Here is a 71,170-nt window from a genome sequence, read left to right on the forward strand (position 1 = left end):
AGAACAACCTGACAGATTGGTGGATTTGTTCCTCAGACACATAACTGTGTGATGAAGTGTGTGAAACTACACGAGTTAGAACAGTGTCAGCAGTCCTGGCTTCTACCTCATGCAGCCATGTGTCCTCACCAATGCTTGGTCTGCTTCAGCTCTTGAGGACAGGGTCCACCTCTTGGCAAGGATGGTTTCCTGACACCTGGCTCTTTCAGAGTAAAGGGCTATTCAACAATCAGTAATGAACCACTAATCAGTGATTAGTGCTACTAATTGATTAGGGCACGAAATCACCAGCCTTTAGCTTCATTGCCCTCTAGAAAATTATCTTAGTTCATTAATAGTATAGATTATAGCAGGACTTAGAAGTGAGCTTAGGAACAGAAGGAATGAATTAAACAATATCCTGATCCAATTCTGCTGCCATTGACCAACAGTCACATAGCTCACGTACACAAGAGTGCAGGAGTCAGCAATTAACACACTACTGTTGTGTGCAGGCTCAAACCCACAGCTGCTGGTCTAGTGTTGGCAGTAACTTCCAGTCTGAGAAGGAGTTTGGGCTGCGGACCTCTACAAGTCCCTCCCAACAAGCCTTTCCAGGAGTCTGTGACCCTGCCTGAGAGTCCTATCCTGTTGAATGACACACAAATATTCACATTCTAGTGAGAAAGAAAGAGGTCTAAGGATGGGGAAAAGGTATTGGATATACCCACAGGGGATCATTAGAGATTTGGAAACAATGTTATAGTGTTGGTCTCTTTTCCTTCATCAATCTTTAGTATTCTTCTTTGGAAGGGACTCAGCTAATTGAAGACATCAAGGGGGTGCTGAAGAGGCTTATGGCAGCAGGGGCCACAAGCAGGACAAGGCTGAAACAAAACACTGAGATACTGGGGGGAGAGCAAAGCCACAGATATTATCTAGTCCTCACAGCTTTCTGTGGAAGTCTGAAGTTTTTCCTATTTGAAGAGTGGGACTCACAAAGATTTTTGGCCTTAGATTTAAGGTTTCTCCATGAGACACAAAGAATATTACACAGTTCAAAATGCCGTATGTGAAATCACTGAGAAAGTGTCAGCTCTTGGACACTGCTGTTGCCCCTAATGGTGCTTAAAGGCCCTGTGAGGAGGGCCAAACCTTTTTATTATTTGAAGCTTATGTCATCATACAATTGTTTAGGTTGAAAAAGAGCTTTAAGATCATTGAGTCAAACCACTAACCCAGCACTACCAAGGCCACCACTAAACTATGTCCCCAAGTGCCACATCTACACATTGTTTAAATACCTCCAGGGACAGTGATTTAACTTTTTTGGGCAGCCTGTTCCAATGCTTAACAATCCCACCAGTGAAGAAATTTTTCCTAATATGCAATCTAAACTTTCCCTGTTGCAATTTGAGGCCATTTCCTCTGTCCTGTCACTTGTTACCTGGGAATGGTGAGGAGAGAAATGGGCCTTTTTGTCCCTTCTGTAGAGACTTAAGGCACTTAGCAACAGTTCAGCTAATGATTCAAGTTTGGCACAGGTCTAGACTGTTCTTGTGCCCAGTTCATTCCTGTATCTTGCAGCTGATACATATGCTAGTTTGGATTCAGAGCCCATTTGAGAACATCTTCCTTATCTCTGAGGGAATTTGCATGCCTCACTGTTCCCCTTACACAAAGAGGAAAGTCTGACCCTCCAGCTTGTGAAAATCACCCCACAGCTTGTGAAAATTACCCCACTTTTGCCAATCAAAATTTTCGCCTGGGTCTAGTCATACAGCCCTGACTGGGAGAGATAACTTGACCATACAGAACCGTGCTGGCCTGACAGGAAATTGGCAAGCTCAGTTCTGCAAAAAGCTGCTCAGCTGGGCTGCTGCTGCTGCGTGGGATGCGAGGATAAGAAACCCTTCCGGGATGAGATCCGGGACACAGCTCGGCCCTGTGTGTGGGCTTCACTGCCAGGGTCACACAAGACCCCTGCTCCTGCAACAAAATTTTAGAAGAGTGCTCAGCATAGTTTGAATATCCCAGCGTGGGGTGGGGGTAAGGGAGCAGCTGGGGGGCTCTTCCTATCACCCTTCCTCCTCATGGGAATTAAACATGAGAGCTAAGTGCTGGCTTCTCTGAAGCTATTATTGGCAACCAATGCAAAATGTCCCTTTTCATGACAAGTAAATGACCTGCTAAGTACAAGCTATAAAAATTCAGGTCATGTTTTCTGTTTCATTAATATGCTGCCTGACAAAGCCTTTGCCTGCTGGGGCTCTCTGCTGGGGAATGGGAGTTAGAAAACCCTTAAGGATTTCTCACTGTCATTATGAGATAGAAAGGCAAACAGGCTTCTGAAGGAAAGACGGCTCCCAAAAGACAAGCTTTGTGTCCTGATCTCATGAACAACCACAGGAGGAGGCAAGTAATGCCATTTACACACACAGTCCCAGTAGTGAGGGGTTCGAATGCTTTTATGTTTCACTAATAGCTGTGCCTGACTGTCCCAGAAGTCAATAAGAAGGTTCTTTTGATTGCAACAGGCAGTGGACCAAAAATGCTATTTAGACACAGAAATGTTTGTTAAGTTGGCAAGGAGGGGGAGAAGAACAATATTAGTCAGAAAGAGAATTCAAGGGAGAGTCTCTGAAATGTTTTTCCACAAAAATCATAGAAGCGTTTACATTGGAAAAGCTCTCTAAGATCATCAAGTCCAGCCATTAACTCAGCATTGCCAAGGCCATCACTAAACCATGTTCCTAAGTGCCACATCTAAACCTCTTTTAAAACCCCCAGGGCTGATGACTCCACCATTCATGGGCAGCCAGTTCCAGGGCCTGACCACCTTAACAGTGAATATTTTTTTTATAACAAACGTCCAATCTTAACCTTCCCTGGTGTAACTTGAGGGCATTTTCTCTCATCCTGTCCCTGGCTGCTTGGGAGAACAGACTGACCCCCACGTGGCTACAGCCTCCTTTCAGGGAGTTGTAGAGGGCTATAAAGTCATCCTGGAACCTCCTTTTCTCCTGGCTAAACACCCCCAGCTCCCTCAAATGCTTCTCATAGGACTTGTGCTACAGACCCTCCACCAGCTTCCACGGCTACTGTGGTCTTTGGGTCAGTAGTATCAAGAATTTATTGGAGATTTTTTTTTTTATGTGGTTGTTCTTTCCACATAAAACTGTCTTTCAGGAATCAGAGAATTGTCTCCCTGCAGGAGACATCCGAGGTGGATTCAGAGGGTGCATCACTTCTAGCTGTAACTACAGGGATTTCTCATAAAGGATGTAGTGAGGTGAGACCTTCATTCACATGCTTGGCTCAAGCTGGATTAATCTAAAGCTGGGTTCTGGATCCAAAACCTTTTCCTGGTATAGGGAGTTTAAGCTTGAAAGAATTTAAAGAGCATTAGGTTTTGCTCTTGGCAATATTGAGTAGGATGTGTCCTGCCTTCCTGAGTGTGTTCTCTGAGCTTGCAGGGTGGTAACTGATGTGCTGTCCTGCCTAGGGCTGAGGTTTGGATTTCCACCTCCAGGTCAATTCCCATCTTCTCATCTGTCCTGCTTCTTCAACTACAAGATGATAAAGTGAGTTTCACGTGGAGAGCATGGAGGCTGAGATGTAGCAAGGAGATCCAAAATGTAGCCTCACTGACATTCAGAGGGTTATAAACATATAATTTATAAAAAAAAAATAAATCACTGCCATTCAGAGAGCTATAAATATTTCCTTGAGCCACCAGGTATTTCCAGGTTTGGCATCCAGGTGTCCTGATGAATTACTTCTTGCCAAAGGTAGGTCTCGGGTTGGTTTTCTCACCCGAGATTCAAGTTGTTTAAAGTCCTTGGCCCTCTAAAAGCCCCGAGTCGCGTTGGTACAAAGAAGCGGAGTCTTCAAGGCCTTGCTTTCTGGTTTCTCGAGTTGTTTATTATTTGATATCACAAAGTTTTTCTCCGCTCCCAGCCGAGGTCCGGACAGCGGCTGGGACACGAGGCGACTGACTACCGATGGGACGTCACCTTACATTTATACAGATAATTACGTATAGGATATTTACTATTTCACACCAATGCCTAGTGCTTACACTAAGAGGGTCACTTCTGCTTTGACCCAATCCACTCTAACTATCTTATTTCATCACCACCCCAGAAGATGGAGGACGAGGAAGAAGGAGAGGGACACGAGGTACCACCCAAATTCCACCATCTTGTCCCCCATTTACCTCTATTCTAAGAATCTTAAAACTACTGAATTTTGTATGTTCTACTGTGTTATACTACTATTTTCACTTCCTGGTGATTTGCAATTCCTCTCCTAATGCTGGAAGTTTTTCCCATGGGCTAAGATCAAACTCAGTGTCTTCCTGGGCTCTGTGCCAAGGTTTCCAACCCCCCTGGACCGGTTCTACACCCCCCTGTCCAGGGCTCAAATTCTCTTTCCCAGGTCTCAGGTCATCCAAGGGGATGTCCTGGACTCCAACAGTAGGTTTTAGGGACCTGGCTGCTTTGTGCCCTTTGTGTGGTTCACTACCATGTATTTTGTTCTCTGCAGTGCTCTTGCCCAGAATGCCAATGCTTTGAAGCAGCACTATCAGCCTCATTCCAGGGATACTCAGCCTGCAATGAATGCATTGATTCATAGCTTATTTTCAAAGCCAGAAGGAATTGCTATGCTGATCTGCTCTGACCTCGAGCATTCAGTGGGCACAGGAGTATTTATAGCTCTGTTTACAGCATTCTGCTCTGTATACCGGCAAGCAGGGACAAGAGAAGGTTCCCTGTCCCAGTGTAGGTTCGACAGCCACTACAAGTTCAACAGCTTTATTAAGGCACTGCCCTCAGTATCTGGCAGGGCAGATTAGCCCTGCCAATTCCAGAGCACGTGGGCAGAGTCACCCACACACAGCCCTTGTGCATACAGTTATGGTCTGTGCAGCACAAGGAGAAATAAGCTCCAGGTGCAAGGACAGAGATCTGGGAAATCCTGAGCCTGTATTTCTTAGTCTCCTTGCTAAGCCTGTCTTATGTCTTGGGGGATCATCTGTCCTATGTTCTAACCATATGGAAGCAGCCCAAAAGATGCATAAGATCACTGGATAAGATAGCTGAAATGAGCTTAGGAATAAAAAATAACTTGTAGGGAGGTTCTAGAGAACAGCAGGGCAGAGCCACAACCAACTGCAGCTGTTACAGCTCTCCTGGTCTAATATTTCTCAGAGTTTGTTCCCTCTTTGTATTTGGAGTCAGAGGCTAAGATATAGCATGTCCCAGAGCACACCACACTGCTGCATTCCAGATCTGGTGATGAACAGACCTGCCCCAACCTCAAGCAGTCCCAGAAGAAAAACTCGCTTCTATGTGTGGAACTGAGACCACTAAAATGGAAAGTGCTAAAAGTTACCTCACTTTCCACTTGCCATGTCCTGTCTTCATGTCTTGCAGCACACAGCCAGTCTGCGTGGCCATTTGTCTTTCCCCTGTGCTTAACTGTGTTGCCTGAGCTCCTGATGTGTGGTCAATGTCCAGCCAGAAACCTGAACAACAACCAAATATATTCATTAGACAGATTAGCTAGTTTTTCTTCCTGTTCAAGGTCAGATTTCTGCAGGTTAATGCCCTGGAACTGCCAGTGCAACATAAGACACCCTTTCCACTTTTTTTCCCCAGTAAAATGGAATTTGCTACATTCCTTAGAACATGATTTTCATAGCTAAATTTTGCTAGAGTTCTGATTGGCATGTGTCCTGTCAGTTCAAATTCCCCTGAGAGCCTGCCTTTTTCACCAAACTATATTTGTGAGTGAACACATAATTGACTAACATTGTACATCCCTCGGATGAAATCCCTAAGAGGAAAAGTAATTGCTTTTTTACATGCACAAATGGTAAAATCAGCTGGAGCTAATGCTCTGATAGTTAAGAGAAGCAGTTATTAATATTTCTGCGTGGAGGTAGCACAGCCACCAAGGCCCTTGCAACTGTGAATCTCACAGTCTTGCTCTTGGGCAAAATATATGTAGTCATCTCTAATCTGTTCCATCTCTCCCCAAGCAGCTCACCCAGCAGTGTGAACAAATTGCCTGGAAATGTCGTCATCGGGCTTCATCTGGCACTATCTCTCCTTCTGTCTGGGTCATTGATTTCCTCATCTCCTCTGCCTTGAAACTCACATCATACATTAATTTGTGGCTCTCCAGTACTGAAGCAGCTGCACTGTGCCTTCGCTGCTCAACACCAGCAGCTTTCAGCCTCTGAAGTGTCCTTCACTACTGCTCGCATGAAGACCTCCTGAATGTGTCTCAAGTGGCCTCCCTGCCTGCCACATAACAACATGTGCTCTGCCAGCTTTTGTTTCATCATAAGAGAGCCTTGAGCTCTTCTGCTTTTGGAAATTGGGTAAGATTCAGTCTCCTTCCTACAATGACTCAGTATGCTGCAGAAATGCTCAGTGTACTCCTGCCTTGTACGAGCAGCTACTGTGGATCTCTCAGAGCTGTGCCAGTCTCTGCTAGCCACCAGCTGCCCTCTGGAGAGCAGAGAAAAGACCTGGGGCTGCTCCATGCAGTAGTCTTATGATTGCTAAATATAGTCCATTGATAAATAGCATAAATGCATGAAGGGCACAAGAATCAACAGTTGTTGCAGTTGCTAATGCAGCCTTTTCTTCTGTTCTTTCACCCGTGTCACTGATGCCTTTCAACATCACCCTTTGCATTTTGAGTAGGTATTGTAGCTTTGCACAGCTATTTCCAAGGATCTAATCCGGCCAGCAGAAACTTACTTCCCTTGTGTTTTATTAGGAGTAATAAAAGTCACACCTTTCCTCAACACTCGTAAACTGAGTGCCTCTGACATGGAAGTAAGTGCAAGACGGTGAGACCTCAAATGTGAAGCCCTTACTCCTAAATTAATGGTGATCTTAATGGGGATAGTTCTGTTCAAAGGAAGTGTCAGATAAAATTAGTCTATTTCCTTAGGGAAGTGTATTCTTTTATAAAGCTCTGCCAATCCTTGCTTTTTTAGAAACCAAATTGGCAGTCTCTTTGTTTCACTGCCAAATTCCTCATCCTAGGCCTGGAGTATGTCTGGAAAAACATTTCTAGAGAATCCCCTGTTATAAATAACCAGGAGGAGGGAAGTATTCTTTGTATCTTTCCTAGAACAAAGAGCAGTAAGGCTGTAAAAGGGCATGGAGAAAGGGCTGATCTCTTGTACTAGAGAAAAAAAATCTTGATATCGAGGCTGATGTTTGCAGCGTGTGCTCAGGATGAGTCACATGAAAGGCAAATTGAGATAAGAGCAAAGACTCCTGAAAGAAAACGACTGATTTTAATCTCTGTATCCCAGCTTACAGGGTCTTTGCTGTAGAAATAAAAGCTCTGCACTCTCCTATAATGTCTCCTTAAAAGGTGCAGCACCACCAGCTCCCCTGATCTTTCTACCTGTGCCCCCATGGTATGTTCCCTAAGCCTCTCAGGAGTTTTTTTCTTTGTGACTCGTTTATAAAGAGTGCTCATGGTCAGCCTGTCCCAGCCCTCCTGCAGCTGTCACGGCCACACTGTGTCCCATCTCCAGCCACGCTGACAGTCACATGAGAACTTTTATTACATTTATGTAGTTGCACGTGAATATCACTAGATGTCCTCTACTGCTAAGTAGCTTCACCGTGGTCTGTGCCAAGCACCAAAGAAATTTGGTGAAATCAATCTCAGTTGTTTAAACTATGTTATAGCTTCATTGTTCCTAGCCCACAGAAGCAGAGCAATATTGTTCATCCATAGGCCCGAGGTGTGATGTGCTATCTCTGACCAACTGGACTCATAGGGGCAACAAAGCTACTGCACTGGTTTCATGCAGATTTGGAGTCAATTGGCAGTGTAGGAACACTTCAGGTTTTTCCTTTGCAGCTCACCTGAGATTGAGCCATCAGACTGGGTTCAGGCTGTGGTCTCCTTGTGCTCTTCTCCACATTCAACAGGGAGGGTCAAGCCCAAAGGGCTCTGCTCTAGCAAGAACTGATCTGGTACAGGATGGTGCATTTATCTCTGCAGGGTGCAGGCAGGTACAGCTCCCTGCTCCAGCACAACCAGCCTGTCCTCCAGACAGTGATGCCGGCAGCACCTTCAGTTAGTTCTTGGGAGACCACTGCATCCCCCCAAACCCCATCTCCATCCTCTGACTTCCCTGAAGGGAGCTCTTATCCCTGGCTATGTGGCACCAACAGGAACTTGTACTGAAAAAAATCTTACCCATTGTACTGTTCCTGCAGGGATTTTTTTTTTTTTTTTTTTTTTTTTTTTTTGTGCAACTGTTGGGAGTCCAGGACATCCCCTTGGATGAGCTGAGATTTAAGATTTAAGGGACAAACAGTCCCTGCCTTCCTGCAAACCCTCGTGTTTGCAACCTCCTACTGCAGAGCTTGGGCAAGCGAAGTGTCCCCAGCAGCCCAAAAGGCAGCTGCCAACAAAACAAGCCAAGATGCTCATGCTGCACTAAACCCACTCAGCTTTAATATGGGATAATAAACAGCCACATTCATCTAGACCTAATAGTGAAATATTATGCTACATCCATAATGCATCCTCTGATTTAGTGAGAGCTTGCCTTAAGTATAATCTGACTTGAGGAGTTCAGAGGTTGTACGGTCGCTTTAATCTATTCACTGAAGCTGAAACAGACTGGAAATGTCATGTGCTTGAATCTGTATGGGGGAAATGTTGGCTGAAATTTTAAGGCACTCTTTTCTTTTAGCTTTGTATTTCATTCCAGGGTTTGAAGTGTCGTCCATCCTGCACTAACGTCCCCCCAGGGAGGGCTGGTAAAGGGGAGGCTCTTCATGCCACTGCCTCTGCTGTCAAACTGAACGTGATGTTTTGTTTGAGGGCTCCTTGGGGTGACTCAGCAGGATACAAAAATGCACTTAAATAGGAGTTGCATTGTATAAGCGCTCAACCACAGCAGCAATTCCCCTTTAGCAATGTTGTTAACTAATATGCACTACAAGAAATGTAATGCTGCTCCACATACTGGATGGAATTGAAAGAGGACTTTTTGGCTTTCTTCTGTCCATAATTTTAGTATTTCTTATGGGAGGAAGGCTACTGAGAACTGAGCAATAGCCCAGGTACCTGACACACAGGAACCAGGCCACAGGCTTTTCCTGTCAAATGTTACTGACTTTGGTATGAAATGCATCAGAGATTTTCAGGTGTAGGTGTCTGAATATTGGGCTTGGTTGGCAAATGCAGCTATCTCCACAGAAGCAGAAATGTGCAGGTCTGAAGGATGATCTGTTTAAGATGATCAAACAGAAAGTTGGATGCTCAGATTTAAAGATCTAAACCTGAAATCTTTGGCCTAGCAGACTGCTGTGCCCCCAGCATTGAGTGACAGCATTTACACACCTCTGAGGGTGTGTAAATGACTTGCTGTGTGCAGCTGTACCAATTCTGCCCTCACTGGTGGCAAGACGTGCTGATAGCAAAAACCAGATTCCTCGTAGCCAGTCGCCTCTATCCCTGCACTGCAGTCTGCTCTGGGAAGATGAGGAGACGGTTTTGTCCTAGAAGAAAAATTTGTAACCAACAGAGAAAGTGTTTCACACCAAATTCATGGTGTAAACATGTGACTCCTTTTGACAAATGCATGTCTTACACAGCTGTCAATTCCTGTGAACAAAACACATCTGTCCCACAGTTTGGTTGGGAAAGCCTGTGGGGATCCTCCTGGTCTGCTCCCTCTCACCTCTTCCATGCTGCTGGACCAATGCAGATTTTGAGGCAGATACTCACGTATCTTGTATGTAAAATGGCAGTACACTTCTCTCTGCCTCTTACACATGTGGGAAAGCCAGCACTGAGGCTGTCTTGTTCTGTGCATGCCACAGCACTGTGCCAGACTCTTTGGGCAGATCTTTCTGGGGACTACTGGAGTATATGTAATGCCAATTCAGCACAGGAGGGGAAAGCTGGGACTCTTCACTTGGGTTTAAGAACCATTTCGAGTTCCTGTACCTCTGCTTTGCACACCACCAGGGAGGTAAGCCCTGACCCAGCAAGGTAACTTAGCAGGGGCCTAAATATAGCCCCCTGAGATGCTATGGGCACTCAGTACATCCCTGAGCACCCTGCAGGGCTGTCCTCAAGGTGCTCCTGTGGTAGGACACATCCCTCCTGCCATGGATTATCTCACACAGCCATTGCCAGCACCCTTTGTGAGGGCAGCCTGTGTCAGTAGGTGCGGGAGCAGGGCTTGTGCTGGTGTCAGGTGCAAGGTGTGAGGTGGCAAAGGAGCCCGCAGGTGGCATGGGAAGCACTGTTTTGGTTCTGCCTCCCAGTGCCATCCAAGGGCACAAATGAGAGGTAAAGAAAGTAACCACTGCCCGTGTGTTCCCCGAGTGCTGTATAGGGTGAGCTCTGGTGTATTAAACTCGAGTTCTCGTATTGGGACTAAAATTGACGAGACTTCCTCGTATGAAGCATGACTATGAGGGGGAGGGGGGAAGCGGGGCTGGGTGCACACAGTATCTGGCTCTCAAAGGCTCGGTGTGTGCCGTGCTCATGTGGCGTGATCGGCGCCTGTACCAGCCCGTGCCCTCCGGCCGCTGCCCCGTCCATCAGACAGAACCGGCTGTTTACTCTCCTCCTCCTCCTCCTCCTCCCCTGCTGGCGGCTGCACAGCCCCGCGGCCGGGGGCTCGGTCCGGTCCGGTCCGGTCCAGCCGCAGCCCCGCGGGGCCGGGGTGCCGGGCGGGGAGAGCGGCCCGAGCGGTTTAAGGTGCCGCTGCCGCCCCGCTCGCTCCACCTTAACGCGCGGCGGCGGCGGCCGGGCCCATCCATTGCCGCGCCGGGGGTCGGCGGGCCGGGGCCCCCGGGAGCCGCACCCCGCCCGCCGGACAGCGGCCCCCACGCGGCCCCCAGGGGCGAACGCGGCCCCGCGCCCGAGCCGCAGGTGACGGCGGGTCCCCGCACCGCCGCGAATCCCCCTCCGGCGGCGCCCGGGCCGGCCCCCGGCGGCGGGGCCGGGCTATTTATAGCAGGCGCGGCGGCGATATAAGGGATGGCCGGGCGCGGGCTGCGCGGCCGCCGGGGCCAGAGCGCGGGGCCGCCGGCGCTGCCCGGGCACTGAGGGGCCCACAGCCCGGGTGAGCGGGCGGGGAGCGGGGCGGGGGGGGCACGGCCGAGCAAACAATAACCCGGGTGTGTTCTGCCCGTCCCCCGCGGGACAGCGCCGCGCACTTTGGGCGCTCCACGCGTGACAAGCCCGCGGGAGGGGCGGGCCCGCCGCGACACCCGGCGGTAACCGCGGCGGGGCTTCCCCCTCCGCCTCTTTCCTCTCTCCGCAGCGATTCCCGCTGAAATGCGGCGCCCCACGCTGGCATGAGCCCCCCCGGCGGCAGCAGCGCGCCCCGGGCACCGCCGCTTTCCCTGGGCGCAGCTCGGAGCCGGGAGGAAAGCGGTGCCGGTGCCGCAGCAGCGCCGGACGCCGGGAGCGGCACGGACGGTACGGGGGCTCCGGGGGGCTCCGGGCCGCGGGAGGGTCCCCGGGAAAAGGGAATACACGGTGCAGTGCTCGGAACGCCCTGCGCTCCGTGCCTTCCCCGCGGTGAGCGCCCAGCAGAGGGGCCGCTCTGAGTTACGCGGTGTAAGGAAGATGTTTTTTAAGTTGAGGGTTTTGTTGGGTTTTGCTTGTGGCAGGGATTACGCCCCGCGCCACAGATTCGGAGTCACGGTGATGTTTTAGTTTCCTGCCCCGGCTGCGTTTGGAGGTGATCGGGGTATGGCGAGGTTTCTTATCTTGCATTAAAATTGCTCTCGGATCACTGAGTACTTTGTATAAGCTTCCATAACTTTTAGAAGGATAGAGATGCTATCTTCAGTTACAAAGAGAGGAGGAGGTACGGGTTTGGGTTGGGTGGTTGTGTTTTTTTTGGTTTTTGTTTGGGGTTTTTTTTCTGGTTTTACTTTACTCTTACTTCGTTTTTTTTTTACTCTCCGCTTTAAGAAAAAAACAGAGGTAGGGCGAAGATTTTTCAGACCTTGTGATTGGGATTGCTGGGGGTTACATAGAAAACTTGTAGGGTTTGTGTTTGTTTATTTATTTTAATCAATGGCTCAAGAGCCCTAGAAACAGCGTATAAAGCCCTGCTTCCTAGACAGAGAAACTGAGATAAAGCCACGCTGGCTCAAGCTGAGGAGCAGGCTATGTGTCAGACCTCGGGTGGTGGATCAGTCTCAAGCATCCTGCACTCCTCTGCTCCAGTGACCCTTCCTGTCGGGCTCATTACGTCGTGCAGCAAATTGGGACTTCACTTCAGGTCGGAGTGGAGGGAGGGATTTCTCAGGAGAGCAAATCGCACAGGGGAGTCCTGACCCCGGCGTGAGGCTTTTTCCCAGCACAGGGAACTGCAGCACTGTCAGCTGGCACTGTTTTCCAGTAATGCCATGGAAATATGAAATTCTAAGCTACCAACTCCTCGGGTAGCTTAAATCATCTAAGTTCAGATTTTGTTGGCAGGCTTAAAGGGATGTTATTGACTGGAAATGTTTATGCACATCTTACCTGGAAACTATTGTTCATCCAAGAGTTGATATTAAGAAAGGTGAATCAAGTTTATAGTGGTATCAGCTTTCTGATATAGATGTGCTTTCTGAATTTTCACTCTGAAATTATCTGGTTATCTCGTGCTCTTTCCACACAAGAGAAATGCATTTCAAAGGCCTAAAACTGTCATTTTTCTTTGTGAAAGGTACTTGTCTCTTGCTCTGAATCTGTTAAGACAGATTTGCAAAAACAGGATCTATCAATTTAAGAAAGGCTAGGAGAAAGATAAGAGAAAGAACAAGGGGTGTGGCAAGGAAATTATGAAGTAATAGCTTTAAAGAAAAACTCCTCTCTAGTAGAGCTTTGGACTGCCTAAGAGAAGTAAGATTTCTTTCCAGATATTTGAGTCTGAAAATACCAAGCTGACAGCATCTTCTTAAAAATAATAGTGTATGTAGAAAATAGGTATGACTAGTTTCATATTATAGTTCTGCATCAATTTGTTTGCCTTTGATTTTGCTCCTCCATTCTAGGAGATATCCAGTATGATAGAGTATAACCAGATTGCAGAGGGCCAAACACCCCACCAAGCATCACTCCTGAACCAGAGCAGCTGCACTAGAGTCAGAGCTGGCCCAGCACCTCTTTTCAGGAATTATGTGAGAGGTAGTTCTATTTATTGAAGCTTTTGGTGGGTATTTTCACGAGCTCAAAAATTTTTGGAGGTGCTAGGATCTGCAGAAATTTACCTTGCTTTCTTCATGGGAGGAGCTTTTGGTATGTGTGGCATTGGATTTTTTTTTTTCTTAACCTAGGACTGAGACTAACACTAGGGAGGAATAACATTGTATCAGAAGGTGGTTAGAGAAGACTTTCTTCCTTCTCCCCACGCATTTTTTTGGCACTGGTGGAGACATGGCATTTGGGGACTGGAAGGAGGAGGAGGAATCCTGCACATGAGCTGGTGTTGTCATTGGCAAAGGCAATGTAAGGCAGGTGGATATAAGAAAAATGGATGTGGTGATCTATTATTGTTGACATTGTGCTGTGCTTTCTTAGGCTCTTCTTTAACTGCAGTGTCCTGAGTCTTCCCTGGCCCATGAGCTGCAGCATGTGCTCCTAGGGGTGTTTCAGGGCTGACAACATTTGAGCAAAAACTCCACTCCCTTCTCTTAATTCTGGAAGGCTCCTTGAGCAAAACTGTTCAGCTTCATTCATTTCTGCCCTTTCATTTTTATCTTCCTTCCTTGGGTGTGAAGTCCTTTTTGTAGCTGGATTCAAGCCAAGAACCTCTACCCACAGCTGCCAAGCCTGGCATCCCTACTGACCTGCTGGCTCCAGGTGAGTCAGTTCATTAGGATGAATCAGTATGCCCTGTAAAAATTTTAGGCTCCAGACTTCAGCTTGACCACTCTTAATAATTTGGTTTTGCCTGGGTTATTTGTTTGTCACACCTTCAGTTAAACTGTCTCTTCTGGTGGCTCCTTGCTTCAGACTTGCTCAGTTTTTGGAGCCGTGTAGGGCCTTAAGTGCAGTGCCCCTACACTTTGTGGAGCTGCTTTTGCCTCAACATTGTAACTTCTCCATGACTGTTCATCCCTTTACCTCTCTTACCTGCGCAGGTGGAGGTAAGAGGGATTGCACCTCAGCATGGGAATGTGCAGCTCTTCAATGCAGGGAGTACTTCAGTCCCTGGAGGTGAAGAATGAATCCACAGGAATAAAGAGGGGAGTGTTTTGGCATGATGGTGGTGTGTGCATAAGCTTTTACTGTCATAAATAAGTAGATTGGGATTCGAGGGACAGATTCAATGTGAAAAATAGGGAATTAATTTTCAGGCTTCCAAGGCAGGGCTGAGGAAGAGAGGCCATGTTAAAGATATGGAAATGTGCCTTGAAAGTGACCTTTCAAAGATGGATGACATTATTTTTGTTGTGTGAAGCACCCAAGTTTAATGAAGTACAAAGCAGAAGGGGCTGGGAGGATTTGGTCCAAGTGCAAACAGAATGAGCGTGGGATTGGCAGATGGGAAGAACATTAGCCCACTCCTTGGTGGAGTTGTTGCTTCTTTCTCCTGCTGTTGCTTACAGGGGTGCTTGAGACAAGATACTTACTGAGGAGGGGGGATGAGCCTTCCTGCTCTACTCAAATGTCACTGGCTGTATTTTTCTTCATGGGCAAACAAAGTTCCAGCACTCCAGTGGGTCACATCTCGAGTGTTTGTATCCAAAGTAAATCTAGAGCAACACCATCTACTTCACTAACATCTGCAATAAGCCACGACTGGCTTTTTCTGAACAGAGAGGAGAAATGAACAGCTGTAACTTCAGATGCTGAATTTTTTGGCATACTCATTTTTTTGAGATTTATGTCTCTTTTATTCTCTGTTTGAGAATGTAGTGGAGTAACTGCTGATCCATGCGTGTGTATGTGTGAGAAAATGTCAGCGGAGGAATAATATATATGGAAATCTTGCATAGAGATAGAACAGGCAGCCAGTTTGCCATTAGATAATGAAATAATTGTACGAAAATATGTCTCCTGAAATAATGATGGAGGGAAAAGGTAGGGACAGGGTTGAGGGAGGTTAACAATATTTTTAAGTAGTTTGCTCTACTTATAGTACTCATTACTGACTCTGATGCAATGTTACTGCTTCAGACACTGCTTTTCCAGTGAGTGGTGTTTACTGTTGCCCAGGCAGATAAGTTTAATCTGAAAGACCAGCCCAATTGCTAGAGCTAGGTGAAGGGATGGGAAACTGCCCCCAAGTCCTTTGTCACAATCTGGCCAGAGTGGGGAGGCTATGGTCAGAAACTCCTACAGGTACCAATGAACCTTCCTCTCACTGAGGCCACTTTTCTTCTTTCTAAAATGGGGTAGTGGAAGTTATTTCTCAGTGGGATGTGTTGGAAGCATAAATATAGCTGAGATACTTCAGAAGGCATTTAACTAGCTGAGACAGTCTTAGATGGGATTCCCCTTCCTGGTACTCCTCTTCTGGCCAGAACTGACCAGCAAAAATGTTCAGTGTTTGCACAATTTATGTATTCATTTTTGGCTAAAATTTGTTAACCTTGGAATTTGTTTGACATTGATAGGCTCAAGAGTAAAATCTTTAACTACTTTCTTGTACTTTCTTCTTCTACTGTAGAGCAGCTTAAAAAGTTCCTGGCACTCCTTCCCCTTCTCCCAAATAACACAATGTCTGCCTTGCCTTCTCTTTGTGAAGGTCTGCTTCTGCAAAGAATGTTGTGCCAAGTATACAACTTTATGCAAGGTGGTAAAAATGGCTTATTCTTTCTTCATCCCAGCTCTTGACTGCATCTGCCTAGTTCTTGGTATAGAGATGAATGTCACTGAGGACTGCCTGGGGGCTATTTTGCATCTGAATGGTGACTTGCAATGATTCAGGTAATAGGCCAGACCACTGTTCTGTGTAGTGACTGGTGCTAGTCCACTGAAGTCCAAACAGCTGCTCAACGTTTCCATCATCTCCAGTGAAAACAAGTACAACAGCATCAGCTTGCAGCCAGTTTAGAGTAAACCTGCTCCCTGGGCTGTGGGTTAACCTCCTTAAATGTCCCTTGTGGTCAGGTCTGTTACTCTTGTATGTGAAAATAAGTCTTGGTGTGCTTTCTGATTTACTGGAGTGTAAATAAACCAAGAAGGTCTTTCACGTTCAAGGCTCTCTCATCAGCATATATTAGTAACGCTCATCAGCTTTTGACTGGAACTTTGATGGCATAATTACCCTGAAAGGGTAACATATTCAAAACTACCTGTGTGACTTTGGGAGTTAGATTCCTCAGAGTCTTAGTCATTATTTTAAATAGGAATTAGCTTTTCAAGCTACACACACTCCTGGAAGTTTTCAGCAAAGGCTTCTGTTAAGCTTGTCTTTAAAATGCCAGTTTCTAGGATGAGAGTGGCAGCTCTGCCATTCCACTAATTTCAGATATGAAATAAGAATGTTAGCGAAACAATTAGATAAATACTGTGGTAAATAAATTCTCATGGGTAATCTTACTAGAGAGGTCCAAGAGGTAGAAATGTAGTTTTCAGTCACCTGACAGCAGGATGGATATGGGCATGGATTTTCAGCTATATTTTTAAGACAGCTGAGAAGATGACTGATGTTTCAGCTGTTGTTGTAGACAGAGTAAAGCATATATTTCTCTAGATAGGATTTGGTGCACTTAAACAGCTTGTGACTAGAACAGTTCAAGTCACTGGGGTAAACATGGTTATCAGAAGAAACAGATAAACTAAGAAAACAGTCTTGCATACTCTAATGTTTGTGTAGGTAAGATTTAAATTTGCTATCAGTCCTAGGGTTCTTTTTGAGCAGTGATGGATTAGTCTTCATACTTATGCAAGTTTTAAACATTCCTGTAACATTCGTAATGCAAAATCTATTTATTTTGCAACATACCTGTGAGATACCCGCTCTTTATCTCATTTGTACAGCTAGGAAACTGAAGTATTCAGTAAAGCTAAACACAGCATGAAGGATTAATCACACAAGAAAGTCTGCATCAGGACAAACAGGAGGGTGCTGAAATTTGGTCTCAATTCCCATGAAAATCAACAAGCTCTGGTCCCTGCTTTTCCCATCTGGTTCTTTCTCAGTGCTTGTGACATTTGCTTGGCTAGACAATGTGGGTATGGCTTTTCTAAGGAAGAAAGCTCAAGCCTGGTGATGGAGGGGGAGGGAGCTGATGTATGTCTGGGGGAAGATGAAGAGTGGGGAGCATCCCCCAGCTAGAGATGCCTCCACCACCACTTCTTTGGTGAGTGGCATCCCCAAGGCTGGCACTGAAACTATGTTCCTCTCTGGAAAATCCCTGCTCTTCCTGTACCCAGAGCCAGCTCTGCTCTTCTTAATAAAGTTGATGTGAGTGTCAGGGTTGATGATGGAGCTTTCTGCCCAGCTCCATGTCTGCTGTCACAGTGCTGAGTCCCTGTGCTACCTGGGTTCCCCGATGGAGCAGAGCCTGCACTACTCCATCTCAGCTATGTGAGGGTCACCATGTTTGGGGTTTGGTGGAGGAAGCAGTCCAAAGCTGGCAGGAGGAATTTTTTCTTATGGTTGCATGATGAACAGAAACAATGTGAGTTTTATTGCTCAGAATGTATCCACGTTTATAGGATGCTATATTTAAAAAGGAGAAAAAATGAGTCACAGGGAGCTATGCTAATGCTAAGTATTTATGTCTACCTCTTGTGAGGCTGAAGGCAGTGGGAGTTGAGCAACATTCTTGTGAAGTGTCTAGAGGATTTACAGATCAAACTAAAGCCTGCTGAAGTCAGCTGCAAGTCATGCTGTGCCTTGCTCGGGGCCCATGTCATGTACCGTGTGTGGGTTACAGTGAAATATTCCTCATGGGAAACCCAGGAGTGCTCAGTGCTGCTGACTTCCCTGGGCTTGGGCAGGAGCTTGACTTGCTCCCAGCAGTTGTTGCTCTGCCTCTGGAAAGTCACTCCTGGGTCACTGCCAGGGCAGGGATGTTGCTGTGCCTCCCAGGCTGTGCCTGCAGCACCACAGGAATGGGTACCTGCACCCTGAGTGGGAGCAGGCAGAGCCTGGCATGCCTCAGCTTCTCCTCCTCCACAGGAGCTGCAGTCCCAAGGAGATGTAATGTCAGGGTCTGCTGTGGTACAAGCTGCTGGAGCTTCCCTTTCAGAACTGCCAGGGCTTGGATACTTTAACTTAAGGCATGTCTTGACACTAATTCAGTTGGCTTCCACTTAATTATGAAGTGCAAATCTTGGAGTTTGTTTTATTTAAAAGTTCTTTAATGAAATTGCAATCTGATTGAGAGCACCAGTGAATTCAGCTCTCCAAACGTCTGCTTGCCAGCATACCTCAGCTCCTGTCACAGCTATAGGAGGGACTGGGATCAGGATTTCACTGCTGGGTGAGCCAACAATGGAGTATAGAGAGGGACTCTGTGAACAAACCCTGACAGCACCATGTGTCCAAAAAATGCAGATTTGGCAACAGCAAGAGGCTCCACAGTTCCTCTGTTTTATCCACTTATTGGAAAGAGGTGGTTTTGAAGTGAGCAAAAAATAATTATTAAAGTGAAATCTTCTTTTTTCCTTTGTTTTCTTATGATTTGTTTTGGGTTTGTTTGGTTTTTGTTTTTTGGGTTTTTTTTTGAGAATTGGTCATGTCAGTATGAAAATAAATGTGTGTCAACTTCCATCAATACAGTTTTGAGTGGTACACTATTGCAGCCTGTTCCATTTTCCAGTGCAAGGCATACTCTGGTTTATGGAAACAAATCCTTGTTCATTTTGCAAATATAAGAGAGGGTGAAAAGCTTTTGAATAGGGTTCTGCTCTTTGCATTGCTGGAAGCACTAAGCCTCATGGTGAGTCTGATAGGCAATAGCTGGAACAAAGACCCACCCAACCCACATTAAAAAGATGTTAATGGACATCAGTGTAGTGGGAATCACATCCAATTTTTTTCTTGATAAAACACCCACTGTAGCATGTCATCAGGCACCTGGTGACTCCAGAAAAGCATTTAAAGGGCTTTTTTCTGTAAATTTGTGATCCTGTGATACAAGCTCTTTACCAGTTGGTTGTTGAAACACAGAATCTGAAGGGGTACTGAATGACAAAAGTAACAGGATGCAGATGGAATTTAATCTCTTGGACACATCCAGACGCTGTTATCAGGTCTGTCATCTGTACTTAGCATACCCAGATAGCTCTTGAGTGGTCTGCATAGACAGCTGGCAGTTTAGTAGAGATTGTGATCTTTAGAAAATATGTAGCTAACGTCTTGTGTAATACTTGCTGTAGAAGTATTGGTGTCACCAGCCTGAGTGCAATGCTTGCTGGGTGGGGAACATACAGCTATAAAGCAGGACTCTTTGGAAGAAGTTATTCAGTACCAAGCACTCAATCCCAGAAAGAGTCATGAAGGGCATCCACAGAGCTTGTGCTGCAGGGTGATGAACTGGGAGTGGGGAGATCACTGAAGGAATCCCTTTGGCTCAGTGGTGCTTGCTGCTGAGCTGCAGTTGCAGACTGAGGCTGGTTTGGTGGCTGCTGATGTTTCGTGGGGACAAGAATCCCTAACTAACCTTGGAACAGGAGGAGACATGCCCCAGTGCTCTGGAAAAACCCTCAGCTGTTGTGAATTGTTTTTGTGCAACAGTGCAAGGTCAAACACTGCTGTTGTAGCTCTCAGAATAGTGCATGATTTCGCTGTTAAGGTACCTGCCTGCATCTGACACAGCTGCCCTTGGAGAACAAGGCAGGTATTTCCTGAGCCCACTCTGTGCACTTCACTGCCACTTGAAGAGACCTTGGTGGTACCTGGAAGGATCGTAGCTCAGAACTAGCAAGTCCAGAGGTTGTGATCAGCTGTAGCAATGAGGTGGACTTGAATGAGTACTTGCAGCACTTCCCTAAGAAAATACTCTGTAGCTCAAGGGCAGAGTGCTCTGAGAGAGACTTCTGTTTCCTCCACATGGTGTGGATGCTTTCAGATCTAATCCACAGAGAATATGTCAGGCATGAGGAACTGTGCAGACCATTTGATTTTCTTGAGCTTTGGGAAGGTCCGAAGAGATTCTGAATGCTCTGTTACGATGCTCGGCTGGGCATCGCTTCCTCTGTGCATCCTGCAAAACAGCTCCATGAAGCACAGAAATGCTGATAAGCTGCTGCATCACCCTAGTCCTGAGAGCAGCAAGGGTTTTGTTAGATGAGATTTACTTGTGGAGTATTAAATCTGTCTTCAAAAGTTTGACTTGGACCAAATGCCTGTGGAGCATGAAAAGGCTTTCATGTTAACCCACAAAGTTAGCTAAGAGAATATATAATTCCTTATTCTTTTTGCAATGTAGCAAGCCTGTTTAATTAGGCAACTGGGATTTGAATTATTAAATAACAGAACAGTTTCAGTCTACTTTTCTGTTGGTAAAGATCTCCAGCAACCCCATTTTTATTCCATGGATTTTTAAATTATGAGTTTCAGAAACTCTTTGAACCTCGGGGGGATGACTTACTGGATCCAGGAGGACAGAGAAATAGGACTCTTATTTTAAGGTCTCCTGAGCACAGCAAGTTATTCTCTGTTGTTTACATACTAACCTCACAAGAATATGGAAATAAATGCTAGGCTGTCGAAGCAAAGCAGAAAAATTATGGTTTGGGGCATGTCCTGTGTCAAAGCATCTGTTTGGTTTTGTGCAGCATAAGAATAAATCCTTCTACTGCACAAAACACTGGGAGCAGTTCTCTGGTTTGGGGGAAAAGAGAATAGAGCAAAGTTCCTGTGGGCTTGGGAAGACTCGTGAAGGTGGACTGGCATAGCTGAGAAGTGGGAAGAGACAAAGAGGAGCTGTCTCAGCCAGAGCAGTGAAGAACTGCTAAACTTGGGCAGTGATTGGAGGTCTGCCACCTTCAAGACAATGACAGAAGGGCTGAGGAAATGCCTGCTAGTGTCCATGGTTGGGGCAGATCTGCCAGCAGCCCTGGGCAGGGTGTCCTCATGGGCAGCAGGAGGTGAGGAACTTGCTAACAAAGCCACTTTCCCCCAAAAAACTCCTTAAATATCTCCCAACCTCAGGCTCCTCAAGCCCTCCTGACCCCAGGCTAATGTATTCTGGTTCCTGTTTGGGACTGATGCACTTCAAAAGCTTCGTTGAGTGGAGGGGTGGGTGGACACTGTGGGTGGAACTGGTGACCCAAAATACCATTTCCTCTTCCTAAGGCTGGGCGTATACCAAACTTGTGTCTCTGTGTGGTAAAAGAATATGAACCAAAAGTGCTGAGAGATGCAGTGGTTAAATTGAAACATGCTGTGGCAGGATGAAAGTAATCTTGTCCCTTACAAGGCCTTAATGCTTTGGGGCTTTATTTATTTTATTTTTTTTTTTTTCAAGTGGCTGCCATCCATGCTGTCTCTATCTGCGCTTTTAATAGAGATATTTTTATATGCAGAGATGTGTCAAGATGTCATCAGGGTAAATCATCTCATTGTATTATCACTCACTAGGTCGATATTAAAAAAGCAATATCTATAGTTGTGTTTTATTTAAAATTTTAAGTCTGAAATGTCATTGAAGATGCTGAATATTAGAGGATAACTCTATGTAAGGATCTATGTCCCTTGCAGAGAACCCTGCAGTACAAAGAAGGGTCAAATCCAAATTTTTTGCTGTTTGCTGAGTCTGGTATGTAAAATATGATGCAAATGAGAGATTTAAATGGATTGCCAAGATTAAGGCTAATCCATAATCTCTTTGCTTGGTGTTTAAAAATAATAGCAGTGTACTTGCATAGGAATGGCATGAGATCTACCCTAAGGCTAGAGCAACATAATGCTGCCCACTGGTTTTGAGAAGGGACCTTGGTGTATTGACTTGGTTACAACTTTGTAGCAGGGTAGCTGTACTTCAGAGCTGTGTGGTGGATGGAAGTTAAAAATGGGTCTTATGGCAGAACCCAAACATTTCTTTGGAATTTCTCAGCCAAGGTGTCTAGGAGATTGAACATCTTTCTTTGCTCAAATTCTTCTGAGTTTCAAATGGGAAAAGAAGAGCAGAGTAATTGAACCAAAGCAATGATCTGGAAGAGCTAATCAAAGACCAGGGATTCTTTGAAGGTAGCTCTTGATTTACCTCAATAGTCTAGACTGAGAAACTTTGTCCAGTTACTTTGTTTTATTTGGTTGATGCATGATCTGACCTGTGGAGTGACCCTTCCCACTGCTCAGGTAAAGCACGAGTGCTGTACACTTGTAGGAGCTCTGTCCCACTCAGGTACAGCTGCAGTGTACAGTGGCACTGTAGTACAACCCACAGTTAAGGAAAGGTGAATGTGGTCCAGCCCCAGAAAATGACAAGCAGTGTGGTGATACCAATATTTAACTGATGCTTTATCCTCTTGTCCCATCAAAAGTCCTTACCTGCCCTTTTCCAAGACTCAGTGGTGTGTCCACTGCCTGTATTGCTCTGTAGCCCAGCACATCTCCACATTCCCTCTGGGACAGCATCCTCTCAGGGAATCTGACTGTGCAGTTTCTGCAAATCTGTCAGTGTCAGCCTGATGATAAGACAGAAGGAGGCATCACGCTGGGTGTGGGGTGCTGAATACCTTGAAAGCTGGCTTCTGAAATTAGTATAACCAAGTGTGGTGTGTTTCTCCCATGTGAAAACAGTTTATAGGGCAAAAGCAGATGTTACTGTTTGGTGTGTGTGAAAGATGCTTTGTGGCATAAGTGGGTGTGCCTCTCTTTTCTTTTAACTGGCAAGAGAATCTGCTGTTGCTTTCTTATTTTCTTTTTCTTTTTTTTTTCCCCACCAAATGGTAATTGGGTTTTAAGGGGGTTTGTCTTCCCCTGAAGTTGTGGGTGAATTTCTGATGTGATTCCACAGTGATGAGGGGTGTAGTGGTGGTTGGAGCCCTGCTGTTGCCTTGCTCATCGGAGCTGCTTCATGAGAGTGCAAAACACTTTTGAGGTATGATTTCCCATAGCATGCTAATCCAGTGAAGTGCTGTAGATTTGCTTGCTGGCACTGTTTAAATCCATAATGCAGCACCACCTGCCAAACCACAGGGCATAATGGAAGTGTTAATGAATGTACATATACACCCTCCCACACGGCTGCAAGTTGAATGATTTAAGAGTCAAGGCAGAGAATTTAGGCTAAGTGTAAAAGGAACCAGAATTAGGGTATCCTGATGCAGATCTCTGCTGAAACTGGGGTTGAGGAGTGGCCACAGGGGTCTAAAGTTGGGTCAGCTGACTTACAGGGTGCTTTCAAAGACATGTTGATCTTCAGTTGCTGCCCTATGGATTCATCCACTCATGACACCTGAGATGTAAGTTGGGCATTCAACAACAAAGTGCAGGTACAGAGCAGCACCAGCTGGGGCCCTGGTATCTCTCTTCCAAGGGGATATTCTCAGGGGATGCTTCTCTCCAGTGCTGGCAGGGTGAAGGCAGTTGATAGGGGAGTGGACTTGAGTCATGCAAGGGTAAATTCTGTTCCTCAGGGGTGGTTTGGCCAGTTGCTAACTGGTTTGAGTGTCAAGGTGTGTGTTTACCACCAGGCTGGCACAGAGCGGAAGGAGCAGGGAAGGGAGCTGACAGCCAAGGGGTTTGCCAAAGAGAGGGGCTAGGAAGAGGCAGCAGGGCTGGCACATGGCTGGGATGCTGGCAGTGTACATGCACCCTGTCCTCAGGCAGGTTCAGTGGAATGCTGTGGCTTTGCAAAACCCTGCATCACCATTTGTGAGGCAGAGGAGGGGCCTGTGCATCCACCCCTCATCCCACTCCTCATCCCTGTACCCAGCCCCAAGTTCTGCCCACCCTCCTCTTTGAGACAAGTTGGATTTGCCAAGTATGGAGTCACCTCCCCAGCATGCTGTACGTAAATAAGAGGCTTATGCTCTTGGCAGACACTGTAACAAGCCTGGAAAAAATTACTGTTATGGGCCCTGGCCCAGTGATGAGATCTTGGAGTCTTCCAAGCGACAGAGTAATGACATGGACCTGGGAAATGCCTGGAATAGCCTTCCACACAGTTCTGGGATGTAGCGTCATTAAATTCTAAGTAAAATAGGCCATGTGCCTATTTGGGTAAATTTGGAAGGTAACAGTTCCTTCATCTTCTGAAGTCCATGCTGGTGAAGCTCTACTAAATCTCCAGCATTACAGACCAGCATACTCACTGTTCTTCTGTACCTGTAAGTGAGTATTAGATGTGTTATGGGGAACTGGGAGGACTGTCCTTTATCCAACACCCTGGGAAAACTTACAGAGAGCCCTACAATCCTGCCCTGTGCCTTGGGGTGTAGGACTATTGCAGAAACATCAGTGCTGCCCCATAGCTCACAGATAATTTCAGGGAATATTGTGCTGCAAACTGAACAGGCTATGTGTCTTTTTTTTTCCATAGGATATGTACAACAATAGTCTTTTTGCCTAGGAAGGACATAGACATGAGTCAAGTTTTGGAAAAGATTTGAAGGTAGCGGACGGATTTTGGAAATGGCCTGGATCCCCACTCTCCTCACCTTTCTTCATCTGCCCCTTGGACTTGATAGGATTCACCCATCCCCTAGTGGAAATGCTATTATCAGGGAACTTCACAGCCTTCAGCTCTTTGCAGCTGTCTAAGAGATGCAAAGTGTGTTTGCCAGGAGGGAAGAGAGTCTTTAAAAAGCCATTTACATCCTGAAAGACATCCGGTAGCAACACTGGAGATGTAAAAAGCATTAAATACTGAATTGAGCCTGACTGGAAGACAAGCTTGGAGCCAAATGCATTGATTAATTTGCAGGAGGGTGACTGGAATGAGGTGGCCCTGTACCCTTTCTATCCATTAATCATCTCCAAAGCATCCATAGGTGCCATGAAGTCTGTGCCTTGGCTCAGCCATGTGTGGACAGCGTGGTGCCCATAAGGCTGCAGGGCAATGACCCATCAAGGAGCTGGGCAGAGGGGTGGATGTACCCCTTGTTTTGGCAGGGGCTTTGGGACTGATGTGGGGAAGGCAGGGTGGAGCTGTGAGGTGGTCCATGCTGGGCAGTCCTTGATGCTGCTTAGGATCCCCTCACAGCTCCATGCTGCTGCACAGGAATTCACTGCCTGGACCACTTCCACCTGCACAAGCTGATGCTGGTTGAGGCTGGGAGGGCTGTGCCATGCACATCTGGCTGTGCCATGCATTGCTAGCATCAGGGCTGCATGCAGGCAGCAGAACATCTGGGCTGCAAACAGGGCGTGGCTGAAGCATTGGGCTGTTGCTTCAGAAACCTCACTGAGCAGTGTTAAGAGCAGCAAAACCACCCAGGGCAGTGAATTTGGGGTCTTTTCTATTGGTGTGTCAGCAGGCTGGGATGTGTAGGAGGGAAGCTGCCCATTTCCAGGGATTGTGTGAGCAGGAAGGGCAGCTATTGGAATTCGAAGCCGCTTCCTCCACTAAATTCTTGGTGTGTTATCTCTGCCTGGGCAGGGCAGGGGAACATCTTGGCTATCTGCTTTTTTGCTACAGTATGTTTAGGTCAGTTTCATTGGTTTCATGATAACATAGGAGAGGCCTTCCTGGCCTCATTAACAAAGAATTTGCAAGAGTAATACAGGAATCTATCATCCCCTGATGTCTCCTGAGAGCTTTGGAAATAAATAGGTAAGGAAAGGGATGGTGGATTTAAACACACAAGAAGTAATGGAAGTAAGAATAGCTGAGCCAGGTCCCAGTTACTGAGTAGGATGCTCATTTCATACCTTGGCAAAAGGCTTGGATCAGCCTCCAGTGGACACCCCCAAACTGGCAACCATACAGGGCAACCATACAGTTTTATTTGAGGTCTTAGAGACACAGGAATGAATCTTGTGTAGCTGCTCTCTGGTCGCATAACTGTATTCTTCTACAGAACTAGTAGTGGCAGAGCTGTAGCTGCAAATGACCCAAATCTGACTGAAGTGCTGTTTTTAATAATAATAAGGAAAAAAACCAATCTGGCTTCTGCACCTGATTGTTGGCTTGTCAGAGTGACAGAACTCTTCTTATTTTGAAAAGGGCACTACATCACCAAGGGAAACAGGCTGAAGATTAATGGAGTTTTTGTGGGAGGTGGAGGAGGAGTTGGGAGAGGGAACAGAGTTGGTTTTGGATGACATTTGTCAGTATGATTGACTCATGCTCTGCTGCACTTACGTACAGACTGGGACACCAACAAGCACGTGCTTCCCAGTAAAAACAAGTGAGTCCCTGAGGCCAGCCTGGCCACAGGAAAGCTGCTGCTCAGTTCTCTACAGCAAGGGCTTCTCCTTACATCACTCAGGGATTCACAGAGGGGGAAGGTGAGGGGGGGCCGCCTACTACCTAAGCTGTTTCCAGTGACGTGGCTTTTTTTATTATTATTATTTGTTCAGGCTATAATTCTGTGTTTCCTGAAATAACTACCAAGTATTCATCAGGCAACTACTGCCTTTAGCTGCCTTTTTTGTGAATCTCAAGTGCTTCATTACTCCCCCGGTGCATTTTCTTTCTCTTACAGTAAATCTGAGCAGCATCTGTGTGGTGGGGGAGGTGATGCAATTTTGGGTTGAAAGGGAGAAAAGGTCTGGCTGGCACAGGAAGCCAGTGAGCAGTTCAGGGAACACAACACTTGGGGTTCAGCATCTTTTTGCGCAGGAGGAGAATTGAAGAGGCCGCTTTCAGGACCCACAGCTACATCTCCCCACATTCAAAGCCCAGCCAGTTTCAGCTCTTTATGGCTTGGTAGAAGACTTTATTTTAAACGACAGTTGGTTTTAGGCTTTCTTTTTTTTTTCTCCCTTTTAGTAGCAATCTGATAGTGCTTTGATCACTGCTCCAAAAGGAAATCCCTGTAATTTCCTGTGCAGGTCTTACCAGGTGCTGGGCTCCATCAGATCCGGAAGCTGATGGGAGTTGGGAGCACCTGTTAGAATCTGCCTTCTTAGAAAACCTCAGAGGCTTGAAATTTCACTTGTGTTTTGGAAAACTTAATGCCAGAACTGCAAAGGGCATCAGACTCTGGCTTCCCACATGACAGTTCTGTTCCATGCTGACTTCCCACTGAAGACTGGAACACGGTCCAGCTTTTGTTCAGTGTGTCCTTTTGGAGGCATTGACTGGGAAGGAAATCTGACAGGCTGGAGAAAACTTGGCTAAGAGTTAATCATCTTTATTTAATAATAATTGGCAGTGGTTTTTCATACACCTTCAAGTCCTTTGGCTCTTGAAGGCTTGGGACATGGTCATGCCTACTTGAGGGAAAAATTCCTGAAGTTCATTCAGTCCTGATCAGCATGACTCAAGGGAAGCAGCAGCCTCCTAAAAGGGCATGTCCTGTCTTTCAAGGATTCTTAGTAGTTCCCAGCCCAAGGGATTGCCTACAACACATTGGGCTGAACTATTTTGGTACCTGGCTGGCGTCTCTGGGTGTGTCGTGGTGGTTGTGTGGCTGCAGCCAGCAGTCAGCAAGAGGAACAGAGAGGGAAGTGTTCAGATTTTGCAGAGTTTCAGCCCTGCAGGCACTGCGTGGAGCTGCTAATGCTTACAAAGTGGCCAGGTAAAAGGGTGTAATCGAGTGAGCTGTGGGTAGAGGAAGAGTTCTTAATTGCAACCGTGGGAGTAGTTGGCAGCCTCGGTGGCTGATAGTCTTCCTCAGGTGAGATCAGCATCCTCAGCTATGCAGAGCTCTGGCAGGCCGTGGGTGAAGAGCCACGGACCAAAACAAGCAGATGATAGGAAAATTGTCTTGGCCATGGGCTGATGGAATCATCAGCATCCATGCTTATACATTAGTATGTGCTAAATCATAGCCTATTGCTGAAAGTGACATAGGCTCCCTGAAGCTGTCTGCTTTGGAGAGTTGCAGCAGAGGAGGAGGGAGCTTGGTAGTTCCTACACAGGCCCTGCTGTAGCTTTTTCTGGAGGTTTCATAACAGAATTAAGCAATTTGTGTTGCATGTTGCCATGGAGACTGTAAATCACTGTCATGCTGGCCTTCTCAGTCAGGGAGCCGGAGTCTTTAATTGCACTAACCTCTGCTACAAATCCAGGGCTTGGTTCTGAGCTTGCTGACCTTCTGTGAAGGCCTCCTTGCCCTGGGAGCTCAGTCTCCAGGAGAGCAGAGCAGGAACCAGGGAAAGGGGTGCCAGCACATTGATTATCAACTATCTGGGGTCCATTTTATTTTTTATTATTGTCTTACATGGACACAACCCTGCTCAGAAGCTGTGCTCAGACCCACTTTTGCCTTCAGGGCAAGTGTTTTGTAACGAGGGTGGGGATTAGATACACTACCTAGATTTTGTGGGGCAGTCATGCAAACTAAGCTGAATTTGGTGTTTTTATGCTACTTGGCTGCTCCAAGGGGATAGCTCAGCTCTTCCATTCCATCTCTATGTCCAGACCGATAAATGGGGTTTTATGCAGTTTATTCTGCCTCCTAAAAAACCCCAACTTTTTGCTGAGGAGGCTCAGCCTCAGTGACGGCCTTGGATCAATGTTTCTTTTTTTTTCTTCCCATCCACCTGCCCCAGAAGTAGCCACACTTCTGACTGTCTCAGTATTACAGGTGTGTGCTGTCAGTCCACCAGTCTTGCCAGTGTGTATGAAGATGTTTATATAAATCAGCCTCCTGCCAGTGACTAAACCAAAGCCTTGATGGCATTTGTCAGTGTAGGGTATGGATCCTTCTCTTGGCTCCTTCAAAATAAGTAACTATATAAATTGTAAGATGGTTATCATCAGAGCTTATTAGTGTATTACCACATGCTGCTTTGTATTCAGACAATAGATAAAAACATTTGTGCTTCACTTTTCCCACTCAGATCTACAGCAAACACGCTTATTCTTGCTCCCATCTGAGGAGGACTGTGTCAGTACTCTTGCCAAAAACATGAAAATCAGCCCAAGTCTTTTGCACTTACCTGTAGCTCTGTGCACCTTTGGGAGTGTTTAGTCTTTTCCAGGAAATGATATATGTTGTTTTGAAGGTTTGACTCATGAGCTGGTTAAGTTTATAATCTTGTCAAGGCATGAGTTGTCTTCTTGCTTTGGTTATCAGGGCAGGTGGAGGGGTAGAGGGACTGAAGTGCTTGACGTTTGGAAGGTTTTACATACATACATGGCTGGAGCATGGCACCTGCCATCTCAGCAGCAAGAGGAGTGTTTCCACAAGTAGTAGAAACAATCCTGCAGGAGCATCTAAACTTGCTGCCTTTTGACACTCTGAAGTTTTCATCTGTTGTGCTAGCATCATCTAAAATATGGGGAATTGTGCTCAACAAACCAGCCTATAGTTCCTGATGGGTTTTTTCAATTTTTTTTTTTTCAATTCAGTTCTTGCTGTTTTCCCCAGGCTACGTAGTCTGGTGCTTCAGACACAGAGCATGACCAAACCTCTGGTCATGCCAATTGAGCCAATAAGCATGCTGGGCAGAGACACAGTTTGTACAATGGGCTAAACATTATCCTAGGACTTTGGGGGGGAGCTTTCATGCAAGATAAGCTTGAGGCTTCTTAGGAGCGGGTTAAAGGGCTGGCACAAAATGTCAGTGAAAATGTAATGCTTGTTGCCAAGCAGCAGCTTGTGGTTTTGTGAGGAGGTCAGAAATCGTGCACAAACGGAGGATGTTTTTCACATCCACAGACTGTCCCCCGCCATGTCAGTAACAATCAGTCTTTCATTCTGCCTGGCTGGAGCTGCTCTGCTGTGTAAAGAAGGATGGGGTGAAATCTTGGCCATGGGCAAAGCAAAAAATAGTCATTAAATGCGTTGGAAGGAGGGGCAGAGCTTTAGCCAGGGTCTGTGTCTCAAAAAGCCTGTGAGGATCATCTGACCCAAGAAGGATTACACAGAAATAAAACTTGGTCTTTCAAGCAAAAATAAGGCATTTAGTTGAAATTCTTAGGTTTTTCTGCAGCCCAGCCTGCTCTGTATTGATGTGTGGTCTCATAAAAAGAGAAAAAGAGGCTTACTCAAAAATAGGGTCAAGAAACTTTTCCTTGGGGTTGTTGTGAGGAAATGCAGTAAGACTATTTGAAACCTCAGCTCATTTGGTCTTCTCCCCATCCAGCAGCTGTTGCTTGCAGTGGAAATTCTTGCCATTCTCAAGAATTTCCTCCAAGGGTGGTTTAGAAACAAGCAGACTTCATCATACTTCTTCTTGCTCTGAAAATGTTGGCTTGTCTCAACTTTCTGGAGCAAAGGACAAGAGTCAGACTTAGACTCAGCAATCTCATCCTCTGTCTCCTTATAGGCTTTTCTTTTTAGAGGTGGTATGGGGTGAAAGAACATGAGACTCCCAAGTTTGCCAGGGGAAAAGCGTTTTTATGGTTCAATATTTTGGATTAAACTCAAGTAATGATTTTAGAGAAAGGGACTAGAGAAATCAGAAACTAACCTGGATTAGGGGATTATGTTCTTGTGTTTTGACAAGAACACAATCAGCTTCTGTGGCACAGAGCACATCAGCCTTGCTTGATGACTTCTGAGAATGAAAAAGTTAAAGTTGTCTTTTTAATGAAAAATAATTCCCTAAGGTTATTGGGAAAGCCTCCAAAAGCTTGTGTAGGTTGTTGGGGATACAGGTTGGGAGCCAAAAGTTTATGGAGGTTCCCTCAGAGCACTGGTCCCACCTCAGTGCTGAGCCCTGCCAGCACCTGCAGCCCAAAGGGCACCGGCAAAACCAGAATGTCTTGGGAGCGGGTTTCTGCAGAAAGTGTCACCACAAGCTGCTGCTGCACTGAACAGTATTTTCAAGAAAGCTGATACCAAGAAAATCAACTGCCTTGTCTTTAGCCTTATCATTATGATGGATTTTTTTTTTTTATTGTTTTCTCTTTAAGTGTGTGAAAGACCTCCCAGAAAATGCAATGGTCATTCAGATCTGGGAGACGGCCACTTGTTTCCTCTGTGATCTGAGTCAGCATCACTGCTGCCCGTGGGTGGGTGGGTGGGTGGAGGGCACTTACAAGTACAGAATCTCCTGCCTGGCTTCTCCTTAAATGAGCAGTCTCTGCTGCTGAGTGTTGAAATGGGCCAGTCAGCAACAGTTGGCTCTTCTCCTTTCTCCACATACCTATGCTGTTGCCCAGTTTGAACCAGGGAATTTTTTCATATTTTAGGAGGCAGCTCTGAGGTGAGGGGAGCACTGTGACCATGCTGCCGGGAAGCTGCTCTCCTGGCTGGGTCACAGCCACAGGCACCAGCCTTCCTGCCACAGCAGGGTTGAGGGGTTTTTTGTTTTTTTAAAAAAATGGCGAAACAAAAACCACCTGTTGTTCCTGGCCTGCTGCCTTCTTGTTTTTTATTTCTCAAACTTGAAAGTGAGAGAGAAGAAAGCAGCTAAGTGCATTTTTGTCTGCTGGCAGAGCCAGGATTGGACCTTTAGCTCCAGTTTCATCCATCACCACCAGTTCTGCCTGCAGATCTGGCCCTGGGATGTAACACAGCATTTAATGTTTGCTATACCTTGGGTTAAGCAGTGAGGAATAGCACAGCTCTGACTTATCAATGAGGTTTGGTCACTGGCAACAGGAAACTGTTGGGAGCTTGACAGGGGTACTGAGTCAAGGTGATTTTTGTCATTGCCATGTGGACCCAGCTCCTGTAGGAAAGCTATTTGATGGCAAAGGTGTTGCACGTGCATTTGGTGATAATCAGCAATGCTCGTAGACAAGGCAGGAGTAAACAAGGCACAGTTGTCTGCATTTTTAAGTGCTGGGTCTGAGTTGGAGTAGAGCTGTTAGGAGGGGTTGGTGCTGCTGCTTCTGTCCAAAAGGATTTGGGGTGTTAGAGCTGCTTTCATTCTCACTTAGGCAGCAGGTAAAAGCTGCTTTGTGCATATTGCACTCTTTTTATTGCTGCCGAGTGATTGGAGATGGTCTCTTTCTCCAGCAGGTTCAGCACACTGGAAGCATGGCTACAAGTGCCGTTCCCAGCGAAAACCTCCCCACGTACAAGCTGGTGGTTGTTGGAGATGGTGGTGTGGGGAAGAGTGCTCTCACTATTCAGTTTTTCCAGAAGATTTTTGTGCCAGACTATGACCCAACCATTGAAGACTCCTACCTGAAGCACACAGAAATAGATGGGCAATGGGCAATTCTTGATGGTAAGCAAGCTACTCTCACAATCCCCTTTTCCTTCTAGCTGAGCATAATTACAAATAGACCTCAGTGTCTCCCACAGCATGTTGTGTCCCTGTGTCCCTCCTGCTCTGCTGTGGGCTGGCAGGAACTGGAGCTGCAGTGCATAGTCTGCAGCTGGTCTCCAGCAAAGCTTCTGCTTCCAGTTGCATTTGTTCCAGTTCTGCACAGAAATGTTTCTTGCAGGCCTGTGAAAAGCTACAGATCCTCATTGACATTTGGAGTAGGCTTCTGCAGCAGGTGAATTACAGCACTGCCAGGTGGCTATTGCTAATGATACTTCATTGTGGTTGAGCTCATCCCCTGGGAAATAACAGTGAGTGGGTAACTGAGGGAGGGTTATAACCAGAAAGAACATTTAATCAGAATTGTTGTCCACTGACATTGAGGAATTATTACAGCTCTTAACTCCAGTTATTCAGATGTGATGTTTTTATATTTAATTACCTGTTTCATTTAAATATGGGTAGGGTACCAGCCTGGAGAGCTGTTGTAACCAAGAGTTTTCAGTTCTTTGAAGAAAAACTGCCTTCTTTTTTAACAAAACAACAACAGTGAAACACACCAAGTGAAAAAAAAAACACCAAAAAACCACCCAAACAAAAGTGATTTGATTAGGAGGTGAGAAGAAAACCCTGTATTACCTAAAGCTGCAGCTTATTCATTTGTGCTGCATGAGGCAGACTAACCACAGCTACAAAGGGAATCTTGCTCTTAAATGTAAGTTTTTGTTTTGCTTTATACAACAATTATGTAGTACATAAAAGCAAGCAAGTGTTTTGTGCCTTGATTACCCAAGTTCACATATGTGGCCACTAACATAACTGACCTAAATTTAGCCTCACTTGTGCTGAATTCCACCTCCACCCTCTTGTCAAGAAGGCTCAAGGTCTTTGGTGTCTCTGCATAAGTGCCGTTGGTGTGTGGGGACAAAAAGCTGGGGGATTGTCATGAGTGGTGGAATGTGGATGCTGGTGGGGTTTGCTGTGAAGACTGGTAGCTTGGTCTGGAAACTTGAGATCCTTAGCTGCGCTCTTAAGGATTTATCAGGTATAATTTAGTGAGTACAAATGGCCACAAAGTCCTTAAAAGAACAGCTATTATTCAGTATTAAAATGCCAGAACAAGCAAACAACAAAACAAGTTAATCTTGCCAACATTTGTTCATTTGAATTTGTTAATAGTTGATGTGAGGGAGTATTTGTGAAATCGGTGCTGAAATGTCTCTTCTTGTCATCTGCATTAGAGATATCTGCTCCCAATTAACCGTCTCATGATGTATACATGCACCCTTATTTTTAAAATGCAGTCCTGTATAAAAGAAAATCCAGTCCTGCTGTAAATTAAATTCATTGAGTCCAGAATCCAGCCCTCTAAAATGAGCAACCTTTATCTTCACTGGTATGCCCTATGTTCTGATATAACAGTACCAGCTGCTGTACCTGTTGGTGTTGGCTGAAACAGCCTTGGTTTTGCAAATTATTGAAAAGTAGAAAGGCATCTTTTATTGAATATTTGGAATTCTTGTTTAGGAAAACAAAAACAAAGCAACAGCAAAAAACCCAACCATACCTGATCTGAGTGGGAGTGGTGAAAGAAATTGTTTGCCAACAAGCAGAAATGTAACCCTTTGTTTTAGTGAAAAAGCATTTATTTTGCTCAGATGGAGCTCAATGGCTGTGCTTGGGCTGAACTGAATTCAGCTGTGGCCTTGAATGGCATGTTGGGAATCCCTGACTTCCAGGGCTTGTGTGCCCACAGATGCTTCACTGCCAGAGGAGTGAAACTGCAGCTGCTTCTCCTTCCTACCACTTGAGACTTTGAACAATCACAATTTTGGAAGAAAGGCAATATTCTTGCCTGAAAAAGGATGTGGCCTTTTTCCATCTGCCCAGCAGAAACAGGGCACCAAGACTGACTAACACTCATGTCATTTGCCTCAGTTCTCTGTCACAGGCTTTGGATCTAGGCCATTCCCAGAGGTCACCATATACTGGGACAGCTGCTCTTGTTGTGGCTACATGAATCACTTACAGTATAAAATTAGGGACAAACATGATAAGTAGGGTGAAGATGCCTCATGATAAATCCTGGGCTTTCCAGTTGTTCTTTATTATGACCAAAGCCTTTACAAGCTGAGGTTTCATGCAGTGCTTGGTGGGCAGAAGCAGCTGCCCACCCCCAAAATAGGAACTAGTTTTGGAACATGAACAACCAAGTGAGGATATAGCATGAGGGGCTCTATAAGTTTTGAAATTTTCAGAAACAGTTGTTATTTTAAAAAAACCAAATACATAGACATCCAACAACTTAAAAAAAAAAAAAAAAAAAGAGAAACAGCCCACCCTTTTTCAGGCTGTTGCCTGAGCAGTTCTGTACAAAGCATCTCAAGCATTTTGTAACTGCACCAGCAATTATGTTGCAAAAAAAAACCTTTCTGCTAGCCAGCTTGCATAAAGCATTTGGCTTCCCTCCATGAAGACCTTCACCCACATTTATTCAACAGCACTAACTGGTTGCATGCTGAAATGTTTGACTTGCATTTTTTTTCCTTTGCTGAAATCTCTCACTGAAAGTAGACTGAAATGGAATAGGGTTTTATTTTAAATCTTGGAGCAAAAGCTACATCCAAAATCTTTTTACCTGTTTGTTCTTTGGCTTGGGCACATCTCTTTATTTTTCTCACCAGAGTTGTCTGTGATAGTTCCCTGCCTCTCAGAAGATTGTGGGACCTGTGTTTGTAGTGTCCATATTCCACACTACACAAAACCACTTTATTGTTGACCTTATGCCAGCTTTAGAAGACCATTGATGCAGTGTTTGGAAGACAAGTGTTACAGAGTGGAAGAGGGCACTTAACCTGAATCAAAAATGCACAGGCAGTTTGTGGCTAGCCCATTTTTTGGTTGCTGCCACTCTAATGAGGCTTTAGGATCAGCCTCCAATTTTCTCTGCGTATGTTATCTTGGTTTATTCCCTGATGGTTGTGCTGAAATCAGCACAGAGCTGTGCTCAGTGAAATGCACTCACAGGTGCTGTACAGACATGAGGTCAGAATTAAGTGGGGGCCAGGGTTAATGTGCTTTGATTAGCTCTTCCTCCAATTGCATTGCTGTGATTAATTTTGTACACTCTTTTCTATGTGCTGGCTAATTTAGCAAGTAGCAAAGGATTACTTTTGGTGTGGCTGCAAAATGCCAGTCTGGATTTATTAATCTGGGCGTGAAGCCAAAACTGGAATACCTTAATATGGCAAAAAAAGTTCCCTATGGTTCAGAATTCCTTACGGCTCATGCACCACACAGAGATAAAAAGGTGGCAAGCAAAGGGAGATGAAGAGATCACCACAAGTACATGGTTTGGCCTTATTGGGGAATTGGGCTGAACTCTTAGCTGTCAGTAGGGCTGTGCCAATTGGTACCGGCCAAACAAGTAATTGTGTTGGATGAAAGGAAGCTGTGGTCCCCCTTCTCTTCCCTTTCCTTTCTCTAGTATGATTTCTAGTATGATTAAACTCTCATAGCCTAGAAGTTGTCTCTCTGCTCCTGAGCTTCAGTTTCCCTTCTAGTTCTCTTCCCAAGACCTCCTCCCAGTCCTGGGGTGCCCTTGTGCTGGGCTGGACCTGCAGAGCCTGGTGTGCACCCCTGTACAGTCATACCAAGCTCCATTCCTTCCCCCACACTCTCTCTGCCCTTCTCACTTGTGTATCTCTTGCAACCCTTTTGATGAGAGTTTTTGCTGCTAGTCATCCCTGGGCACACTGTCTGCTTTTCTTCTTGGGAAACTTGAGATCAGCTCAGCCATGAGGCCAGAGGGATACCAAAGGTCACTTCAGATTTGCAGGCAGAAGGGTTGGTTTGTGGCTCACTTTCTTCTCATTTTTGTTAATTTAGACTTTCAGTAGCATCACTGAGAGCATTAAAATTCAAGTTAAATTTGTACTTTCATTCTTTTATTTGTGTGTACAGTATTTCCCCTCCCTTAATTGCTGGGATTTTGCAACCATGAAAGAGGGGGTTTTGTCTTGGGTTGTGGGGATTTTTTTTTTCCTGCCAGGAAAATTTTGATGTTGCAAGATGGAAAACATAAGGCTTTGAATACTTGCCCTTTGTTAGAGAAAGAGCTCCTTTAAGGGCTTGCATCTTTATTCTGTTTATTGATGTGGAAGCCTTTCTCCTGAAGACTTCTCTCTTCTTTTTGCTTAAAGAAAGGGCAAGAATTCAAGTACTTGGGTTTTCCATGTTATAACATCTGTGTATTTAGCTAGGGCACAGAAGAAGGGCTCATAAAAGCCCCAGTGTTTTCTTATCATGTGTTTTTTGCTGAGGAAAGCTGTCATGCCAGGGGCAGCGTGGCTGTGTCTGAGAAAGAGCAGGAGCATCAGAGTGACTGAGTGAAGCATCTGCCTTGCCTTGCACGTGGCAAGGGCACCTCATACCTCTTCAAGGTGACTGAGGGTGTGGGTATACAGAATAGGAGCTGTGACCCCAGTACCCACTGTGCAGTGCCCAGAACACCAATTCTCAGCTGAAGCCAGTGGCTGATAGGAGTGCCCTCTCCCACGGCGCTGCTGATGGGAGAAGACAGACACTGTGGAGGTGGCTTTCTTCAGCCTGAGACTCGATAGTTTGACTTGGCAATTCAAGTTAAATTTTCCCATGAGCTTAGGTACCAAGCTGCAGGGCAGTGAAACCGAAAGGCTGAGGGAAGAGAAAATGAGTTAACGTGCCTGTCAGTTCATCTTTATCTTCTCTAGATGTCATGGACAGTGGAGAAACTCTTGAGGTGACCTATACACTCAGGTGCCTGTCAGTATAAAGGTAAAGATGCAGGAGGAAATTTTGCCTCGGTATGAAAAGAGAAATACTCACCTGCACAACCAGATCTGAGCTCCTCGAAGGCTGGGAATGCTGTGTTTGAACTGAATCTACCCTAGGCTCCAGAAAAAGCAATGCCTTTGTTGACTTAGAGTTCACAGTGTGTCTCTGCCCTTAGTTTAGATTCACCAAGTGCCTTTGTCTCTGGATGGGCACTTGGAGCACTGTTGGTTGCAGAGATTGCCACATGATACACCTTGAAGCACTAAGGGCTTCTATTTTGGACCACAAATTCCTGTGTATTCCTGGGCTCCTGTGCCTGCTCAGAAGTGCTCTCTAGGCAGCTGCACTCTTGCATAACCCATCAGGATTCACAGGAAAATGGTGTGGAGAGCTCTAAAGGGGCAGGATTCAATTAGCAAGGAGTTCATCACAGCAGCTGGGGGTCACATCCACTGGAAGGTGGAAAAGGCCATCTCTTCACTCAGCAACCTCTTACCTGCAAAGCAGGAGACCTTCCTGCTGGGCTCTCACAGCCTAATTGCTCTTAGTTTAGTCTCCAGCTGGTCTCATGATAGCTGTAAATGGCTTTGCCCTCTTTGGATGTCTGTTCCTACATCAGACATCATCCTCGGCTTCTCTCTCCTTCAGCTTATCCAAATGCTTTCATAATTGCTCCTCCTTGCTTCTTTGGTCAAATTTGTGAGAACTTCACCAAGTTTTCTGTTGGAAATCCCTGACAATGCCCTGTGCAGCCTATGAGTCTGATTTCAGTTCTTGGAAAAATGAGGTAGGAGAAACCCATTGTGCTTTGGTCCAGCCTTGTTTCCATACTGGCATTTATGTGCTGCCAGTGGGGCAACTGGTGGTTTAAAGTGTACCAGCTCACAGTTCTTTACTCATTGCTATTTCTGTCTTCTGGCATCCTGTCTGTAGAAACAAGAATTTTACATGAAGGTGAGTGCTGGCTAACATGCTGAATCTCCTTATCCCTTTGGGATGCCAGTCACCTTCTGAGTTTACCCCTTCCCAAGGTTTCTCCTTGCTACTTTCCCATTTCTGTAGGTAGGAGTCTTCTTGAAGCTTTTATGCCACAAGATAACACAAGCAAAGCCACTTAGATCTGGCTCTTTGTTGGTGTTTCTCAGGTGGTCCTGTCCTGCCTACAAAGGATACAGGTCACTCTCCTCTGTTGTTTACAGCTCAGAAAGCACAGAAGTGTTGAGCTGGGAGTTCTACCTTGATGAGGAGCACATTTAAAGTTAAGACAAGAACTTTCTCTGGCCATTTACACGATGCTTAACTTTGTATGAAACCCATCTGAGATTAACCTTAACTTTCACTGCTGTGTGTCTTTTACTTCTTTTACTTGCACTTTCAAATTGCCATTTTAAATGCTGCCTGGACTTGCTCACCTTTTTATCAATGCTGCAAGTAAATTCCCTTTAAATAGCAGCTGCTGACACAGCAGCTCTGCCTGTCTATAGTGTGGTGGCCAAGATCCAGGCAAGGTAAGAGAGCCCCATGCAGTGGCGTATCCCCACAGCCCCCACCAGGGCTTGCCCCCTCTCCCAGGGGATGCAGAGCTTTGGAGGGGCAGCAGCTGCGGATGGGCTGATGGGTCCAAAGGCAGAGCTGGATGCTTCTTATGTGTTTCATGGGAAGTTTGCAAATGTGCTAGAGCAAGGGGGAGTCCCTAAGCAAATTATCATGCAGGATACAGCACATCCATCCCCACCTTCCTGCCCGCAGCTTGTGCTGGGGCACCTGCCCTGTCTCAGGGGGAGGGAGGGAAGGAGGGCTTGGCTCTCAGTGAGGGAGCTCTCCCACTCCACCACAAGTTGGGTTTGTGTGCTGGTTGTCAGCTCTCAGCCCTGCCCTGACACCTTGTCTAGCTGCTGCAGGAGTCAGATGAGGGCAGCCCAGCCTCTCCATACAGGTTGGGCAGGTAGGAGAGAGTAATTTCCTCTTCTGTCCCAGCTCCAGAGTTCCAGAGTTCTGGCCTTATTCCATGGTAGCAGTTCTGCCCAGGGCATAGAAATTTACCAGCACATGCAGTCTCTTCTGGTTGTTTTTTTATTTCTGGATTTTTGTTTGTTTGTTTGTTTTGTTTTGTTTTGTTTTTGGTTTTTTGTACAGTCCTTAAGCATAGCCTAAATGCCTTTGCACTGAGACCCTTGTTTCTTAGATTTAGAGGGGAGGAGCAGGATAAAAGGCTATGAAGAGACTCGGGTGACTTTCCACCAATCTTGGCAAATAAGCCTAAATCTCAGGATCTTTGCAAGAGCCTAGAAGCTCTTTTTTTTTTTACCCTAAGAGTCATGAAAACAGACATTCAACACCAGTTAAGGCAGGAGAACAAATGAGGCTGAAGGCTTTAAAGGGCCTGCCATCACCAAGGAAGGTCTCCAGGCCTTCCAGTGTAGCTGTCTCTCCTCCAGATATGCAGTGGAGGTGCGTGGCTGGCTTGTGGGGTGTGCTGTGATGTGCAGCGTGTCCACCTGTGCCCACCTATGCTGATGCAGCAAAGTGTCTTTATCATGGTCCCATCTGGAAACTGGGGCAGTCTGAGCTCTTACCCCTACAGGGAGCACCTTGCTGGGTCTGTGGGCTTGTTCAGACTAGATAAACCTGTATCAAGCCCTGCTGCTCTGTCAGCAGGATGTTCCTGCCACTGTCTCCATCCACAGCTGCCCTGGGCTTTCCCCATCACTTGTGGGCAGCAAATGTTTACTCCATGGCTGTACAGTAGAGGCAAAGCAGTTTTCCCACCCAGCCCAGTTGACTGGGATGTGAAAATGTTCCCAGTCATCATGAAGGTCCCACATTTGCGTCTGGGGTGCAACGATGCATTAGGATCAGTACATCTGAGCAGCTGATGCACTTTGTGATGCACCCCATGTTTGTACTGGCATAGCCTAAACTGATGAACTCCTCTTGTACCCTTCTCCTGCCAGTCAAAATCCTGGCTGTGCACAAAGCTGGGGCTCAGGAACTAGTGCTGATGTGTGTATCAGTTTGTGGGGTTTACCCAGAAGGCTGGAGTAGCTTGTTGCAGGGGCTCCCTGCGAGACAGATCCATGGAGAACCAGTGAGTTATGTTGCCATTAAGTTTAATCTAGTGGGGAACAGCATCTGAGTGGCTGTCACAACTGAGGTGTTTTAGAGGATTTAAGCATGGATTTATTCACAGAAATGTGATCACTATATTGGATATGCAAGGCACTTAAAGCTTCTTCCTCTATTTTAGTTACATCCTTAGTATTAGGACACCATTTGGGACTAAATATTTAAGGGGAGTTCCCCAAGGCTCACTCTGAAAGGACAAAATTGTCTAGAAATGATATCCAGCTGTTGAGAAAGGGAAAATGCTTGTAGCTATTATTTTGAGTTGTCTCCCAGCTCTGCTTCACCATGCTTTTTGTAGTTTATCCCTGATATTTAAACTGGCTTTTAGCTAATATTCCTGTCTTGGGTTTTCTTTGCTGGGAGAGGGAAAAGTTGGGAGGGCTGTGAAATCCTTTGAGCCATATCTTGCCAGAGGAGCAACTCTCCAAATTCAGTGATCAGTATTTGGTATTGGAAAAGGAAAATGAAATCTACACAGTTATTTTCCCCTTCATCTGCTCCCAGCTTAGGCACACAAGGATGAGTGAGGCCTGGGACAGAAACCCTCTTGTCCATTCAACTCGATTTCATCAGATCTTAGTCTTTGAGCAAGCCCTGCAGAGGCAGAAAGGCCACAGGACACACAGTGGTGTCAGCAGCTACAGGTCCCTCACAATAACTAAAAACCTTTGTCTCTTCTGTCCTAGTTCTGGATACAGCAGGCCAGGAGGAGTTCAGCGCAATGCGGGAGCAGTACATGAGGACTGGAGATGGTTTCCTCATCGTCTATTCAGTGACAGACAAGGCCAGCTTCGAGCACGTGGACCGGTTCCACCAGCTGATCCTCAGGGTCAAGGACAGGTGGGTGTCACTGGCCGGGCACTGCCTGACCCACTAGGCTCCTGTTATCCATCCTGGGGGCATGGCTGCACATCTCACCCCAGCTTCTGCCTTCTGGGTGTCCTGAGACAAATCCTTATGTGGGATTTGTGGACCTCAGTGTGGTGAATAAGAAGTGGTTTACTTATTCCGATAAGCATGAAGTGCTTTCAATGTGGAAAGGGTCAGTAGTGTAACAATGGAGTGAAAATGCATCTGGAAGGGAGAAACTTCTGCCAGAATGGTCTGACAGAGCAGTATGACAAAGGGAGATCAGGCACTCCTGAAGGTAACCAGCTCAGCTCTGAAGAGGGGCAAGGATGCTCTGTGCACAGTACAGGCACTTTGGGATCACCAGCAGGGAGTCAGCAAGCACTTGGTCCTAATTATTTTGTGCACTGGCACCATCTTCCTTTCCCTGGCTTGTGGCAAACATACCTTGAAAGGCCCTGTGTAATTTGGGGGTGTGAACAAGTGTCTTGAAGGGGAAAATCTTGTGCTGGAAGAACTGTATTTCTTACCAGGGGTGTAATGTAGTTAATGTACTGTGCTCTGCAGCAAAAAGTTGCACAGAATAAAACATCTGTCTGTGCCTGAGGAGACAGCAAAACAGGTCGCCTCTCTCCTCCTTGCATGTGCAGGGGAGAAGGTAGCATGGGAGTTTAATCATGGTAAATAAATATGTCCTGGCAGAGTGTGGGGAAGCTGCTGGTTTATCTTCAAGATAACTCCCTCTTCCCATCCTGGTTCAAGAGGCAATGGATCCGTCCTCACTGGGTGGGGTGTGAATTAAGCCTTATATGTCTGCAGCTTTGAAACACTTAGTTTTTCCATTCATAATGACTTTTAATTATGGAAGTCATCAAGAAAAGTCACCAGAGGGTTTGGGCCTCGTTGCTGGCTTCCTTTCACAGCTCTGAATAACTTCCCCACAGGAAGGGTGGACTCGTATCATGTGAGGTTCACAGCTGACAGCTCTTCCAGTAAAGCATCCAAAGTGTAGCCCACAAGAGTGAAAAGTAAAGGAAAAACCACCCTTTGATTTCATTCAAATGAAGAAGACTGTCAGTCAGTCAGCCTCTCAGATCACAGCAGTCTAAAAGCACTGCTGGCTTAGCTTGGGGCAAAGTAAATCTGTTTCTAAAAGCTGAAGGAGACGGGACGGAATTTCCTGTAACCTGCCCCAATGTGATGCTGATTTTATCTAATTTAACTTGGTGAAAATAAGATGTGGTGTTCACTGTACGCTCTGGACTGAAACTTTTACCCTCCACACAACGTGCAAATGCTGCAGCAGTGTGTGAGAGGCAGGAAGTGAAACAGGCTGCTGAGGTTGTTTGTGTTTCCCCGCTCAGCGCCACTCCGAGCGTGAGGAGCGTATCAATGCTTCATCCAAAACCTGAGCGCGGTCAGAAAATCACAGCAGTAGGAGCAGAATGAGTAAAAAAAACCTGCCAAACCCACAGGTAGCTGGGAGCAGAGCATCACTCTGGTTTTCAGTCTGGCAGGCAGTTTTGGCAGCTTAAAATCCAAAAGAATTGCAGACTGCTGTGTTAGCAGGGCTGTTCAAAGCCTTCCTCCCATTTCTTTCCGCAACCTTCATTATAGTAAAATGTCCAACTGTAGCAGCTTTGTTCAGCCAGCAGTTGTACAGCTTACAATAGGGAACAAAGTCCCCATAGAGTTTTATGCCTGATGTAAACAAGGCAAATGAAACACCATCCAAAAGTAATCCCTTTCTAATCAATGCGCTGCAAGCCAGAAAGCAATCAAATAATCCAGACAAGCAAATATTTTGCTCCAGAAGGATCAGAGTCAAAATATATCAGTGCTCAGGTATTAACATTAAATCATGGTCACATTATCAGAATGAATAACTCTAAGACTCATTTAAAATGCAGAGTGCAGTACAGTATTTTTCCAGCCAGAGCAATGGGGCAACATGCCAAAGGGAAGATGAAGCTCTTATCATCTTGATGAAAAATGACCCAGAAATGCTGTTTAAAAATCCAGAGTTACCCAGGGAAGTGTTTTATATAGAAGTGAGTATGGCCAGCTGCTCCTTACCCCAGTAAAATCAGCTCTCTTACAGCAGAGAACACTGGGATCATTTAGGAGGGTTTAAAGTTAAATATAAGACAACAATACTGCTGTAACTGTCAGTGATCAGACGGGACCTCCTCCCTCCCAGCAGTGCCTAAGAGGCCCTGCAGCAGCTGATTGCTCTCTCCAGAGGAGAGAAGGGCACTGCCAACACCTCCCATGGCTCCCAACCTTGGTTCTGATTATCACTGGCACAGTGGAGCTTTCTGCAGGGTGAGAGAGGGAGAGCCTTGCACAGGACATGCTGTGGATAGATTGATCTCTTCTTACGTGGTGGCTGAAGACAGGCACTTACATGCCTGGTAGTTAAGGAAATACTGAGTATTATTACAGAGGGAGATGGGTTTGGTATTTTTTCTGGGATTAGAAACAGGAGATGGTAGGTAGTATTGGAGGCTTAGCCAATCCCTCCAGCCTCCTTCCAGCTACCACTGCCAAGCTCAGTTTGTCTTGAGGTAACATCTGATGGGCATCTTTTTGCTCCCACTCATTTTCTCCACCATTTAATGCCCCTCTAAGCACCAGCTCCCAGAGTCAATCTTTCCTTCCCCCACAGTTGCTCTCAGTGGATAACCAGGAATGAAATTACTCCAATTCTTCCATCATCCCTAAGTATCTTGCCAAGATATGCGGTTACTGAGATGCCTTAACTGCTACAAAAGAATCACGGTTTCCTGTCCAAGATCTGTCTTTATGTCTCAGTTGATTTTCTGGCTAATTCTCTAGATCTTTCTTCACCTAGTCGGGTCTTCAGGCTTAGTTATCATCAGGCATTGAAAAAATGGTGACAATAAGTTCCTGAAGTCCCTACAAATAACAATGAATGTGTGCATGCATGCAACTTGTCAAGTAAATTTTTACAATATGAACATATGTATAGCACAGCCTGGGAGTTTTCTCTATATTTCTTTACACATATGTGGTATGTCTGTAGCTGAAAATGTTAGATGATGTCAGCATCAAAAAGTGAAATTTATGTTGTAGTCTGCTAATATTTGGGTGATGGTTTTGATTTTTTCCAGGGAGTCTTTTCCAATGATTTTGGTGGCAAACAAAGTTGATCTAATGCACTTACGGAAAATTACAAGAGAACAGGGGAGAGAAATGGCAACAAAACATAACGTAAGTTGACGGGATTATTTAATGGGTTATTGAAAATTGTGTTACAGGCGTTCAGAGTTGAAATCTGTGCTCATTAGGAGCTGAGTTAAGGCTTACAATTAAACATTTGTAAATACATTTTTGACTACTAGGAAGTAGTCAGCTATGCAGTTTCCTTTCAGCAGGGCAAATTCATCACTGAAACCAGAACTCTGCTGTGCATCAGGCTGTAGCAGGGCTGTGGCCGTCACTAAGACTTATGTACAAGGTGTCTGAAAGTGGTGAGAAGTGTTCAGGATGAAGGAAGAAAGTGCACTCTCCTGGAGTGAAAAGGCAGAGTCAGCCATTAGGAGGTACATCCAGGTTCCTGAGCTTGTTAAAGATAACGAAGTTAACAGGGTTGTTACGCCTATATAAATCTGGCCCACTATCTTAGATCTGCATTATTCATGCTGTTAGTTTAGCCTGAGAAATTGGTCTTAGATGGGTGTAGAACACATGCTGCTCCACTACCTACCTCTTCAGCAGCCCTGAATACCCAGAGTTGTTGTCTCCCTTAGGAGGTGGAACTGAATGGAAAGGTTAAAGGCAAACAAGCCTGAGACCTCTTGGCAGCCTGCTGTGCCTAAAGGACAAGCTGTGTGGTGGTTTCTGAGCAAACCACGATGGGAGTTTGGCAGGGCAGGTTCACTCCCCCTCTCCCCAAGGAATCTGGTTTCTGTCAGAGCCAGGACACCTAAACTGCAGCACAGCATGTTGTATCCATCTGCATACACACGCCTTGGAAAAGGCCCTGCATGAAAATACCTTATCAGAGGCAGTTTTATAAATCTGCCAGTGTGCTGGACAGGCACTCTAGGAGGCCCCATCTGGCTGTCAGACTTTGAAGGGGAAGATCATTTTACACTGAAGGGGAATTGTAGTCATGAAATATTCATGCAGTAGTCCCAATAAAATGTGGCAAGCAAGAATTTTTGGCAAGTGCTGGTCTTTCAACAACCTTCGGCTATTTTCATGTCTGTGAGCACAGCTCAGGGGGGAAAGAACATCTGACGACGTAAAGTCTGGGATTATTCTCCCCCAAACCCAGAGCTCCAATAGCAGCTGTTTAGCCTGGTGCTTATTCCAGACCTTTTGTAAGCACTCTCTGACCTTGCTGCAAGCGTGAGGGTGTTGATAGCAGTGTCATGGCAACCTTTTATTTACCTGTATTTCCGTGGTATTAGCAGCCCGTTTCTCCAGCCTTTAGGCTTTTCATTTTGAAACTGGTATTATCCCAACACGTAGGCTGTTACTGATCTCCTTCATGATAAACTTCTCTCCTCCAGATTCCCTATATAGAAACGAGTGCCAAGGACCCACCTCTGAATGTGGACAAGGCCTTTCATGATCTCGTGAGGGTAATAAGGTAAGCTGCAAACTCCTCCCTTTCTTACTGCCCATGGATATGGGATGTGCAGGAGTCATGGCCCAGAGAGTCAGGAGCCAATTTCTGGGGAGCCAGGTTTTCTTGGGGGTAGGATATTTCTGGTGTTTATTAACTTTCTTGTCCTGTATCTGCTTAGGTATGTTACTAGCACTTAGCTAGCTACCTGTGCAGGACATCAGTACCAGGCACAGTAAGAAGTACCTGTGGCCATAATGAATTTTTTTTTATTCGATGAACAGTGCAAAGCCTACTATAATGATCAGCTCTAAAAGGCTGGCATTGAACGCTCCTGACCAGTATTTTGGGTTTTCATAGTTTTGTCCTCTCAGGGTCTTGCCTTGCCAGTAGTTACAAAGGACTGGCAAAAAAATTCTACAAAATTCTAATGTTGTAGGTGACTTCTAACATTTTCTACTCGCTAAATGGAAAAAAATAAGCCATTTTGTATGAGAAACTGCATGACCTAATGGCTGAGCCCCAGGTTTCCTCAGACTGCAGAGGTTTGTTCCCAGTTTTGGCAAACGCTCGCTCTCTGAGCGAACCCTGCTCTGGCTGCCAGCAGGGAGGGACTGCCTTCCCAAACCCCGGCTCCCCTGCAGGAAAAGAGCTGCACACACATCCCAGCATCTCAGCTGATAACCTCAGTTCTCTCTGAGAAGATTTGTTTTTCTGGCACTAGCTGTCTGCCAGATTTTCTGGGCCCTCATTTTTCATGTTTTGGGAGGGCGCTGAGCTGAAATCGTGCTCCTCCCTGCCGTGCAGTCAAAGTGCCTCGCCCGGCAATTAAACCACAAGGCATTTATTCACAGCATATCTGTACTTGTGAATATCCTAGCACAGCCTCAAGCCAGCCTCCATCAAAAGCAGATGGTACTGCCCACTCTTCCCTCATGTCTCAAAAGCAGAGGGCAGAAAGTCTTTGGAGAACTGAGTTGGAAGTGTCCCAAGCTCTTTCCCAACTGTTCTGTAACTCAGTATTAACTGGCTAGATATTACTTTTGTGTTGCAGCAGGCTCTTACTACCATCTATTCTGCTCTGCAGGAAAGGAAAACAGCCAAAATAAGATGGAAAGGCTTTGTTTGCTTTCTTTACATAACACAACTCCAGACAGGCTGAAAGGAGTATTGTAATGAAGCATTACTAATTTCAAGCCCTGAAAATGCACTCCATAGCTTCAAAAATAAGTGGTACACCTCAGTTTCCTGAGTAGCTACTGTGAAAGTCCTTGCCAGCCAGGTGGAACTCTCTGTGATGTCAAGTGCACAAGAAATGTTCACAAGAGCTGGAACTCGGGTTAAGTCAGAGAGCAGGGAGATGCTGTGTGATCTGGCTGGTCATTGGCCGCAAAGCAGCTCTGCTTGGTTTTTGGATGTTACAAACTGTCTACAGTCAAGGGTACCATCACCCATCAAGTATTGTTTTCCTGGTTCTCAAGTGAGCTTTTTCAAATAAAATGTAAATTTCAGCTCCCTGATAACTGTCATTGATGGAGTGCTTTGCAAATGAAGGGCTTCCTCAGAGCCCTTGTGAGCTCTCAGGGTGAGGATGCTTGTTCAGGGTTGCACTGTTTGTGCTCCTTGCACTTGATTCCCAGTTTATTTAGCTTCATACAAGAAACTGTTGTCTGGAAGTAATCCAGAAAGGAGTGGGTTGATTGAGTCCACCTTATAGATGTTTTAAATTTCCTGATGCCCTTTTTATGCTGCAGCAGTGCACACACAGGAACTGTCACAGCAGAAGCCTTGAGCAGGCCCAGGGTGTGGTTTCTGGATCTCTAAAACAGATCCAGAAGAGTGTGAACAGCTTGTGGTCAGTGTTTATCCAGATTTAAAGTATTTTCTGAATTTTATCTTTCTAGTTTTGAGCTTTAAAGTTGTATGTTTTTCATGCCTCCAGCTTTCATATCCACTGAAAAAAAGTCTTAGTAGTGCAGGCTGAGTTTTTCAGGTGGTTGCAAGAATTTGGAACCTGAGGCTGTAAGAGACACACAAGCTAAAGCCATAGTGATTTATGCCCCAGTGATGTCTCATCCTGGTCTGGATTACTTGGTATGAACACTTAGTTTAATGCCTGGCATAATACATGACAAGAAGGCTGCTTTTGAACTGATCAGATTCTCAGGTTTGGATCTACGGAAGCTGCCAGTGTTTGTATGTTTTATCTTGCACTAAAATCTACATCGACAGGCTGCCTATTGGGTGTTTAAGCTGCAGAGCCTTCTGCTGGATTTGCACTGCTGGGCTGGCAGAGTAGCTGCTGCAGTTGGGTGCAGTTGCAAACAGGCATTTGGGCAATGCCTCATCTTACTGGACAGGGAGAAGCCCTCAATAGAATGCTTCAGAGGCTTCTCACAGCTTCAGGGAACAGTGCAGGAGGGCTCTCAGCTGTGTGTTCCTGGTGGCTGTGACTTCAGACAGCCAGGGACATCTTTCTGGGGTCAGCTCATTCTCTGTGCTCAGGTGGTCTTCAACTTCAGAGGAAGCAAGAGCCCCATCAGCAGCAAACTCTGTTTTTGGATTATTATTTTTTAGCCTCCCTCCATCACCAAGTCTGCCTCAGTGCAGCTGGCTAAGTGCAATGCCAGCTGAAAGGCAGAAGAGTGTATTTCACTGTGCTCTCTGAATCTCTCTCATCCTCCTCCCTACTCTGTCAGCAGCAGTGTAATGGATGACAGTTGCATCCCTTAGAGCATCCCTGTTTCCCAGAGCAGCCCCCGTGGCAGGGGAGGAGGCAGCAGTTCACCCTGGGCAACTGGAGGCATAGTGCCCTGGCAGGACATGCATCCCTGCCATTAGCCTTAATGGCTTCTTTCCTCCTTCCTGAAGAAGGCAGGCAGTTCTCAGCTGTGTGGCATGAAAAGCCACGCAGTGCTGGAAGGGTATATGGAGATATGTATGCAAATATGCACATGCACACCAAGATACTGCTCTGCAGGCTGCCCAGGGCTCCGGATCCAAGCCAGCCTTATGTCTCACCTGCCTGCTTTCTTCTCTGTCTCCCAAAACAGGCAACAGATCCCAGAGAAAAGCCAGAAGAAGAAGAAAAAGACCAAATGGCGAGGGGACAGAGCCACAGGCTCCCATAAACTCCAGTGCGTGATTTTGTGACCAGACACCCTGGGAGTGCCTGGGATGCCTCCCTCCTCCCCTCTTGACCCAGGGCCAGCCCAGGCCAGGAGCCACAGCTCGATGCTGATGCCCACAGGCCCCGTGGCCCCTCAGGCTCCCTGTGGCAGCTCAGACTGGAGGAGGCAGCTCAAAGGGTCCGGACCCTGGAGAGGGGCTGCACATCAGGGCCAGCGTGGGAGCTGTGTGAGTGGGAGGCAGACAGGATCAGCAGGACCTCAACTCTCAAACACCCCCAGCACCTTCCAGGGGCCTCCATGATGTTTATTAAAAAAACAAAAACAAACAAACAAGGCAGAAGTTAAAAAGCGTTGGTTTTATCTGCAAACATTACTCTTTGTGACCCATTTCTGAACAGCCATTGAATGGCCCCCCTGTTTGGTACAGTTGTCTGTGTATGTGTGGGGGAAGGGAAAGGGGTTTTCTTTCTCTTAATTTTTTTTTGTCCTCTTCTTCCTTTTTGTTGTTTGCTCAGCGAGTGTTGGGTTGCAAAGAAACAACGGCCAGGCTTAGATTTTTTGCACTGAACTCTCTCTTGGGCGGCAGTGCCAAAACACAACTTCATATGAAAGTGCATAGATTTGGAGGAAGAAAATTAATTCCAGCTGCTCTGGGTGCTCCAGACATTGTGTCAGACTCTGGAGAGTCGCCAGCTCACAGACCATAAACTCCAGTTTAGGAAAGGAGGTTTGGGCTAGGATTATATTTTTTTTCTTACCCTTTGTCAAGAGGTTTTGTTTCTGTTTTGTAACTTTGGACATGTCAGACTTAAGACATTTTGTTAACCTGGAAGTATTTAAATTAAAGTAATTTACAAATGGAAGGGCATGTCATTTTTGAGGGAGAGGGGTGGAGGGGAAGGGAGAAAGGAAGTAAATCTGAACTGAATTTGTTATTTGGGTGTTGAATTTCCCCCTCATAAATGCATGTAAAGTGGTGCAATCTAAATCGCTCTCTATTATTCCTTATCCTTTCCCTGCAAAGCCACTTGTGGGTAGATTAATTGTTTTGCTTTTCCCAGGCTCATCTCACACACACAGGAAAAAAATCTGTTTATGGACTTTGGCTCAATGTTTCTCCTCCTCCCTCCTTTGCCAAGTTGGTGACTTGAAAGGAAGAGGTGTTTTTAAAATTATTCAAGTGGGATGTGTCTCTTCATAAGCTGACTGTATCTAAAATGTCTCCCTGAAAACAGCAAAGACTAAATATGCCTTATGAAAGGATGAGGCAAAAAACCTGCAAGCATTCAAACTGCCATCTGTAGCACCAGAAATATGGCTGTGCACATCCTGGAGGGGCCACGTGTTCTTTCACACCTTTCCTGGCAGTAAGAGCTGCAGTGGCAAATTTGTCTTTAATGGAATGTCATCTGCTGGATTGAATCCATTGGCTCCATTCACATGGTCACCAAACCTGTTTAAAAGTAGCAACTTGCTTTTCATCAGCTTGAATCTTATTCAAATATGCTTTCTGGGCATGACTTAAAATATTGGCAGAGTATGAATGCCTGAGGTTTCTGTGTCTGAGCTCAGAAAATCCTGGTGTTGGATACTGAAGATCCATCCAAGATGATGGATCATAACAACCTTAGTTGTCCATACTTGTCTATTTGCCACCAGATTTCATTTCTTGACGCTTTGCCAGGCCACTTTTTAGAAGCGAGTTGGCTGCTGATTATTTTTCAGGTGAATGAGGCTAATGGAAACATGTTCTTAATTTGTCGAGTCTTCATCACAGCCAGAAGATGGCAAAAGCCTGTGGCTGGCTCAGCAAGCTGCTTAGGGTAATGCTGGCTCTGCTGCCTCTGTCCCCTTTGGTGTGGTGACAGATGCTGGGGATGGATTAAGCAGGGGGGTATTGGAAAGAAGTGTCTCTCACAGTCTCTTAGGTTGGATGTGGGCCATACACTTCAGAGAAGTAGCAACGTGCTGTGTCAGCTGAGATGTGGCTCCCAACCATCACAGCATTTCTCCCAGTGCTGGCTGAACAGAACTGCAGCAACTGAAGCCATCCACTTCAAATTCTGGTCCTTGAAACTTGCCTCTGCCTTCTGGAGGAAGATCTCCCTGTAGGCATTTCATTTGTTCTGCTTTGAAAACCTCTAGTAAATCAGAAATTATCTGATCTTTGCAACCACCCCATTTCACCATCACCCCTGTAACCACTTCCCTACCAGAATCCCTGTCTAGCCTGACTGCTGGCTTAATAGTTTTAATTATACACTACTAATGCTATGGGATCCCACACACAAGAAGATGATGGCATTTTCAGGGAGCTCTTTTAATACCCCCTAGAGCCCTTCCACTTAAAAATAACTTGATTCCTACTGAAACACCTCATCCTTATTATTTTTATCTAAACCCTTGGGAATGCTTGCCTGAAAACAGCATGTGTGTCTCTTGAGTCACATCTGCTGCGTACTCAGCACTGCATGTGAGAAATTATCTGCTTTTTCTAAAGCTTCTTAATTGTTTCTTCAGTTCCTTTAGCAACTAACAGCTATTGCAGAATAATGGAGGGGAGGAGGAGGGAAAAGGAGCAGATTAGCAACAGAATATGGAGTAGGGGCCAGTGGGGAAAACATGGCTGTTTTCTTCTACGATCATCAGCTTGTTTATAGCAAGGAGTGTTTTCCAGCAAGGATTGTGTCTCTGACAATCCTAGGGTGCTGAAAACAGCAAGGTATACAAAGCCTTCTGCCACCTAAGCCACCCTGTCATATTCAGGGCTGTTGGGAAATGGAGAGCACCTTCCATGCCAGGCACAGCATCTACAGACCTGGGTAGAAGACACCAGTTGGTGACAACACTGCAGAGAGCAACAACTGTGCTGTGGGCAGCTTGTATTTTTCAATGGAGCATCCAGTGGATAGGGACATTTCTGCTGGGGTCGGGGCAGTCTAGAGAAGGATCCTGTAAGGGCACATGTGGGGCTCACTTCCAAAGAGAGCATGGTGTAAGTGACCTAACATCATCTTCAGCCCCTGGGTAAATCAGCATTTTCTTGTCTCAGAGCAATCTGGTTCCTCTTCTGTTAAACAGGAATTGGCAAGGTAGAGTTGGACATAGAGGTGACCTTGCTTTCAACACACAATTTCAAACAAAATAAAAAGAGGGGTAAAACCTTACAGATTTATTGGTATTTAATAACCAAATAACCTCATTTTTCTATTTTAGACATGAATAATATTTATAGAACAACAAACAAAAAGTATTAAGCCACCTAAGTTTTGGCTTTGCAAAGGTGTCATCACCTCCCCAACCTGGGATCCCATAGCAGCAGTACCACTGCTTTCAGGTAAATCATGTTGCTGTTTCCCCTCTCCGGTCCTGCAGCCACTGGTTTAGTTTTCTTATGAATTTCTGAGGTTCATGACATTTACTGTACCAGCCAAGTCACCTGTTTGTCTGTCAACCTCACATCTCTCAAAACAGGGCTGAGAAGGAAGAAAAGGAAAAGTGCCTGGTTGAAATAAATGCACGTTCCTTTGGCATGAGCAGAGTTTAATTGCCCCTCTCTGCCTGCCAGCTCTAAATGGCACAAAAGCCTGATAACAGCAAAACCAAACAATGCCACCCCACACCTGAGGAGGCCTGCACATGGTGGCCACCTACAAACCTGTTTTGGCTGCCTCAGCTAAGGCCAGTGCTGTCACTGGTAAAGCTGCTCTGTGGTAGCCTGGGTACATTTAAATAAACCACGTTCAGATGATGGAGCTCAGCAGCAAAACACTAGAGATGGTGAACAAGAGAAGCAAGTATTTAGCAAGGGGCTGAAATTGCTTGGTTTGGATCAGATGTTTCAGTTTAACAAGAGGCCATTGTCGTATGTTGCTCGGATCCTTAATCTGCAATAATTAATTTTGGCTGGCTCTTTTAACCTACAGCTGTACTAGAATTTGCAAATTAGGACAGGCTGAGGGGTTTAGACATAGATGGTGTGTCCCGTCTGGAGAGGAAATGAGCATTATTGGGCACAGAGAGGACAGCATTGTAACACTGGTTCAGATTTTTTGTTTTAGCTTGTTACCATCCTCAGGCCAAAATGGATTGTCCAGAGCCTTATTCAGCTCCAGTGATTTTAAGGGATGGTCCCTAAATGCTGCTGAAGTGCTTGGGAAGGAGGTGGTCTCCCTCAAAGCTCTGCTAAGAGTAGAATATAAAGGGGAATACAGAAGACACTTTCAGAGATGCAACTTATGGTCTATTCCAGATGTCAGAGTTCAGATATTTATTAATGAGAGAGAGAGAGGGCTTGAGAGAAGTTTGGCATTAGGGAAATAGCCAAGGCCCTGTGACAACTGCCACACCAACCTGTGCACCTTGGAATGGACAGAAGAGCTCTGTGTTTGGAAATCTGCTTTCTGTGAACTGGGTTCAGTGGCCAACCTATTTTATCTGCTGTAGGCTGGGCAGGAAGGAGGAGCTTTAGTGCATTTTTTAAGGACTGCATTAGAGTGCACAGCAAACAGGACAGTGAAAAGGAGAGGAAGGATGCTGTGGCATGGAAAGTGTTGCCGATCTTGGTCACTGCTCCCTGTGCTGTGAGGTCTCCAGTGTCACAGGCTAAACTGAGTGTCTTGCATTTATGTATTTAATGCCATCTGAAGATGCCTGGGTATACAGGGCATTTACCTGGAAGTTTCAGCTGTATTGTGAGACCTATGGGAAATCTGGACCCTTCTTGGACCCTTCTGGAACAGCAGCCACCAGGCAGGCAAGGATTTACCTGAGCAGCTGGAATGGCTGCAGATGTGTACCTTGGGGTGCTTTGAGAACCTTTTTCTATTTCACGGCAGTGCTCCAAGGAAAGTCAGTGGATATTTCAAGTATCTGTGGATACCCTAGTTCTTCTCCGAAGTGATGTCACCTGTGTTTTAGGGACTCACTGATGCATCTAGACAAAGTCTAAAGTAGAAGTCACCGATTTTGTGAAATGTATTAATTGCCTTTTGCAGCCTAGGCAATCTCATGAGTATCAGCTGCACAATTAGGCTGTAGATAATTCAATATTTGGCTATCAGGGATTCCATCAATATTATTCAGGCCTTTTGCTTCCTTTTCTCTTGCATGCAAGCAAAATAAATATTTCATAGATGATCTCACAGATGGTTTCTGGGATGACACAGGACTAGCTTGCAGCAGAAGAGAACAGGGAGAGAGATGAGTGCATGTGCTGGATCCCATGATGGGGAAGCACGAGGAGTTACAGCACAGAGGTAGGCTCTGGTCTGAGGGGGTTTCCCACCACTGTGCCAAACCCCTGCTGCTTCTCTCCAGCTCCAAGAAGTCACTCATGAGTGGCCAGTAGGTCAGGCAGGTCAAGACTTTCCAAGTCAGGAGAAATGTGCTGGCACTGTGTCACTGCTGTGCAAAGGGAGGGGCCAGGGAAGGAAGGCTCACACCCAGCAGGTGAGACCTGCCAGCTGGGTGGGTGCAGAGGTTACTGCTAATGACAGGAAAGGGGTGTTCAGCAGTGCTGAGTGTGGAGTAGAGGCAGCCAAAATCCCCTAATCCTTGCAGTTCTGGGACAGCTTTTTAAATTCTTTTGAATTCATGGTTCCGTTGCCAAATCTGGGGGACCAGCAACATTGTGCCAAGTCAAACACAGCACACAATCATTACTATTTCTCTGGTTTCCATCCCTCCTCCCAGGTCTCTCTCATGCAGACCAGGACATGTACAACATTGTCTGAGAGCTCAGACTGGGCATGTGGTCAGATCCAGGAGCCAGGAGGACTCAGGCAACATCCTGGATTTGGTCAGTAAGAGAGCAGAAGTAAGAGGTGAAGGAAGGAGCTCTGTGAATCAGGACCCTGTTCTATAAAGCGAAATCCTCTGCAAATCTGGGCAAGAGACATCGTACAGCTCATGATTAAGACAATCTCTGCTGAGGAGTCAGCCCAGCTGAACAAGTCACGAGCTGCTCCTTGGGCTGCCACACACACAGTGGTTGTCATGTGGCTCCTGTGACAGCAGCTCCTCTCACTGCAGCAGTCAAGCCCAACCAGCCCAGACCCAGACTGAGCATGCCTCTTTGCAACTCAATAGCCCATGTCCCCATAAAGCAGGGAGTTCTTTCTGCAAGCTCCATAATAAGAGCTGTGTTTCAAACAACAGTCCCTGGGATGGAGCCGACAGAAAGCAGGAAATGCGAAGTTAAGGCTGATGCTCCGGGCTTTGCTCACACAGTTGTTGAGGTCCAACAAAGCACAATGGTGTGAGCTGGGGACAGGGTGCTACTCGCCCTCCCCTGGGAGCTTCCTGCCTTGCCTTGTCTCGTCCCAGCCTCCAAATTTTCATAAGAGCTTGTGCTGGTTTCTGGTATTGAGTTTCCCACAGAGCTGGTCACAAAGTTTCATTCCCATGTGTTTTTTGCTTGCTTTGGTGAAGTCTCTTTGTCTCCCCCAACACCCTTTGGGCTGCAGGGTTAATGTGGTGATGGTGGTGTCTGGGCAGCCTTTGGCAGAAGGTGGGGAAGAGGAGGTTCAGCAGGAGATGGGGAAAGCAAAGCAGTCACACCATCAGCATACAACACTTAAAGGCAGAGGAGGCACTCTGCTAGGTTTTTGTTGGTTTTACTTCAGCACATAAAAATTGTTTTGGGAAAATTCATGTGCTACCATAAAAGAATAAAGAATAGAGAACTAGAACTTAATGAAAGAAGTTGAGAACTAATGATTTTTCACTTCAGGGTCTTAAAGCATTCAAGAAACAATCCAACCTCTCACAGTCAGGACATTTAGAAGTGGTAGATCCTGTTCCATGGGCTGAAGAAACAAGAGCCCAGACATCTGAAATGTAGACAAAGAACAGGGGCTGGTGAGATGCCCAAATATCAAACACTGCTGGGACTTGTGGCCAGTTTGCTTCAAGCTGTGAAACTATAATTAATATAGACTTAGCTGAAAATAAATTTAAAATGCAAAATGAAGAGGTCTAAGGCCAGCTCTCTTGAGAGCTTCATTCCCTGATAATGTCTGTAAATACCCACTAGATATAGGCTGCTTCCATAAGTGGCATTTTCTCAGGATTTTCAATTGATTTTTCCCCCTAAGCAATCTATCTCCTTCCTAATTTAGGATTCATCTTATCACATCATACAGATAAAATAAAAATGGAAAAGGTCACAAGTTCTAATTTATTTAGGGAAAAAAAATTACCCTTTGTTAAATGCCTTTGGACTTATTTAGAAAACAAAAGCTTGACTCCTGCTTGTCCCATGGAGTCCTCAATACCAGTGACTGATCAGGGATGGACTGACTGAGGAAATCAAACCTGTGAGCAGCACGTGGAAGCCGTGTGAACCCACAGATGAGTTGCTGGTTTAGGTTTCCAAGGGTTGGGGGCTAGTGCTTAATTTTAAAATGACAGGTCCTTTGGCAATGTTGTCCTAAGACAACAACAAAGAAATGGCACTACCTAATGCCAGTGTCTGTTCCTCCCAGCATCCAGAGGGCCACCAGACCTGGCCATGTAAATAATGGTACTGATGCCTGTGTAGAAAAAACTGCCTCTGCTTCTTGAGACAGGAGTTAGCACCAGCCTGACCAATGCTCCATGCTGCTGCCCATTTGTTTATGTTTTATTGCCAACTAATGACAAGCTGCAGGCTTAGTCAGGTCTACCAACAGTTTAAGTTGGATTTCCTCTTACTGTGACCAGTATGGGACTCAGCACTGAAAAATGACTGGGAGGACTGTCTAGCCACAGCACAACATTTTGTTACTGCCCAGCTGCCTACTGTCTGCAACAGCCTTTTACCACAGGCTCTGTAAAGGTGGGACAGAGCTGCTGCTGCTCCCTGGAGAGAGGTAAGTGCCTTGAATTTGATTGTGGGCCTGGGCTTGTGGCTTAGCATCTCTTTGGGACAATTCGACTGTTTACAATGGATTATCTGAATTGACCAGCTGAGAGCAGGAACATTTTGTCTGTGTTTTCAGGTGGTATCAGAATTAGATGGTTTATATATAGATTAAAGCCCAGGAGAGCATCTGTGATGACAGATGACCTTACCTGCCATGTGGACTGGCCTTGTCCCAGCCTAGTCTCTGTCAGTTGCGTGCCCCTTGCAAAAATGTCCAACAGCAAACACACAGGGGTGGGTGGCATCTGGCATGAGCAGGGAAGTCCACAGCCAGGACCCCTCTGTGTGTGTGCAGGGCAGGTGCTGGCAGCAGGACTGCTCAGCACCACTGGGAATGCACTGGGGTTTTCAGTAAGGGCACACCATGCTTCTCCAGATCAGTCCTGCCCCCCTCTCTTGTCTATTGGTGCAGATAATAATCCAAAGAGCAACTAAACAGCAGACAAAGCTTCTCTAACATCTTAACCTTTGTGTCTCTTCTCAGTGAGGCCTGGGAGTAAAACTGTCCCAGAAACAATGGTAAAAAAATGCTGAAGGGGGAGAGTGTAAAAGGGAAACTACAACATGCACTTGCGCTTGTGGTGGATGTTTTTTATTACTGTTATTGGCTATTCAAACACTTACCCAAAAAAAGAAAAGGAGAAGTGGAGACAGCAGCCTCCAATCAAACAGATTTCAAACAGTTCACAAACTTTTTCTAAATATATTAATCTTCCAAAGACTCTTTAGCCTGTTAGTTAGATTTAAATAATCATGACCAAGTACTTACTAAATAACTAAAATCTTTTGAGAGTTCACATTTATAGTCCAGATCACTGTAAAACAAAAGGCAGAAAGAAATCCCATTTGGATGTGAATATTAAATACGGCATTTGGAAAGCTGCTGCACTGACACTAATTTGAGCAGATAATCAAATAAGTATTAAAACAAACAATTATGCAGACATATAATTAGAACAGGAAAAGGTTCTAAGTTAAGCCAATAGAAAATGGTTTATAAAAATCATTTGATCATGGCCTTTCAAACAGAAGTGGAACAAAACACCAAGACTGTTACATTATATTCAGGATTATAGATCAGTGGAGGTACCAGTAGTACCTGGTATGTAAATACAGGATTGATACCCTGGGGTCTATTCCTCAGGGACCCACTTCAGAGCCTGTGAATGTTAACTGGAGCCTTTCTGTTTTGTCAAAGAGGCTTTGGGTCAGGATCCATCACCTTCTGATGAGGGAGTCCCACAATTCCTTTATTTGGCAGCTTGCAGGAAAAGCAGAAGTAAAACATATTGCAAAAGCCAAGCTCCAACAGGAGTTCTGTTCAATTATGTTTTAACATTAAACTGTAGCTAATGTGCTTTTACCAGATGTCCTGATGAAATACTATTACAATCTGGTGCATTGCATTAATTAAAGTGAAATTTCATAATGAATTCTTTTTTCAAGGCAGCAGGAATGAATTGATGACCTACATAACCTCCTTTCCCTCTAAAATAGCTTTCCAAACTAATGAAATGAATCCCCCTGGTTGTGGCAGGGGAGCAGAGCAAGCTGTGCTTTGCATCCCAGCTACACACTGCGACAGGAAAAAATCTGGGCACTCTCCACAGAGATTATGGCTTGCCTTTCATTGTGTCTAGCAACAAGAGGGAACTTTCAGAGGCAGGAGGACTCTCCATTAAGGCACCTTGCATAACGGGAGGCTTTTGAAAGCTCCATTGAAATTCTTGGACAGTGCCCTCACAGAGAAGCTGGGGGATAAGCTGGCTCACCCTCTACCTTATAAACTGGCACAAATGCACAGACAGTTAAATGCACATTTGTTCAAGTTTAAGAGGCTTAGGGTATGTCATTAAAATATAATCCACGACGGACAACAAACATGCCCACAGCTGGCAGGCTCAGACCCGTCCCTGCAGTGAGCGTGTCGGGAGAGAAGCGCCAGGATCAGCATCACACAGCCCATGTGCTGGGGAGCTGACAGAAGGAGGGGAGGCCTCTGTTCCCAGACATATGTTTTTAAAAGAGAAAATATGCCAGTAAATTCTGATTATGCCTGTGTTAGTACATTTTGATCCATGGTGGTTTGAGATTAAAAGCGATTTATGGTGTTGCTAAGTCTCAGCAGTCTACATTTCACTGAGCCATTGCAGTGCAATCAAAACAGTGCCTGTACCAGTGCTGGACTGTGCCAGCTAGTCCTAATTGCCTGAAAGATAATGGTGTCATTAAAGTCTCTTGCCCCTGTGAGCCTTGTACTCCTCGACAGAAAAGATGCTTTTATTGTTGGTTTCAAAGGAGCTCTCAGTCACTGCTAAAGCACATTGTCCATTCAGAGGTACTGGGATGCTCTATTCTGTAGCTGCTTTATTTCTCAGCTTCTCCCTTCATAAGCAGTGGACAGGCAAAAGCAATGGAGAGAAATGCAGAAAAAATATTGACTTTTCAACAAGCAAGACAAAATATAAATCAGATATGATTCAGTTAGACATCATAAAGGAAAGAAGTGTCTGAGACCTTGCACTGGTTTAAGCTTCTAGCAACAGAAATGGAGAATGCTTCTGTAAAAGGAGACACACTCCACAAAAAATGCCAACTTCTCCAATAATTTCCAAGTCAGTAATCATTTTGACAGAAAAGCTGAGACCAGCTTCTTTACTCATACAAAAGGCATTTGGCCCTGCAATTACACCTTAACTCACAGCCATTCTTCTTTCTGGACAATTTCAATTAAGAAATGACCTCTCCATAAAATATTAATTCTGTTACAAGATTTATTTCTGTCTTCAGCTGGTAACATCTTCCTGAAAAGCAAAAAGACACTTATGCAGATAAATTTATCACTTGCCTATTTATGGGTGTGAGTTTTTTTAAACAGAAGGGGGTTTTACTATTATTATTTGCCTGTACTATTAATCTTGCTATTGTGCTTTGAGAATCACTGTTCTGTTTGCTTTGCACAGTGGCCTGCTCACTCAAGGAGCCTGTCTTCAGTGGGTCAGCAATACCAGACCACAGGCATATGACAGTGACATGCAGAGGCAGCCTACAATAAGAGATTTCTGCATTTGTGCCATCCAAAACTGAATAGAGATGTATTTAATCCTTAAGACCACAGCAATGTCAGGACAAGTAGTATCTGCTGAGTACAGTAAGAAGCTTGATTTGCAGAGGGGCTGTAGTCCACCCAACCTGCTACCCTCATAAAACCTTTATAGTTAAATATACACTCAGTTACATTTAAGAGACTTAGGGCAGGCCATTACAACATAATCCAGAGCGCTCACCAATGCATGCATTACACAAAAAATGCTTGGCATTGCTGGAGCAGGGTACTTTCAAGCAGAGAAGTGCCTCCACAAATCAGCACTCAGATAATTTTCCTTTCATACTTTCCTTCTCCTTATCTGCCTTTCTCTTAGCTGTTTCTTTTACTCCTCCAGCTGTTACCCTTCCATCTTCTATCCATATTATCCATCATGGTGGGTATAAGAGCCTTTCTTCATTGCATCACATTTCTGGAGTACTTTGGAGTAGTCTGTTGTAGTTTTGCCGCTGATTCTTCATTTAAGACTTACTGGTATTTAGTGCTTTTTATTTGCTGAAGCCTTTTGAATGTAGTATCTAAACTGCAGTCCTGCTGCTCCTGTAAGGTGGCACCAGAGCAGGGGCTTTTTCTGAATTCAGTCAGCTGGATGAGTTAGAGGGGCCTTTCACATGGAGTACAGGCAGTAATTACACAGAGGAACTTAATGCTTCTTGCCTGAAATGTAAGTGGCAGAGAGAGATTGTTTAAACCCCAAAACCAAATTTGGAGAGCTCCCTGTTCATACGATGCAGCAGCCTGGAAAAGGCCAGAGTGGTCATTGATGACCACACCAGAAAGCCCAGGGCAGCTCAAACGCCTTTGTGCACACCAGGCTCTGCCAGGGATTTGCTCTGATGCCCAAACCCTGCAAAACGTGAATTCAGATTTTAATTTAGTGCATTGAAAATTGACAGTTTAACTTGATTTTACAAAGAACCAGAGCACGGATGGCAGTAAACCCATGAGCCTTTTGGCTTAATCCCATTTCAGACACAAAAAAGAAACTCCTCCCTGACAGCCACAAGCTCTCTGGGAAAAGTCGGCTCTTCCTATGTTTCCCTAACTATATTTACTCTGCCATGTGCTGTCATCCTCCAATCCTCCTTGAGTGTCACTTGAAGAAAAAAATCTGTAGTGAATTATAATGACAATACACTGAAGATGGCTTACAGCAGAGAATGGCACTTCATAGCAGCCGGCTGTGACAAATCTGGGTTGGGAGAGAACATTGTGTATGTCCCAGAGAGTAGAGCTTTTAAAATAAAAACCTCATTCTTGTTCCCTGGAGCTTTTTAATGAATTGCCACATGCAACAATGCCTGAAATGAAGCATTGGTGATTACCCATCTGACTGTGGCTCAGTGATTACAAAATAAAAGAACAGGCAGCACCCTGAAAACTCTAAACCTACTTGAGGAGCTCTACTGATGCTAAGGACACTCCCATTTTAAAGGCAAAGAAGTAGAGGTCACCAAAGGAGCAAAAAAACGTTAGAGAGGTTTAACATTAAACGTTAGAGATAATGTTACTAGGGTTAACATTTCTCAAGCAGGATGAAACTCCCACCTCTGAGCCATGGGCCAGCTGTACCACACACAGACTGAGGGTAATAAGCACCAGTCAGATCCCAGGATGATTCAGACACCTGCCTATATGAAAACTATGTTTTACACTTCTGTCAAGAGCTAGAACAAGGCCAGGAGCAGCAGCCCTGCTGATGTGACCCGGAGGACAGTGGTTCTTGTTGGACCATGAGGATACAGTCCAGTGAGGATTACAGGTTTTACATCTGGGACAAAGGATGTCCTGTCCCATCCAGATATCTGCTTAGACACATAAACACTATGGCTTTTCCCTCTTGGACAGACATGCTGGTCACAGCATTTAACTCTGCATTTGGTTGAGATGTGCAAGGAAGAGTCCAAACTACCATGGCTCCCTCTGCAGTTGCTGGGTGAGATGGGCTCCTCTCCCATTAACACAGGCTCTGCTGCAGATCATGCTGCAGGGAAATCTACCATCCTCCGAGGAATGCTCTGGAGACCACAGTCCAAAATCAGACACCTCATTTAAATGCCTCAGCTTGGGCTGTGCAAATACACATCACAGCAAGTACTAATGGAGACCTCCAGTTCTCTTGTCCCTCTTTAACCACTTTTCCAGTGCCTGTGCACTGGCCCTCTGGGGCTCTCCCAGTCCTGCACAGCCTGTACAACCTTAACCAGTCCTTTGGGCCAGAAGGATGTTTTAAACCATCCCAAACCAGATTGCTCTGGACAACCTCTGCACATGTAGAAGGTGGCTGATGCATCCCAATGCATGGGGCTTGCTGCACACGGGACACAGTGTCCCTCTGCATTTCCCAGGATTTCTGGATGCCCAGCAGCCCTCCTGGCAGATATCCAGACATCCACTAGCTCACTGCCTGTGTCACTGTGGAGCTGGCAGGTCCACACACTTCCTCAACACTCGTCCTGCATTCATTTTCTGTTGCTCCTGGGCTTGGCAGCTTCCAGGGTAAATCTGGGTCAACATCTTTCCATAGGATTTCTGTTCCCTTCCTGCCATGGCTGGCAGAAGGGGATGTGCCAGCACAGTACTGAAGAGCCATTGACTGATGAGGAAGGACAGGCAGGGAATGGGGGTTTTTGGTTTAACTATATCGAAGCTGTGCACAAACACAGACCCACAGGCATTGCAAGCAAATGTCAGTAAAAATCAGAGGGTGATGTACAAAAATCTCTTGTTGTCTCCAAAAATTGCAAAGATTCATTTCAACACAGTGGGAAATTCAGTGCTTGCTTTTTTACTGTGCTTAATAGCTATTCAATTTTTCAAAATTTTAAGCCTTTATTCCTAGCATATGTAACAAAGCAACTTTAAAACCTTAGACCACTTCAGATCTGAATGTTGGGAAATCCACAGGAAAAAACAGTCTCAGCCCTATTTCAGTAAACGTGCAGGAGGATCAGTATGAGCAAAAGCTCCTGTTAGTTCTCTCATGCTTTACTCTTAGTAATTGGTTGATATTTTAGGGATGGAATAATCTGTGGAAGTTGCTTTCTGTAGCATGTGCTGCTAAACCTCTTTTTTTTTTTTTTTTTTTTTTTTTTTTTTTTTTTTTTTTTTTTTTTTTTCTGTCAGAAAATCCTTTTGAAATTAGACCCAACTCCTGGAATCAACCCAGACACTGCTTTTCAAGCCAGAAGCATGTGTATAAGCATCATCAATCATGCCACTGACTCTTATCACTACTCTATATTCACTTTCTACCTGGTTTGAATTCCTAATTGGTCCTGCTGAGCAACTTAAGAGTCCTGAAGAAAGTAGTGGAAGGGTGTGAGAGAGTGTGACTTTCCAGCTGGAATTGGGAGGGTTTCCTGCAAATTACACTGATAAAGTCTGTTTCCTGGAGAAAATAGACAAGAAGCAGTTGGCAACAGGGTGAGTAAGAGTCGGATGTGATGGGGTATGATGTACAAAAGTGTGTACAACTGGCTTAATTATCATCTGAGCAGTTGGCCTGGCAGCTGCTTATATCATGTGTTTCAGACTCGTGTACAGCGATGCAAGCACATGAAGAGTCATTTGGACAGGAGTGGAGTAGATAATTCAGGAGACAAGGCTGGTTTTCTGATTTAAGTACAGGAGAAGCTCTGAAAAATGCAGGTGATTTCCTGTGCCATCTAGAGCAGGTTTCTCTTTCTCTGCTTAGGAAACCACCAATGTTCTTCCCATCCTCTAGCTCTCATTTCTAGAAATCTCTTTCTCACAGTGACATTGTCCCAAGCTGCCAAAAACAATGTGAATTGGGTGGGACCCAATTCAGCACCCTCAGGGACTGGTAACCCAGGACATGCTGATGGCTCTGGGCTGTGCCAGGGAATAGGCTGCCTCCTCAGGCAGGGATGGTGGGTCTCAGGTACAGCAAACCCAAACAGGGATTTGAGCTGCCTCTCCATCTCAGGTGCAGAGTAAGCACAAATAATACACACTCAGAACATTTATTTCATTGCTTTGCCCCCCCCTGCTGCCCCCCACCCTCTTCCCATTAAGCGGTCACACATGCTGCTGAAAGCCAGGGCAGCTGTATTCATCTATCAAAGCCTGTCAGCTTGAGAGCATAGGCTCTTCCCATTAATTAAGCAAATGTAATGTGATTAGCTAAGGCTGTAAATGTTTCTAGGCCCATTTAGAAAGGTACAAAACACTGAGCATCACGGTCTCTTATTTTCATGTGCTTGTGCTATGTGGGATGCTCCTCTGGGGATGAGACTTGAGTTTTAAAATTTCTGTGTGTGAGAAAAAATAGAGAGATGTAATAGAAAGCACTAAAAATGGGTCATGTAGTTCTAAAACTGCTGTTTGAAGCTGAAGAAGAAATTATTTTCTGCACTTTTAAAAAACTTTTGCCTACACTTTTTTCTTTCAGTGGACGTAACAAGAAATGCTGAAAGCTCAATTTTTGCTAAGAATCTATATACCTCATTTAAGTTCTCTACTTGCTTTGATGAAATATATATATTACTTAGCAGCTAAGTATTTAAACTGGGGTGCTTTAGGCTGTCAACCTGAAAGCAAATGGAACAGTCAGTGGGAAGTTGCACAGAGAGTAAGAAAATTCTTGAAGTAAATTTGAGTGTTATGAACTAGAGCTACTTAAGGATTTAAACCTGAAGTGGGATGCGGGTGCCTAAATCTAATACTGTGATGCTGAATGCAGCCTGTGCCAGACTTTTCAGTGTGTATGACCTCCAAAGGTTTAAAGCTCTCCAGATATTTACCGTCATTTTGATCTCTGGGTCTCAAAAGTGCTCCCACCCCATCCAGGCTGAGCTACTCAGGAATGTCATGTGCACCTACAGCTCTTTGGGATTCAGAAATTTAGCATTTCTTTCCCTAATTCCTTGCACAGGCTCAGCCTGGCAGGCATGCACTAATACCACAAACAAAAGGGCTGTACCTCTCCCAGCAGCTCAGGCCACTCTTCGTCGCCTACAAGAGCTCCCTAGAGGTTGCATCCACAGCAAGTGAAGCCCAGTGCCTGATGTCTCACCCTCTGTGGGTTCTGTGCCAGCTCTTGAGATCAAAGTCTTCACACCTTGCATATCTTTATGTGTATGTAAAAAAGCCCTCAGGACTCAAATCATGAGAGTCATTTCCTGAAGCTGAATTAATTTAAATGAACCATTCCATCAGACCCTGACATCCTCTCTGCAATCTTTTAGATTGATCCAAATTCCCAACTTTGTTTCCAGAAATCTGGAGCTTTTCCTGTATGGCTGAGGAAGAAGCTACCATCACGGCAGGCAAGGCAGGAACAGGGATGAATGCCTGGTTAGTTCTTTTCCAGCAAGGAATGGGACACAATGCTGGAGCTTCATGTTTTGGGCCTTCACCTGGCTATTAGCACAACTGAGAGTAAACAGACCTGTTGAAGTACTGCAGCATCTCCTAGTAATTGCTGCAGATGTTTCAAACCCACCCAAGAGGCACAGGTTATCTTTTTATGCTGTTAGACCCAGGCCATCAAAGGTGCTTCTAGTAAATGTAAGGTGCCAAAACATCTCCAGGAGCCTGTGACTTATTAGCTTTCAAAGAAAAACAGGTTATCAAACTGATTTCTGGGGGTGTGATAGCATTGGAAGCAACACGGGGAAACCTAAGTGGCATTCTGACAAGGTACCCTTGAGTCTCCAGGCCTGGTAAAAACCATGGGAGCCTAATAAATGGGATCTTGTAAAACTCTATTAGGTGTCACTCTCTTTCTTCAGGCAAGATCCCCTGGAGTGTTACAATGCCCTTAAAAATCAGTGGTGGTTCAATGGCTGAATGCTTGCAGAAATCTGGCCTCCACCTTTCTCAGAAATTTTCCCTATGATTTATGCTATTGAGGTGTAGTCTCTGACAACACGAGTAGAAACCTAAATATTTTACTCAGAGGACTCAGAGAGCCTTTTTCATACCTCAGTTTGAGGCTGGCATTCAGCTAATGTTGATGTAATGTCTTTTTTAAAAAGACTGTAATTAAATTTACCAACACAGTCACAAAAGAGCCATTTATAAATTGTATATATAGTTGCAATTCAGCATCTGTTGTGACTATTTCATTGGGTTAGTCCTAACATCACAAGCTAATGATACTGAAAACAGGGATATGGGTAATTCACAAAGGACACTGTACTGAGTATATAGCTAACAGTGATTAAGTAGTCTCTGCTTTCAGAAGAAAGATAAAGGCCAAAAAGAATAGGTCCCTCGATAATATCAGGTAATTCTTATATATGGTCCTCCATGACACAGACATAAATCACAATAAAACCCATCTGCAGATCTAAGGGGTGAAGCCATAAATCCTGCTTTATAAATGAAACCTGCACATCTGATAGTGTACATTGCTCCAGATTTACAGCAGCTGTAAATGATGTACTAAGGTTCACAAACCCATTTGCACTCTCTGGCTGGGAAGAAGGGAGGTGAGATTTTACTGGGGTGAAGAATATATTGGAAGATGCAATGAGAGAGACCATATGGATGTGTGTGTGTGCAAGTGAGGAATGTGTCTTTTATACAGGCTTGCCATACCTTGACTTTACATTTGAGACTCCTTCCTCTGTCCCCCATTTCTATAAATTCATGGCACTGTGTTATGCCTTCCCATTCACTCCACATCTGACAGGGTAAATGCAGGTGATGGGGCCAAATGCTCAGCATTTGCTGGTCACTGGAACAAGCTGGATTCAAATAAAACCTTTCATGCTGGCCAGGAGCCTACACCTTTTTTCAGGCTGCAGCTTTGCCTAAAGCAGGTGAAACCCAAGTGATCATTTAAGCAAGTGCAGGGTGATGATGATCCAGCACCTTTCCTGGGTCATGGCCCATCACCTGGATAAAACTGGCCAACTTCTCCATCTGTTCCTTCTCCTCTGGGGATTGGAGGGAGCATCTCCCCTGGAACCTCCCCCTTCCTCTGACCACAGAGCTGCCCCTTATCAGTGACACCTGAGCCCCCTTGAGGCCACTCGCCATTGCACCCACAGCATGAAACACCTGCCAGGGCTGCTCCCAGGATGGCAGGTTTGGGTTTTTGGCTTGCCCAGCTCCTCGTGTCACTGTAGCTCTCCCATGACTGCATGTGCAGTACTTGTCTGTTCTGTTGGCAGAACAAGACATTATTTGCCTGGTGCTCTTCTGTGGTTTGACAATGCTGAGCGCGGGGTGGAGGCTGACTGGGCACATTTTCTCACCTGTGGCACGTTGTCATTTGGACCTGCTCTCCTTCACAGTGATGCCTCTGTGGGGGCCAACAAGGAGTAAAGTACCTGTGCCTGCACTGCCCTCACACTGTGCTTCAGCTCAGCCAGTTAAACCCAGGCATGATCCAAAATGCATGACTGATTATTTAATTTTCATTGTTGGGACTGGGACCTTGGAAATGTCCTAGGTTTGCTGTAGCATTTGCATTTCACATTCATTAGGATGTTTTCCCAGTGGCACTCTTGGAGTTTGGCTTTATACAGCCAAAGAAAGGTGGGCTTCCTCACACAGGCTTTTGCCACATAAGTCTTCTCTAACTTTCATTTTTAGCACTTTACTGTGAAATTCCAGTAAGCCTTGCAGCCAAGGCTAGTGCTATCCAGCAGTGCTAACTTCTCTCCCTATTTTGGTATTACTGCCATCCCAAATTTACATTTCTAAATAATTGAACCCAGCAGTGTTGTTTCTTTCAGAGCAGCTGGAGCTCCCAGGCGTGAGCTCTCTGTGTCTCCAAATGTCATCTATGTAAAGTTCAGTACCTCCTGAACAATCAAATATGTTCCTGTGTTTTCCTGTAAAATGCCTCAGGGAATGAATGTAACCAAAATGTCAGTCTGAGGAAGAAGTGTCTCCCAAAGAGTGAACAGAGCATGTAGAAATATGGACTTTGTTTCTCTAGGGGCACCTGCCAGACATCAGACAATGCACATAAAGCTATTTGCTACCTGTCAGCTCCCCAGAAATCTTTCTTTTGAAGCTACTAAAGACTGCTTTATTTTGTTAGTGATTTATTTTTTTCTTTCGGTCGTACATAAATATAACATTATAGCATTTTAACATAGCTCCCTAAGACAACTGTATCCATGCAGTCTCAGCCTGTTTCTCTGTCTGCCTGTGGTAATCTGAATTTCTTGTCCATATAAACACATTAGGCAGACAAATGGAGGCTTCTAAGAGAAGTTTCCATAAGCTCAATGTAGAAATCTACAGCTGGATAGAAGATAAAATTATTAATGCCTCTACTGAGGGAAAATTGAGGGCCATCCCTCTGCTCGCTGATGGCTGATTGCCAGCTAACCCTGTGTAGCTTCAGATCAGCCAAATCCCATAATGCCTTTTGACATGGCAAGAGGCAAAATACATGATGGAGGGCAAGGAGGCAGCTGGGGAGTTGGCTTAGAAGCCATATCATGGAGTGAAAGATGCAAACAAATGGGAAAAGGGAGATAAAAACATGGGGAAAATATCACAGAGGTGTGAGGAGCAGGATGTGCTCTTTGGGAGCAGCAACAAGGAGATGGACTTTTGCAGGGGGACAGTGCAGAGGCAGGGACCATGAACTCCCAGTGAGCTGGCTTCTTGGGGAACACATTTCAGTGGTAGTGGACCTCTGTTTCCATTGCCTCATTAGCCTCTACCTGAGCTCAAAGCCCCAAAGCAAGCAATGTGCCAGCTGCTTTTAGGCCAACTGTTTCTGAAACCCTCTCCGTGGCTCCTGGAAGGAATTCCTGAGTGCTACCAGTGCTTCTCTGACTCTTCTCCCCTGCTGTGGGCACCTGCTTGACATCTGGAAAAGGTTGTGAAAATGATAGTAGGTTTTTTCTCATTCAGAAGGTTTATAATATATTTGTCACCTTTTCATACTGCCTTATCTCACTTCGGTGTTGCTGTAGTGTCCATAGCTTTCCCCTTTGTCCAAGTCAGCTGAAAGCTATTAGAATTGTCAAGCAATTCAGAACCAATTACTGTTACACACAAAGCTGCTTTCCCATTGCTGTCTTCAGCAGTTTTGCTGACATTTGCAGCTAATGGGGACAGAACAACAGAGGGTCTAAACCAGTTGTCTTCCATATTTCCAGAGTTTAAAATACAGGAGGGCTATCAAATACCCCTTTGTGCTGCTTTAATGATTATTTTATTTCATTCTATTTAATTTAGTTTTATTAGTAAGCACTCCAAAAGGCTTGCTCTAGGCCAGCAGTTGTGGTCAAGGTTTGCCTTACTGCCTGAGCCAATTAGCCCCCTGCAAGGCAAACCTTTCCCCTCAGCTTGCCTGCTGCAGTGTCTCTGAAAGGTCCCAATCCTGGGAAGAACCTTAATGCTTTCAAGACAATATCTGACAGACTAGTTTTGGCCATGGTTCCCCAGCTGGAATACAGGAGCAGCAGAGCTGGTACAAATGCTGTGGTGAATGCCTGTGGGGCAGCAAGTGCACGGGGGTGGCTCTGACGAGTTAAGTCTCACTGATATTTCTAGTAGAAGTTTGTCGTGGTTCCTAGGGAGTAAAAGCGGCAGGAGAAGTGCCCTGTGTTTTAGAAAACACGAGGAGCAAGAAGGGGGACTCCACAAGCAGCTGACCTGGCAGCTGGCAGGGCACAGGGCAGGTCCTGGTTGTGTGCCCGGGAGCGGCGCTGCTCCAAGTCACTGCCAGGGACTGTTTGTGTAAGTTGCAGTTGGAAGTTGGCTGAGGGAAGCTGCAGGCAAAGCTCTTTTGTTCAGATGCTGGCTCAAGGTCTGCTTGGACCAGAGCTGAGGAAAGAGCTTTAACCCCTCCAGCAGGCCACCACCTACAGCCAAGACGAATCACCAGTGCTCTTCTAGGCTATAAAGCAGGGGAAAAATGGGCTCTGTGGCCCTAAGGGAGCTGTTAATTCCCATGGGTGCTCATCTGAACTCCTCTTGCTAGGAATCCAGAGGATAGGATGTGTTGTGCCTTAAGGGCCTCTTATTATTGAAACTTGAAGAGCAGTGCTTCTTGTTTGTCCATGCAGCAGGGACGACTCAGCTTGGCACCTCTTGGGACTTTTTCACATGAACATTAAGCACATGGTTTAGGGCTTCCTCACCTCCCAACCTCTCCTTCCATCCACATACAGTTTGCTGGAGGGAGCAGCTGCTCATGTCCCCCAGCCTGCAAAGGACAGTTGGAGGTGAGTTCTGTTATAGTTTCAATTATAATTGATCTTTAAAGTGCATTTAATGCTGCTAAACCACTATAAAGAGAAGCAGTACCTTCCAACCATCCTCCTCCATAACATCTGACAGCTTTCCTGCACTGTTATTTCCCCTGAAGATTTGTTCCACAGCCTTATAGATGTGCTGAGCATCTTAACCCTCCTGGACTTTCAGGGTCTCCCATCTCAAGAAAACAGCTGCCTGATTTCAGCAGCCTGACCTGTTGGCTTGTCTCTGTACTCTGCTTTGATGGATCTGCTCAGCTTGTCCCTGACAGCTTGGATACAGTGGTTTTTCCTAATATTAGGAGCTGGCCAGGATAGGAGCTGGACCTGACAGCTGTAGGCACTGTGGCCATGAAGGAGCAAACAAAGGCTTTTCTGTTTTGGGGGCTGCCAGGCTGTCAGTCTTCAGGCAGGGAAAGGATTGCTTGCTGTTCCCTTCCCCTCCTCTTCCTTAAATGAATATAATACTCCATTTTAAACATGCAAAACTCACCTTCCCCCACTACAACTGAGCATCTGGGAACTTAAAACGGACTCCACTAGTAAATAAAAAGAAGCAGCTTGATTAGTTTTATAGCAGTAAAAGTGGGTTAATCACTAAAACTGCTTTTTCTGCTGCTGCCATGGTTCAGATAAATGGGTTTAGCACAGCAACAGCCGAGGGCAGGCATTAGTGGCTCCTTCTGCAGCAGAGGAGGAGAGTGTGCTCAGCCCATCAGCCCTCCAAGGCACCAGCCTGCTGCCTGTGAAGATGGTGGCAGACTTCCTGCTGATTTCAGTGGAGCTGAGATTGTGCTGCAAATAAATATATCTGCTTATATAAAGGGTACAAGAGATAGATCAAACATGAGTGAGCTTTTCTTGTATCTAGTATGATCTTTTTCCTGTTTCCTCCATGGATTTCCACAGCATTAAAGTTTCATTAAAAAGAAAGTGATTTAAAAATTGCATTTACCTAGAGCCTCTGACCATATGCAGCCACAGTGCCACATAAAATGCAAGTGTATTCTCAGCTTCTACTGGAAAGAAAAGCTACCTGGGCTTCAGTTGTGGCATCTATGGGCACCTGGGCACAGCAATATCCATTCTGACTCTACCTGTGTGAGCTCTAGATCAAAAGCACTGGCGACTGGTAGCCAGCACCAGCTGACTGTTTGCAGCCTAGAGCCAAAGATAATTCAGGATGGTTTTGTTAGTCTGGATGCAGGACTTGGAATATGTCAAATGAGTGGTTGTAGTCTGCATTTGTTCACACA

General features: G+C 45.5%; 1 protein-coding gene across 2 annotated transcripts; it reads left to right on the forward strand.

The window, feature by feature from the left end:
• The first annotated feature begins 11,394 nt into the window (after positions 1-11,394).
• MRAS (muscle RAS oncogene homolog) lies at positions 11,395-49,589 on the forward strand. 2 transcript variants are annotated; one of them, XM_083865191.1, is made up of 6 exons: positions 11,395-11,475; positions 31,933-32,146; positions 40,813-40,966; positions 44,110-44,209; positions 45,517-45,596; positions 48,626-49,589. In XM_083865191.1, the coding sequence occupies exons 2-6, from the start codon at positions 31,954-31,956 to the stop codon at positions 48,723-48,725; spliced, it is 627 nt and encodes a 208-aa protein (XP_083721317.1). In that variant the 5' UTR covers positions 11,395-11,475; positions 31,933-31,953; the 3' UTR covers positions 48,726-49,589. The 2 variants fall into 2 exon arrangements, with proteins under 2 accessions (XP_083721317.1, XP_083721318.1); XM_083865192.1 differs by having other exon boundaries at positions 11,430-11,475; positions 31,936-32,146.
• Positions 49,590-71,170: the final 21,581 nt, after the last annotated feature.

The sequence above is a fragment of the Zosterops lateralis genome (assembly GCF_965231275.1).
Source record: "Zosterops lateralis genome assembly, chromosome: 7".
NCBI classification, from domain to species: Eukaryota; Metazoa; Chordata; class Aves; order Passeriformes; family Zosteropidae; genus Zosterops; species Zosterops lateralis.

Bases quoted from the DNA above. Each gene is read 5' to 3' on its own strand.
- MRAS (XM_083865191.1), top strand. From the start codon at position 31,954: ATGGCTACAAGTGCCGTTCCCAGCGAAAACCTCCCCACGTACAAGCTG. The intron at 44,210-45,516 runs GTAAGTTGACGG...TCTCTCCTCCAG, and splicing joins AAATGGCAACAAAACATAAC to ATTCCCTATATAGAAACGAG. The intron at 45,597-48,625 runs GTAAGCTGCAAA...CTCCCAAAACAG, and splicing joins GATCTCGTGAGGGTAATAAG to GCAACAGATCCCAGAGAAAA.